Source organism: Etheostoma cragini, chromosome 20 (genome assembly GCF_013103735.1).
Source record: "Etheostoma cragini isolate CJK2018 chromosome 20, CSU_Ecrag_1.0, whole genome shotgun sequence".
NCBI classification, from domain to species: domain Eukaryota; kingdom Metazoa; phylum Chordata; class Actinopteri; order Perciformes; family Percidae; genus Etheostoma; species Etheostoma cragini.
The window spans coordinates 11887400-11954122 of NC_048426.1; the positions used below are offsets into that span (position 1 = coordinate 11887400).

General features: G+C 38.7%; 3 protein-coding genes and 1 long non-coding RNA gene across 7 annotated transcripts in view; 1 reads left to right on the forward strand and 3 right to left on the reverse strand.

Moving 5' to 3' along the window:
• Positions 1-7918, reverse strand: part of LOC117935625 — a 50825-nt gene extending 42907 nt beyond the window's left edge. The window contains exons 1-2 of the mRNA XM_034857942.1: positions 5980-7918; positions 794-825 (exon numbers count right to left, since the gene is read on the reverse strand). Of these exons, the coding sequence (XP_034713833.1) occupies positions 794-825; positions 5980-7725 (1778 nt within the window). The 5' untranslated portion in view covers positions 7726-7918. The remainder of the gene's footprint in view (positions 1-793; positions 826-5979) is intronic.
• Positions 7919-30862: 22944 nt separating this feature from the next.
• On the forward strand, positions 30863-51138 carry LOC117935988 (protein delta homolog 1). 4 transcript variants are annotated; one of them, XM_034858679.1, is made up of 9 exons: positions 30863-31149; positions 31277-31295; positions 31429-31464; positions 31619-31705; positions 31918-31981; positions 32508-32638; positions 33388-33529; positions 37697-38905; positions 51128-51138. In XM_034858679.1, the coding sequence occupies exons 2-8, from the start codon at positions 31283-31285 to the stop codon at positions 38484-38486; spliced, it is 1263 nt and encodes a 420-aa protein (XP_034714570.1). In that variant the 5' UTR covers positions 30863-31149; positions 31277-31282; the 3' UTR covers positions 38487-38905; positions 51128-51138. The 4 variants fall into 4 exon arrangements, with proteins under 4 accessions (XP_034714570.1, XP_034714573.1, XP_034714572.1 ...); XM_034858681.1 differs by lacking the exon at positions 31429-31464 and having other exon boundaries at positions 30864-31149; positions 31277-31291; XM_034858682.1 differs by lacking the exons at positions 31277-31295; positions 31429-31464.
• Positions 39420-42185, reverse strand: LOC117935990. Its single transcript, XR_004654864.1, has 3 exons — positions 42175-42185; positions 40544-40547; positions 39420-39532 (listed from the first exon to the last, which is right to left on the reverse strand). It is a non-coding gene; the product is annotated as an uncharacterized LOC117935990 (long non-coding RNA).
• Positions 45554-47071, reverse strand: dio3a (iodothyronine deiodinase 3a). Its single transcript, XM_034858683.1, has one exon. The coding sequence runs from the start codon at positions 46864-46866 to the stop codon at positions 46081-46083; it is 786 nt and encodes a 261-aa protein (XP_034714574.1). The 5' UTR covers positions 46867-47071; the 3' UTR covers positions 45554-46080.
• Positions 51139-66723: the final 15585 nt, after the last annotated feature.

Sequence of the window (66723 nt, forward strand, 5' to 3'; positions counted from 1 at the left end):
CTTGCCCAGTGAATGAGTATGAGAGTTAATTGAGGGCTATGAAAACATGTGCCGCCTCATTGTTCTCACGCCAATAAAATCCAAATGACAGCCTAATCGACTGAAAAACAACGCAGATTTTACTTCATAACAAAACCCAACAGTGTACAGCTGCCTCACTTCTTCTGCTGCAGAGATTACAGTGACAACTAGCTTTACTCAAACACGCTGCACAACGTATATTGATATTATTCAAACAAACTGTATTGTTGAATGCACAGCCGTCTACCCAACCCTTTTGTGGAAGCACTCATGCTATGCAACACATGGACAGAACAACACAACAGCTACTCACAACAATCGTTATCTTCATAAGTGTTGCAGAGCAACTACACACACTTGTCTCCAAGCAGCTAATAAAACCAGGCATGCACTTCTCGTCTTTCTTGCCTTACCGTTTATGTGCTTTTCGCTTCATTTTCAGCAGATAAGACCACAACATTCATTAGCCTGTGCATCCCTTCAGAGCATGCATTTAGAAAAAGCCTCCTCCCATTGTGACTGGAGACAGGCTGGTAGGCAGAGAGAGAGAGAGAGAGAGAGAGAGAGAGAGAGAGAGAGCGAGAGAGAGAGAGAGAGAGTGCGTGTGTCAGAGGGAGTTGAGCATTGAATGGAGCAGGAGGTGAATGGGAAGAGGAGGGGTTATTGGACTGAAGGAGAGAAGAAGAGGGAGAGAGAAGAAAAGGGAGAGAGAGAGGTATCTGGTGCTGGTGTCACTGCGGGAAGAGAGAAGGTAAAAGTGAAAGTGGCTAACCTCGTGTCATGCTGCATCTCTCCATCAGATTCCTGGTAGGAAGAGAACAAGAGAGGGTAAAATGATTAGATTTATTTATCAAGCAGATTTATCTGGCACCGCTGCTGCCACTGCATGCTGTGAAGCACCTCTTATCTTGTGTTTTAACGAGCTCTCAGAGCGGCTACGTCTCGGCAAACAAATACATCCATTATTTTCTCACATACCAATATTGAGAGCTTTAAGTAACAAATGGAGGAGGGATAATAACAGCAAGGAATGACAGATTAAAATGCAAAAGAAAAATGTAGATATAAAAAGAAAGGGCCTGAGGGTCAGAGGCAAACTTACTGTAAGAAAAACACAAAAGATGAATGATAGAAAATGAATATTTCTAAGAGGAAAAATAAGAAGGTCAACAAACCTGAATGTATGAAACTCAATTTCAAATAATAGATTTGAGGAAATACACTTCTTGGCCTTCTTTCTTAGAGTTAGAGTAGAAGATACCACTTTCGTGTTTTTACATTGAAAATGATGCTACCAACAGCAGCCTGTTAGCTTAGCGTTGCATAAACTTTGGAAATGGGGAAACAGCTAGGCTGGCTCGGTCCAAAGATAAAAAAAATCTAGTCTACCGCCATCTTTAAACCGCAGCAATTAAAACACCATATATAAGTTTGCCAAAACCAACAAACAGTGGCCATTTCCCTGTTTCTACCTAAACACCAAGCTAAGCTTCTGGCTTCAGATTTATTGCACAGCCATGGCAGTGGTATCAATCTTCTCATCTAAAATGAAAGAAAAGAAAACAAATAACACGTACAAAGATGGAGGTGACACCCCATCCACTAAGTAATTCTCCATCATGTCTTCATACGTGTATCATTGCATAGATATGATTGTGAGAACAGCTTCTTGTTTGCACACATTCTTTTTGGTACACATGAATAATGCATGACATGGATTTCATAAGAGCATTTACCATTTACATTTTCATTGGTGCAGAACCAATTACTCAATGCATCCAGAGGACCAGAGTTGACACAGCAGAGCATATCTGTACAGCCAAGGTCCAAAAATAATAATCTACTGTAACAGTTTAGTGATGGAACCCTACACTCATGATCATAAACTTTATAGAGCATAGAAAGTCAGATACTGTTGTGTGTGTTCAGGTTAGAGAGATAGTGTGTGTGTATATGTGTGTGTGTGTGTGTGTGTGTGTGTGTGTGTGTGTGTGTGTGTGTGTGTGTGTGTGTGTGTGTGTGTGCTGGTGCTTTTGTGTGCCAAGTTGCGTGCAGTTTCAGTCTGCCTAAATATTTATTAGGGGATTCAATGAGCTACACTGAATGTCACAGGTAGACACAGCTTCAGCATGAGAGTGGAGTGTGCGTGTGTGAGCATGTGAACGCTGTGCTTCATGAGGTTGTGCAATCTGTGTTGTGTGGGTGCTACAAACAGTGTGAGTGATACAGCAGGATGACTCATACAGCTACTGAATCAGACAACGCTCAGTAATCCCCTCTGTCCATCCCTCCATCCCAGCATCCCTCTGTGTGGGGAGGGCAAGCCTAGAGAGAGAGGGAGGAGGAAGAGGAGTGGATTGGCATTCCTGAGAGGTAAAACTGAATGATAATCTGTAGCTGCAGCTACTGTGGATGTACATTTATTCAGTGAAAAAAATAAAATGTTATGCTAATTTATAGGTGCAATCTGTAAACTAAATGTTAAAAAGGGGTTTTCCCAAGCACCACAACAAACTGTTAAGGGTAAATGGATGTGATGTCATATTGTCAATTATGATCAGCTGGCAATCAGAAATCAAAATCAAATCATCGTTACAGAGCAACTTAACAACAGGTTTGTTTTTGCTGACCCTGAGTGGTTAAACTTGTTCACCTTACTGTAGTGATGTAGAAGTGTACTCCAGGGTATCAGTACACCATGACGTCACTATTAGGTGTGGCCAAAGGTGCAACAGAGCAATTTAGCAATACCCATTCAATGTACTAGCATTCTGCAATATATTCAGTACAATGTAGTTATCAAAAACACATGCCCATGCACACGTTTTCACCAGAAACAATGCCTACATTTAGCCAAGTAATGCAGAAGACAACAGCTGGAAACAGAAAACAACATTCATTCATAAACTTAGTAATATTGTCAATACCAATAATGCAATGAATCCTCTAAGATCTGTCCTTTTTTGGTTGCAGTATAGTAAATAGTATACAGCCTATATTATAGTTTGGTTTTCTTCTACAAGCATCCCTAATTCAAACAAGACTCAAATTAAAAAAATTGCATTAGCTGAGTTTAAGCCAGCTGAGCATCCACATACAAATAAGATGACATGTTATCTGCTTTTATGTTGATATGGCAAACTTGTTAGCAACGTTGCATATTGCATACATCCAGTAGATACGGATGACAATCAGCAGTCATTATATTTTTAGTTTGATTATACCAGCCTTGGGATTATACATTTAAGACAAACTTAACAATATAGATGTAAATAATACGTCACAAAAAATTATGCTCAATTTTAATTTCATCACATGAAATGTTTGTCTTTTAAAAGCTGGTAACAACTAAGGGAATTGCTGTGCACTGAAATTTTGTCATTTTATTATGCTTTAGTATGTGTATACTATACAATGTAACACATGCAACATATTACAGAGAAAACATGTTTTCAACCTTGCTTGTACACACACTAAGTGCAGAGGAGCGTCCTAGTTTCCCTCCTTGTCCATTTAAGTCACTATCTGTGTGAAAAGCTGCCATACAGCAGTTTTCTCTTGAAGCCAAATGTATTCCTTTCAATGCGTACACCCACTCATCAGCTGAACAGTTGCTAGGGAGCGGCCATCCAGTAAATGAATTCAAATCAGAAAGCTACGTCCCAAACATCTTCCTGCTTCCTCACTGCTGGACATTGGACAAGGTCCCCATTTAGCAGAATGAGAGTGCAACCTATGCAGCAGGGTGTGACAGGCCATAGAAACAAGTGGCATTTCTAAGCCTGAGGCTCAAAAGCACAAAACGAAATATAGAAAAATGTTTAAATTATTAATGTATTAGCTACTTTCACACAGGCAGGGAAGCATGATAGTGAAATGTGTTTGAAACCCAAGGCATCTTTCCCTCTTTTACTCTGGGCTCTGAGTAAATAAGCAGTAAATAAGGGTGGATGTATTTTTAATAACACATGCCAAAGGGACCAATACTTTCTCTTTGCTATCTCTTGGATGTTTTGAGGGCAGAGAGATGCTAATGCATTTAATTCTGAAGTAATATAGACCTTCACCATAGCACTCCTTGAGAACATCATGGCTATGAAACTGCACATCAAGTGAGAAAAGATGAATTCCAACCTCATGTCATGCTTTCATTTCATTTTCCGTGTCTGTGTTTGAAAAGAAAGAGTGAGGATATGTTCTGTTCACATGCACTACATACCTGTGCATGTACAGCACAAAATAATTTGCATTCCCCATTCACGATAAGTTAATGAGTAATCCTGTGAGCAAATTATATTTTGTATGGCAAGTGAGTGGTATGTCAAACACAATTAAGCAAAACATCAAACAAATGATTCACATCTAATAAGTCTTGACGAGTACTATTTTGCTAACAAGGGGGAATATGATGCAATGCAAAATATATCAAAGCCTTAAATAAAGACTGAGAGAAATCATCAGAGTCTTGTGCAGTCTTATTCATTTGGCATCTCTTGTCCAATAATAATGAAGACACACAACACACAGAGTCTTATGTTCCTCTGTTGTATGTATGTATTTACTGTATTATATATACTATATATATACACACACAGTATATTTCTTTCTATCATTACAGTGATTATTCGAACAATAACAAATAATAAAATAACTGTGGATGATGTAATGGCTGCATATGATCTTCATCATCTCATATTAATATATTTATGTGTTGAAGATTTAAAGCATACAAATGATCAAATGTTGATTTAGACCGCTTCTAATCTTGATAAGAACTAAACTAATTTACACTAAGTTAATTGTAGTAATATCTTGTGACTTCTCCCAGTAAAAGCTTATCCGCATAGGCAAATACTTGTGTCTTTGACGGCATCTGTGTTTACTTAGAGTATACTCACTATGTTCCACTATATATAATTTAATACATTCTTGGTTAACGTAACAAGACTGGTGCTGGTTCACAGGGTTAAAGAAGCATGTTTCCGACTTTATGTTCTTGGCCACAAACTCCCTCCATCAGGCTAAAAGCGGAGGCTGGCAGCTTAATGTGTATCAATAAGAGCTTGTAGTAGATAGTAGTTTACACCCTTCCATTGCCAACTGAAGTGTTAGAAGAAAGCCATAAGGAAGCACAAACAGCTAGGCTAGTCCAACACTATCAAGTATTTACAGAAACTATTTTCTAACAAAGATATAGAAATTGTTGGCAGGGTGTTCTGCAACACAGTTTCCCTAGAAATTCTATTTATTTTGGACAATTCCACATCTCATGATATACATCCAATGCCAGTGTCTGGTGCCAATGCAGGGAGTAGTATGTCTTTCTATGTAGCAATAAAGGATGCAGAAATTAAAAGTTTGGAGGTCAGGCTGGTGGATAGGAATGTATAAAATGTTCCAATTTATGAGAACAGATTTTGACAGAAAAAAACAGGAGCAGACTTCAAACCATACTTCAGTTTGAATGTTACGACGTGTTCTGTAGGTGTTTTAGTCTACAGAGTGTATTGAGTGATTGGTTATGGGTGCCTAGATGCTCCAGAGGACAGATTGGAAATGCTGGATCTTATAGTAATTGATCCCTTGCATTAATATAGCTGCTTACAAACACATGCTGTTCTGCCATTGGGATGCAGGAGACTGGAATGTGTGCCCTTTCACAGACCTGTAACTATGATCTTCACCCAGCTTTCACCAAGTGTTTTAGTCGTAATATGCAGATATTTTAGGTGGAAAGAAACATGTTATCACTGAACATAATACAGTTTGGACGGCACAGTGGAACCAGGAAAGAAACATTGTCAAACCTTTCAATCTTAATTTACTATGAGCACCTTATAATAATTTCTATTCATTTCCTATTGTATTGGTGTGTCAACCAACATCTTAGAAGGAGAAATAGAAAGTATGTATTTTGTTAAATAGGTGAATCAACTCTTTAAATGTAGTAGTACTCACAGTGATATTAACAGGTCTGGGCAGTGAGGTAGATCTGTAGGACATTCTGGGAAAGCCTTCTGGCCAGCTGAAGACAGGGCAAGTGTTACTCCAATTACTGGAAGTTGATTGAGGAGGAGGAGGGTGCTCATGACTGGTAAATACCATGTTCTTTTCTTTCTCCCTCCCTCTTTCCATCCTTTTGTCTTTCTCCCAGAAAGGCCTCTCTCTTCCATTATCCTTTTCCTTCCTTTTCTCGATTCCTCTGTTACTATCCCAGGGGTTCTCTTTTTTCTTCTCCCTCTCCTTGCCTCTTTCCATCCCCGAGCTCCCATTTATCTTCCATGGAAACCTGTTTTCCCTCTCCTTTTCTCTTTTCATAACCTTCTCCTGTATTTTCTCATTTATCTCTTTCCCCAGGGTGTCATTAGCTGCCAGTTCATCAAGTCGTCTCACACTGTCAATGTCTGTCTCCAGATAAAGTCTCCCAGTGGAGGGCTGCAGTTGGATCTTTGTGCATAACTCCAGGTTGTGCTCTGGGTATGGGTGACTTTCCCCTTTCACTTTCCTTAACACATCCCCGGGCTCCAATATCTTACAACTGGGTAATGTCTTGCTCCACTGGTGGATGGGGCTGCCCTTTGAATCATACTCCTTGATGGTCTGTAGGTTTGAGCTGGCTTGGGTGTACCACAAGTTTGTAGCTGATGTAGACAGTGGTGGTAGGCTTGCTGGTATTGAATGCAGTGTGGTTGTTAGTAATCTGTGAGAAGGGTGTGATGGCGGCGGTGGTGGAGGAGATGGGTAGCAGTGTCGAAGGGTAGACTGTTGTTGAGGCTGACTGCCCTTAGATTTCAACACCCTGCAGGTTACCTCATTCAGAAACAGCGAGAACTTGCGCTTGTTGTTGGTCATCTCATCCTGCTGATGGGATGAGACGGCCGAATTCTTGCTAAGGCAAGACAAACCCACACTTTGGGTTCCCACGTCTTTCCTTAGCACTGTGCTTTCAGGTGCACAATCTCCTTTACTTTCAGTTTTAGCAGCAGGATGTGAGTAGATAAGATTTTGGTAGATGATTTCAGGCTCATCCATGGCAGCAGCAGATGCATAGTCAGTTGTGAAAGGCTTTTCACCTGATCCCTCATTGCTATCTTGTTTAACAGGAGTTCGTAGCAGGCAGGTGGCCCCTGAGCTCCAGCTATTAGTGTCCCAACTCCCATCATCATCACTGGAGCTTCCATTGCCGCTCGGTAGGCTGGGGCTGGTACTCCTCTCACTGGTGCTAGGGCTGGGGCTTGAGTTATCCACGCTTGCAAGTGACCTCCTCCTCAACCGAGAGATTGATCCCTTCAGGCTGGATAAAGAGCCCCAGAAGCTAGGCAGAGATCCTTGTACACGTGGTAATGATCCTTGGAGGCAAGGAACAGACCCCCGGAGGTTAGAATGGGAACCTTTGGGGTTTGTACTGGTAGAGCTGTTTAGACTGGAAAGAGAACTTTTGAGAAGTAAGGGAGAGGATTGGCGGCGTAGCGGTGGGTCTTCTTCTTGGTCACTGTAGGGTCCAGAAAAGACAGGGCAAGATGCAGTGGAAGAGCAGGAGCCACGCTCCTGCCGAGTTGCTGCTGTTCTGCCTCTTGGTTGGCGCCGCAGAGTAGCCATATTAATTGCTTTCTTTCCCTTACTTCGCACAGTCTTTGGTGATCCTTTCTGTACAGACTCGAGCCGGAGACCATCTTCTGAAATGGACACGCACAAGTGAACCATGTCAGGCTTAGTACAACAGATTTCCAATGGTTTTCTGTCCTCTGGCTTTGCCCAATTTCAATTCTCTGTCCTAGTTGTCCATGCCACCAGCAGGGCACCCAAGCTGTTGCAGTGTGACACACTTTTACTGCTTCAGCTCAGGACACAATGAGATCGCAAAGAGGTTAGAGTCTAATAGTCATTTGGATGTAAACCAACCTACTTTCATTACCATTCATAAACTGACACTGTCAATTCAATTTTTTCCTTTTTAAAACAGCATTATAGATTAACAGCTGCATCAGCAGTGCTTTGTCTGTGGGCATCATCTGTAATGAATTTGCGTATCGACAAGTATGGTGTTGGAAAGCAGCTGGATATCCAGGTCAGAGATATTGACAACAGCAACCACGTGACATCTGCTTTGTGGGCAACAGGCAAGTAAAGTGGCCACAGATTGATCAGTCACACATGCTACTTTAAGTGTTTTTTTTGTTGTGTTTATTATGCTATGGTGCAGAGATGAATTTACAAGAGTACATAAATTTACTTTAACTCGTCCCTCAAGACATACTTGATATCATTAATTTATAAATTGTCACTCCTAAGATCTATTTAATCTCTAGACAGAACATCTCTATACAGGTGATGAGGTGCAGAAGCAGCATCTGTTGCTCGGCTGAAAAGGAACCTCCCAGCAGATGATGTCCAGACACCTGGCAGAAACCTAATCTCTGAAGCTGAAAGAATATACAGATTGGTAGCACCTCAAAGTACTACAATTTTTTCTCTTAAAGATATTTCTACCTGAAGTCTTGCACAACATGGAGTTTGAGAGACTCCTATAACAACCAAAATAAAATGCAAATTTATCTTTTAAAATGGCACAACATAATTTGATATATCTTGTGCTGAGTCTAAAAGCTCGACCAAAAACATCTTTAGGAGGATTAACTTAACAATTTAGGAAGAGGATACTGTACTGGGTATACAAAAGAAAAGGACAGGAGAAAACCAAAGCCAACATGTGACCAGAATAGACAGATCCAATCAATCTGTGGCTTTTCTGCCCCTTGACATCCCAAATGTACCCACATCTAGGTTTCGGCAGTGGGACATCAATAGCAGCATCCTAAGCAGTGTTCCATTATTGCGTGACCACAGAGCACCTTATTCTGTGTGTGTGTGTGTGTGAGTGTGTGTGTGTGTGTGTGTGTGTGTGGTGCATTGTTGATGCAAAGATGAAATATTTCCTCTATAAAGAGAGTTAATAATAATAATAAGAGAGCCTTAATGGAAAGATCAGAATTAAAATCGAACCAATTAAATAAAAAAAGATTGATAGTTACATTTTAGATCATCTGAATTTCATTCTTCAACGCTAGTGCAGATTACATTATTCCTAAATCAAAAGTTTACCTGGCCATATAATTCTCAGATTATTTATTATTTATTTATTTATTATTTATGCTCAGCATCATGGCTGTACAAAAAGAAAAACATCAGTAAGAACAGTGGTTTATTCTTTGTTCTGGTTTCCATTTCACTTTCATGTGTCCAAGGGTATAATCTCCTACAAACTGGACAGGACGGATTCCTAAACAAAGAAGGGTCCTCAATCAAAACAGGAAGAGGGCAGCCTACTGCGAGTGAACAGTGTGAGGCTACTCTACATAGCAGATGGCGGAAACCATTGAAAAAACACCTCTCCAACAGCTGTACTCTCTTTAATGTGATACCAAAGTAATAAACCTTGGAGGCTGAAAACTGGAAAGATGAAATATGAAGCACAGGGTCAAAGTAAGAGCTTTTAATAAGTTAAAGATTATATTTTAATGCTGATCTTTCCATTGAGAGTCTACTAATAGGGGTATGGTTTCAACTTTGAAACAACAATGTAATTAGCTGCTCTGTGGTTATGCAAGAAGTGTGTGTGTGTGTGTGTGTGTGTGTGTGTGTGTGTGTGTGTGTGTGTGGTGGTTGGGGTTCTTTCTGTTCTGTTTATTAGTCTTACTTTGTGTCTCTGATGAAGACCTACTTTATGTTGAAATGTTAGTTCCCTCACCTCATTAAAAGCACTTACTATAACCGTGTACTCCAGATTTTGTCCTTCCACAGCCCGCCTCAAAGACTCCTTCTCCATTAACCCTTGGAGAATAAGTTGTATGAATAAATACTTTTTTCCCTAATGGACAACTGAGTGCAAAATTATCTTGCTAAATAGATACGATAAGTCCAAATCTGTTACTGTTACCGTGATGCTACTAAACATTACTTCTGAGGGGCTCTATAATCAAATTTAAAATTACACCAAAAGCAGCTTTAATTACAATTTGCTTACATGCCAAGAGGTAGTCATCCATCACCAATACGCAGAGGCGCTACTCTGTGATCCATCTTATGTCTACTAATCTTCACACTTTATACAAACTATAACTTGTGCACCAGATTGTGGCTTAGGCAACATAATTTTGCAACATGATTATAAACAAAAATTAAAAGTTAAGAAAAAAGTTATAGACCAAGTGATCCTAATAGATTGTTTTTTTAAGGCTCATTAGGGATGGCGATGTTTGTCTGTTAGTCCACCACTTTGGTCCAGACTTAAATATATCAACAACTATTTGATGGATTGGTCCTGCAATTTGGTACAGACATTTATGTTCCTGAGTCCTACTTACTTTGGTGATCCTCTGACTTTTCCCCTAGCGCCAACATCAGGTCAAAATGTAAATGTGCCCAATACTTTGGTTTTGCACATCGGTCCTAAAGCAGCAACAGTCTCACCTATCTAGCAAATGTTAGCATGCTGACCTGGTGAACGCAACAAACATTGCTTGCTTAGACTGTAAGCATTATTTAACATTGTTAACATTTAGTTACAGTCTCATAGAGTTGTTATCAGGGCTGTAGAAAGTGTTGTTTCTAAAGAACAATCGTTTTCAGGCTTTTGGAATCCAATAACCACATCTTAACACATTCATGGGTTACTCTTCACCACTCTGTATTTAGCAAGAAATGTGTCTCAGGGTAGCAAGTAAACATTGTAATGGTTTTAAGACATAGTATTTATTTGGTATAGTATTTCGGTTCTTCCATTGTGTCCTGACATTAGTTGCCAAAACTCAGAGCTAAACTAAGAATTTAATCAGATGCAGCAATGCAAGCACCCCCCAGCTCTTTGAATAATACACACTGGTTTCGCTAATAAGATCTCTGCCAACTCATCATGTCCTCTGAGTATGCTCTGATTCCCTCAAGCCTCCAACACTGAAACAAAAAGATCAGATGCCTCATTTCATCCCTTCAAGCATCTGCCTAATGAAGTTATCAGAGATACCCTTTGACATCATACTAACACTATAGATTCCCAAATAGGAAAATAGTTAATATTTGTTTATTGCTGTGCACTTTAGCCTTGTTGATTACAATAACATAAATGAAACCTTTTGACATTCAACACAAACTGCCGTCAGGGTGATTAACAGTTCATTTTGTTGTTAAAAATGGGACTCTGTCATGTACGTGTGCTAGGTCAGAAAGTGTTTTTCTGTCCTCAGGAATCAGTCTGCGCAGGTTTTTTCAGCTCAAATCAATAGACAGTAGTTTTTATGTATACCTGTTTCTAGACTTAGCTTTTGCATTACGACCCACTGTGAGCATTCCCTTTGCAAACGTACTTAAATTTGTGCACATTCATACTTGCAAGTCTGTCTGCTCAACTCTGCATGAGAAGAAAAACAGCCAACTGCAGCAACACTCACTTATTCAAATTTAATGTGATTTTAACCACTTACATTCAGTACCTACATGCTGTTTTTTATCTTCTTATTAATGAGCACTCAAACAAATGGCAGATCCCCCCGTTTACCCCATTGTCAACATTGATGTTGTCTTGGAAACAGTGATTGTGATCTGGATCCATCTTCTTTCCCATCCAGCCATGTGCTGGAGAGATCTGTAAAGAGCTCCCTCTAAATGCCAAGGCAATAAAACAGACACTTATAGGAAATGTCAGCATCACTGTCTGACCAAGGATAGGGAATCTGACAGCCATGACAAGCAATATTTTTCATTTCCAATTTGAAGGGAGATCTGTGGCGGTGCAAAAAGACAGTAAGTTTTGGATAAAGCTTTGGATGCTGGCTTACAGGTCAGACTAACATGAAACACATCAACTATTGCACACACCTATATGTACATGCTCACAGACATGCATGTGTGCTCACACTCATAAATTCTATGCACATGTGCCGAGCTTCATTTGTCAATTCAATTACACATCGTAAAATGTTTACATATGCAACAGTGCACTCCAGTGGTCACACACAGTAAAACAACAGTTATTAGATGCAGTTTTTTCAGCTGCTGTATTTTATAATGAAGAATTATTCACCTGCGTTCCAACACTTGTTGACACAGACACATTCAGATGGGTGCAAAATATTGTTTGATGACACAGTCATGCCCCAGCTTAATAATCAAACTGTTTCAAAAACGTCACTGGTGTTTTTTTAAATTAAACCCCACGTGGTTTTGTAGTCTTTTAGAGTTCACTTAGTGAGATGCTTTTAAATCTTTTCAATCTAAATTTTCTGTGCAGAGCCTTATTTTCTTTATCCTATTGTACATGTTTGTTGTGATAACTGTATTACTGCCAATATCAAGATTAACCATTAGTGGTAATAGGTTTGACTCCCAATTTATAAGAACAGATTTTGACAGAAAAAAACAGGAGCAGACTTTGAATGTTACAACCTGTTGTGTTGGTGTTTTGAGTGATTGGTTATGGCTGCCTGGATGCTCCAAAGGACAAATTGGATATGCTGGATGTTATATTAATTGATCCCTTGTATCATTATAGCTGCTTATATACACATGCTGTTCTGAGATGGTTTACCCATTTCAAATAATGGCCATGTTAAAACATGGGGAATTCTGAACTGCAACTACCTGCTATTCACCTGCAGGTGTGTGTGTGTGATTTAACTGCAGAAAGTGACAGTATAGGCTTAAAATGTGCAAAGATCTACACTAATTCTTCAGGTGAAGGTGTATGTGTTTATACAAGTGTACATTTGTTAAAAGGCACTGTAGGAGGGTAAATCTGCTGCTCCAAAAAAATGTATCTTTCTGGTAATAAAGTGCAACCCGCAGAAGATGGAAATATAAATGTGAAAAACAGAAATATTTGCTGTTATTAGTGTTTAGTGCTGTCTTGTACAGCTGGTAATAGTTCACTTATGTCTGAACAGGATTCATGAATATCAATAAGGAAATCATTCACATGACAGAAACAAGTAGGGCAGAGATGGAAATGATAACGCAGTGACGAGAATCTAAAGAAGACCGATTGTTTCTTCTTTGCACAGCAACAGTGTTCAGTCTGAATGCATGTGGGAGAGACTAAGGATATTTTCATTAGTCTGCACAAGCCATAAAGTGCAGTAGGGCCTCATTTTTCAAAAGAAAAAATTGTCTGGTAAAAATTCTATGCATAAGAAAATAATTCAAGGCAAGGTTTGGTTCATTAAAAAATATCAGAGAAGTTTTCCTGTTCACAACATCAGCCAACAGGTATTAAGGGAGGTGCTTTATATTTGTATGGATCACAAATGTATATATCCAACCCTACCTAAGAGAAAGTGAATCTTGAGAATGCAATGCAGAGCAATTTTAGTATGCATATTTCAATATTCCAATTCAAAACAGGTGTCCAATGCTAAGACTCTCTTGTGTTTAAAGATCACAAGTTTGACTCAATTAGGAACTCCACAAATACATTTTGGACGTTATAGTCTTTAATCTAAACGTTTTTAATGGCAGTTGGGTGGATTTCAAATGGTTGATGCCAAAATCCAGTTTGTACATGAAATCGAAGGGCATCTGGTTTCTTCTGGCACAACAACAGAGACTGAAATACACACCAAGGGAAACAGGAAATTATCTTTTTAATTACACTAACCACCTTAAAGGGACTTACTATAATAAGTATTTGCACTATGAGACTAAATGGGATAAATGATAGTAAAGCAGTAGCTGTTGTGAAATTGCACTTATCACTGTTGTTTATCTTACCCAAAAAATAAGAAGTAGTTCTTTACAGCCCACAAAACATATGTAGTTCTTTTTTCCACAGTTTTATATTGATCTGCTTGGAGCTCCTCATAAACTATCTTTTGAGATTACAATGGTATATATAATACAAGCTTGAAAGGAATTTCCCCATAAATCAAATAATGTACCATGTAACTTCTCTAGTGCCCTAAAGAGTGGAATTTGCTTTGCATTGTCACATGATAAATAGTTACAAAGGTTTGTAATTCCAACAAAAAAAGAGTAAAATTAGTTTTTTTTATGATAAAAGATACAACACTACAACGCAGCAACATGTATTCTGAAAATGATTTGAGAGTTTCTTCTAGAGTACAGATACACAGGGACAGTGGTTGACTGTAAATTTGCTTAAGTACTGTTCTTCAGTTCAATTTGAGGTACTTGTACTTTATTTATTTTTTATGATGCAGCCTACTTCATGTTCCAACAGCACAATCAACAAACAAACACAATGTCCTGGTGCTGTAGCTGCTCTGCTATGGTTTGGGTGTTTGCTTTGGTTTCTTTTTCTCCTACTTTGTTTTTTTTCGGTCCTGTCTAGTCTACTCATGTTTGTGTCTTAGTTTTCTTCCCGGTCTTGTGTGGTAGTCTGTCCTGTGTGTGTCTGTATGTACAGTTTCCTGTTTAATTTTGAAGTCTAGACTTTGTTTGGTCTTGCCTGTCTGATTTTCCTGCCCCGCCCTAATGTGATTCACCTAATGTATCACCTGTCCCTCATTACCTCGTAAAGGTAATGTTTCCTGTTCCTGTTCCTGGGGTCTGTTATCCCCTTGAGTTCTTACCTGCCTTTGCTGTGTGTTTTTGCCCTTATTTTTCCCCCCTGGAGCTTTGTGAAATTTTTGTTTTTGGGACTTGTTTTTTTTTCTAGTGCATCCTGAGTTCGATTTACTTTTGTTTAGTTGTTAAAAATAAAGCCTTGGACACTCCTGCCTGCCTGCCTGCCTGCCCGCCCTTCTCTGCTTTTGGGTCCTCATTCTGCTCTCATCACATGCTCATTAGTGAACCAAATGTGTATTACTCTGCAGCTAAAGTAGTAATTTTCTAAAAATGACTGTTTTGGAAGATACCTAGGCTGTTTTTTTTTAAATCAAACACTATATATTTAAGACAAATTTCTCGATATTTAAATCTTCAAGAGGAAACAAATTAGTTTGGGGCTAAGTAACTGAGTCTGTGTTACAGTTGTAAAATAAAAAGCAGTATATTCCACTAATAAAAAGCAAGTTATGCTGGGTGTGTAGTATACATTGTTACTTTGGTATGTTTTGAAAACTAATACAAATTGCTGTTCCACATCAAACAGTGAAGTGACAATGATAGCATTTTTAAGTAGTAAATAAGACATCTGGGGTTAGAGATGTTGCTGTGTATCCAGTCAGTTTTCCACAAATTTCTTGTTATTAATTTTAAGTGATAGCATCGTTATTCACCAAGACAGTGGATCAAACTGCAGCTTGCTGTTTCTCCAGATGGCCCACAAATGAACAAACACCTGAGTTGACAGTGTTGTGCTGTGTTGTTATTAGTAACAGTGGTAGTATACAGCAGAAAGAACCAGGATGCTTTTACAAACATTGTACAGATAGAGAGAGAGAGAGACCTCAAACCTGAATCAAAATATTCCCTAATTAAATTGTTCTTTTAATTTCAGAGGTGTTAATCATTTGCATACAATTATCACCACAAGTACATTAGTATTCTTACTTTGTATTTTATTTAAGGGAGATGAAGAGCAGTAACTTTAATCGCCTCAGTGCTGGAGAGAGTGGCTGTAACTGAGACTAATCTTGATTTGGCGTCAGAGGATTTTTCTCAGAAGTGACCTCATGCTCCACAGCCAGTGAAACATGCATAGGTCAAATCATTATCTAGGTTTCATCTAAAATTGTAAAACGTACTGCATTTTTTTGTTGTGCCAAACTATCTCCAAGAGTTTATTTTTCATTAATATACAAATAGAAAAAAATGGATGGACACAATAAGGCAAACTTTTAGGGGAGTGGGGGTTGCAGACACACGGAGAGAAAGAGGGATCTAGAAGCTGGATGCTTCGATTGATGTAGGTTTCCTCAAACAAACTTGGGATATCAATGCAACTCTGTTACCATGGCTACAACCGAGCCTCTTGGCGGATACATATGGCACACAGCGACAGTGGGGCCAATTATCTCTTTCTGACTAGGAGGTATTCGCTGTACCCGCTCTGTGCACACATGGACAAATCTTAAGTGAAGTCCATAGCTAATTGTGTAGATCATAAGGACATTTGTAGAATGAGAATTATGGCGGGTTATATTTTGAGATAAAAGGTTTGAGTCTTCATTATATTATATCAAATCATAGCCCTTGGCTACAGAGACCACAACAAGCATTGTAGTTGGAAGAAATGGCGTGTGAACTGATATCACATTGATATTCATGTTTCTATAATGTGTCTCTTATTATGAAAACAGTGTGACAATAAATACTACTTCAAATGTTCTCTGGTCTTCTTAACATTATAAGTTAATGCATGGCTGTACATTAATACAATCATGTTATTTATCTACATCATTACCTTCCACAACATGAGAACATCATACCTATTAAATAAACAGACTCACGTACTCACCAAAAACAAGTTGGTTGGGTGCAAATTGATTTAGAGCCAATAGAAACATTCACTGGGAGACATCTGTGTAATTATGTCGATGGGCATTTTATGGAAATTGCATGTCATATTTTGACAGCTGTACTATAAAAAGCTGTTGGAAACATCAGAATAATTGTAGAGGAGCAGCTTATTTAGAGGTGCAGCTTTAATTTTCAGGTCCTTTTGCTGAGAATCATAGATGTTTGTATTTTAGAGCTCTGCTGGAATATTTGCTGGACTGGAAATGTATATTACAGCTTTAGTTATTGCTGAGTCAGTCCTTTTAAATTAAAGGCCTCTTAGCTGTACTTTTTCCGTCAGTCAATGTATGGCTAAAAACATGTTTTGTGCCAGCTGGAGGATAACACGGTGTAGGCAGCACCGATAGTATTCATTTTTCTCTCTTTTGACAGCACTACAAATTTACAAACAACAGGGCTACAACCATAATTCTCCTTTAAGTTTAGCATGTTATAATGTTAATGTTAGCTAATTAGCAAGCACCACACACACCAGTACATCTGACTGTGGACAATAAAGCTCCCAGCCAGAGGGGGGTCTGCCATCCTTTCTTTCTGCATATCCGTCCTTTCCTGCATTCAACAGCAGAAGCTTAAAGAGATGATCAGAAAACAAATATATAAACGTTTCCTTCAGCAATGAATTGTGAGAGTGATGGACAATTTGTGAACACCCTGGATGGCCTCTGAAGGGGTAGCTGTGCCTGACAAAGACTGGGGCCAGAGCCATGACACAGCTCATGACAGTAGTGCAAATAGATACGGAGGTCTAGGCTTTCCCTTTTTTAAACAGGGACACACTAAGTTTTTTGACTAGTGTCACTGATGGTGTGATTAAGATGTTAAAGTGTTGTCTTCCACTCTGCCTTCAGGGTGGAGGTTTCCAACTTGCAAACTAGGTTGAAGAACAAGGAATAAACTGATGAATCTGTGTGATTTACTGCTGCAGATCATCAATCACCCCCCTCAACTCTAAGGAAATTAAGGACGCAGAAAGAACTCTAACCTTTCCTTAAAAGAGCTTTGTGTGCATATCGAGACTTTGATGAATCTCTAAGCTGAAAGGTCCTTGAGGGAGGCAATTGGTCCTTCACGGTATGCAAGGATGTGGCAGCCTGATGCCAGTAATCTCCAACATTTTCAGTTAGGACTTATGTAGGTAAATATGAGGAGTTATATGGGAGCGGCAAAATATGAAACAGCCTGATTTTCTGAGGATAATAGCAAATTTTAAGTGGATAAACCTAAAGAGCTCCACCAGAGCCTGGAAGCCCGTGTGACATCAAACTATTTTTGTAGCCTACTATCACAACATCACGTCAGTGAAAAAGGAAGAAAATTAAGACATTTATTTCACATTGCTCTCCCTGGATTACAATTCTTATGAATTGTGCAGAGAGTCACAGTTGTGACACTTGATCACACAGATACAACAGGGAAGCTGAAAAGCAGCTGCATTTGGATATAATTGAATGCATGCGTTTCTAAGCAACCAGTCTTCTGGATCCCTTATTTTTAACACTGTTCTGCGTGGAATCTATTTACAATGTGTTGAGCAAACCTGCTTTGAATCTTTAAAGCTTAATGCCATGATTGTGAATACACTTTCACCGATGACTCACATTAACAAAGCCTAATGGCGTTCAAACTTCACAGGTTTGATTTGGGGTAACTTTACTGATAATCTGTTGACTGACTTTTTGTCATTTCTCAGGTTCACTTCCAGATCTAACACTCTGTAGAACGTTACCCGTGACCACTCATAAGTCATGCAGGATTCTTTCTCCATGACTACGAGGACACACTAATCAGATATCTCATTTTCCTGAGGCTTACAACTAATAAGATATCTTTTCTCCTCCACAGCCACATTATCAAAACAATCAGTTGCAAATTGAACACACATACTTGCATGTGGTGGAGAAAAGCAGTAAGTATGATAATTTGTCTATTTTGGTTGACAGCTGAATTTTGTTGCATTCGAAAACAAAAAACAAGACAGTCGCAATCTAATTTGGGTGTCAGTTTGTTGGATGTTATTTCTGCCCTGAAGGGGCCAGGTTTGTGTGTGGTTGTAATGACCAAATCCTCTCACCCTACAGCGTACATAACATGTCACACTGTAGCAGTTACACAGAGGTTACACTCATTTTTGTAAACTTTCAAAAATGATTACGAATATCTATTATAACAATCACTATTTTTATTTAATTAAGAAAAGTCACAATCTTTTCTTTACTGTGAGTTTAATGATTGGGATACAGCCCCCCACATACATTTAACCTTAACACCTTTCCTTTCACACAAGTATCTCTCCGACTTTATCCATTTGAGTTGACAGGGAGTTCTGGGCACACAAAGCTTGCCGTTTCTATGCAACAGATTGACTTTATGAGGATTATAATTGAGTTACATGTCAATCAAACAAGTCTTTTCATCCTAGTCATAAGACATCGACAGGACAAAGAAAATGACAAGCTCATTAAAGATCATTATAATGTTCTACTTTGGCGGGAGCTGTCACTCTTTCATCTTCAGCTGTCATATAAAAGACAATCACATTAATCATATAGTGAAGTATAGGGTTATGAGAGGAATACAGAATTGCAATTGAAGGAAGTGTGGGTGGTTCAGTGTGTAGCTGCTGTGATAAACTTTGTATTCTTCTTGCTTTCATGCTGGTATTGGTATTACTTTGCCAGACTAGCCTCCACAGCTCTGCAGAGGAGGATCTGGCTAGTCCAGTCCGGGATGGGAGAAAAACGTGCTCTTGTTTATTGGCATTTCTTTAAACTAATCACAATTGTCAGGATGGCGGCGCTAAGTGCCACATGGAGCCCCGGTGCCGCTGGAAAATAGCCTTGGGAAAGTACTTGTTTTGGGTGGAACATTTGCACGTTCAAAAGTTTTTTTAGTCAAAAACTCAGGTTGGACGGATAGTCTAGCTAGCTGTCTGGATTTAACATGCAAATTTCAGAAATTCCAACAGAAATAAAGTGGAAGGTACCGGGCATCTGGTTGAAGAGAGGAAGAGAAGAAGAATTTACGGAAATAACCCTAAAAAGGATTTAGAAATTGTTGAATTGTTGAAATCAGGTGTGACAGTGAAAAGAACGCTATATATTCACATAGTTTTTAGATAGGCCTCTCCCCGGGTTCAATTTTTCCCAAGTAATAACAGAACGATTTGCGGCAGGTAGACGGTGCTACAGTAACACATTCTGATGGGTCACAGATTTCTTTGTAACACCAGAAAGCCTGTGTTAGTATCCAGCCTTTTGAGCTAGGTTAAAGGAAGTAGGAGATTTCTTTTGATAGGCCTAAATGTATTTTAATGTTATTTTAGAAGTTATCTGCTGTAGTAATGGCTGATGGTGGGGCAGGACCATTGCAGAAAATAAGGAAATTAAATTAAAAACAACTAACAGCTAAAAGGGAAAACGGGTATAGCCACTTTAAATGGTCCGTAACAGTTGCTACATAGATATGTAGTGTTCCCTTTAGCTTCTAACAGTGGTTGATGTTAATAATGCCTTTCTGATATTGCCCTTCTTTGTCTGACTTACAAGTTTAGCAGTTCAGCGGCATAGTGTAACAGGGAGTATGTCATAGTTTGTATTTGCACTACATTGCTTTTTATGTTGACAAAAAAATTTAAAAATAGTTTTTTTATTGTTGTCAATTAGAGCTGACTTTAGAAGACAATGAGAACTAGGAAACAAGTATAATATGTTATGGTTCCTGCTTTTCATTTCAATCAGGAGAAACTAGTTGCAGTATGCGACATATATACAAAGCATGATAAGATGTACATTTATTAGGATAACATCTGAATTACCTGAGGAGAGCATTGATTAAAAGTCAGGTCTTCCTGAAAGAGTTTACACTGAACTACATTTGTGACGATTTGCTGTTATATTTCATTAAAAATTGAATATCTTTGAGTTTTGTTGATCAGAAAAAGACATTCAAAGATGTGACAATGAAAAACATGGGATAGACTTTTTTTCTGATTGTTTATTGACTACGTGATCAACTGAGAAAATAACTGATAGTTGCAGCCCTATTGTAGATTGGCAGATATTATTTCTTGTCATAAGACAGATGTTTACACTCTCTTTATCTACAGTATTCTAATCTTTTTACTACTGGACGTTTACTAGCGTATTTACTACTTTCTTGGTAACATTTTAGTGGCAGTATATCTTACTATATACAGTACTTTAAACTACTTTACTAGAGCTGTGTTGAGAGGGAAAACATTCAATCCAATGTTCAGGTTGAATAATATTATTTGACCAGATACTTTTAAGTTATTTTGCAATGACCAAAAAGTGCTCATGTTACTGAATAAAGTTACAAGATACAATTATGTTGTGGCCCTTTGAGGGATTCGGATGCAATTTCACCATGTCATCACTAATAAAAAATAAATCTTAAAAATGCCCAACTCTCCCATTGATCTCCTTCTTTTCATCATTTTTCCATCAATATTACTTTCCTGTGCCGTGTTATGGAACAACTGCTTCCTCCTTCTGACCTACAGAAAATTATATACAGACAGGCGAAGTGATAAAAGCAGAAAAGGAAGAGCAAGACTTTACTTTTTGTGTGTCTGTGTCTGTGTATGTCTCTCTCTCTCAGTGTCACTTCGGCTCAGGGTCACCTCAAGTCTCTGCTTTGGCGGCACACTGTGTGAATTTTCTCATAGAAATTACAAATGATATTAGCCTCGAGCATTTGTGCCAAGAAAAGCCTAAACTTGACGGTTTACAGTGGTGGTTTGTCTCGCATTTCAACATTTTGAAGTTTGAGTAAGATAATCTGAGGGTTTTACTGCAGGAGTGTTCTCAGTTGCAGATAATATCTCTTTGATATTGCTGACAGATGGCAGCTTTCTTCTGGCTGCGCTCACATTCATCATTAAATGCAAAGTCAACATGCAAGGACTTGCTAAAAGGCACTAAATCTGTTGTGTCAATGCAGGCTGTTCTCATGAACCATTCATATATATTGCCAAGAAAAGCAGTGCACTGTAATTCATCTGAATTCCACGTATTTATTACTTTATGCACCACATTGACTGCCGCTATATACCTTGCTACAGTCTGCATTGGGAGTGAGTGGGGGTGGTTCGGTGGGTCCTAAAACACAGGGCTTTTTAAGCAGGGGAGTGGAGTTTGTGTCTTAGAAGTGAAGGGGAAAACACAAGACTTTCACCCAGGAAATGTCTGTTTGTGTCCTGGAAGTGCTACTTAAGGGGACCAGTGTTTTAATCCAAACCACAAATGCTTGTCAAACATTAAGTGGTCATTTTGGTAACTAAACTGATCTCTCGTCGCCCCATGACGATCACCTCTTGCTTAACCTTAACCTTGCTAAACTTAACCGCAAAGACCTTAACTTCAGAGGTGGGAGGAAGTCACACGTGCAAGTCACAAGCGAGTCTCAAGTCACTGTGGTGAGACACCAACAAGTCAAGTCAAGTCCATGCTTTGAGTCAAGCAAGTCTTGAAGTTAAAGGTTCTTGCTTACTAGCTAACGTTAAACCAGCCAATTAATTACCTTTCTTTGTGGTTTTCGTAGTGAGGGAGAAAGTGAGATAATGTGGGTCTTGTCCGCTGTCCTTACTACGGTCATCAACTACATAATCATGGAATCCAAGCATTATTTATGCATCATGGGAGGTGGGGAAAACTAGTGGGGAAATTAGGTCCACCATGTTGGTTACAGTTGGAGGAGCACTGAAACTCTCTCATTATTACACTCTCACTGTGTGAAACAGAAATTGATGGAAGATTTTTTAGGAAAGTCAAGAATGCAATCTGTCTGAACCGGAGATCATGTCATTCATGAGTATGTTGTAGATTTGGTAGAATAGGCTCAAAAAACACAAAATACAGAATAGAATGTTTTCTATACAGTAGCTTGACATAAGTGGCTGAGCTCATCTCCTTTTGCTCTGGCCTCTTTTCAGCTGTGACTGTGCATGTGAATAATTCATAGCAAGGGAATGTAGTGAGTGAGAGCGAGCAGAAATCAACAATTCTCAACCTTGGGCTGGCAGCCACAGGTTTCTGCTGACAGGTGAGATTCCACTAGTTATCATTAGTCATACAATTAAATTCCTCCTGCTGTCCAGCTCACCAGAGACTCCTTTGTAAGAGAGGTTTACAGTGGCAGCTGATAATCATAAAATGCACAAAAGCAACGTAAAAATGGTGTTAAAGTGCTCAAATGATGCTTTTTTACTTTTTCCCATCCGTTTATTGTGTTATACATCTTTTTGTGCATGCAATAGATTTAAAACCTAAAAACGTCCACCCCAAAGGGAGTTACCATCTCCAATAGAAAACACTGTTCATAAACTGCTCCAAACAGCTTTATTGTAGTCCAGCCTTTACTTCTGTGACAAACGTGTTTCACTTTGTAACACACGTTATAATGCTCGTCTGCTAGTGTGTAATGCCCCCAACCTCTGCTTCTGACTGGGTAGTAGTCCTTACCTAGCTAATGCACATGTGTAACTCCCAAAAAAGTATACTCTGCAGCTAAAACAGAGCTCAACACACAGGGTGAAAAGAGGAGCTGCCGCAATGTGCACTACAACAAAAATATAGGGTTTTTGGAAAATTAAACCATGTTAACCTATTCTGATATAACATCTAAATACAATTAGGTACCTAAAAATGAGCATAATATGAGCACTTTAATATTGTATACAGAGGGAAACAGCTAACCTGACTCGGTCCAAAGGTAAAAAAAAACATCTGCCTACCAACCTCTTTAAAGCTCAACAATTAAAATGTTGTATCTTGTCTGTTTAATCTGTACAATGCATAATTTCAGCCACTGAAGAAAGATGTACAGTAGTATGTGAGTATGACTGCCTGCGCATGAAGACAGCATCCATGCACCAGAAAGGAATCCCAAAAAGCCTGCCCAGGTCTCCCTGTTAGGAAGGCTGGAAATCTCAGAAGACACAAAACACTTATCTGATGAGTGACAGTGATGAGCAACACTTGAGAAACCCCGCTGATAAATTATGGTCAATTTGTGCAAAGAGACAATCAAATACTGTACAGATTACTGATTGCACCTTAAGGCCCCGACAAGTAGAGTTTGAATAGCTTGGTGAAGATATTAAAGGGAAGCTGTTTCAATGTGTGTAGAAGTATGCCATTTTCTGAGATGTTCTATCATCATTTTGATTCTTAATACTATACTATTTGGTTGAACAGTACCAGTTTATAGATTCTCTTTTTCTACATATTTTGTTCTCTTCCTGAATTTTAAATGCAAACAAATGGTGTTAATCGTACAGCTAGACAACATTATGGATTTCTTGGGATGACTTCTTTTATAATCTGTGTAAGAGTAGGCGTCAGATTATCATTCAAGATGAGTCACGCATGAAAAAGGTTGGATGAGTGAGCCTCGTTTTAAATATCATTGCAGGCATCCTGCTATTGTTGTGTTAGCTCAGGTCTTTCCTCTCCGCCTGCCTGCTGTCCTCCCACTCTGCTGTCCTTTAATACTATTTATGTGTGTTGAAGCAGGGATACAGACTGGTAATAAGTTGGAAGACTAGGAGTGGGGGAGAAGACACAAGGCGCTATAATAACACCATTAAGCTCTTTTATATTCAGAGGCTAACATATGGACATGGCAATGGCAGTAGAGCACCTCCAAGGCACAGGAACAAGTTTCACATAAACAAACCACACCTAAAGGGGTGGCAGCTATATAGACAGAGGAAGAATGATGTTAATGCATTAAAAGTTTGATTATATTTTTCAACAAACAGACCTTGACCAGTCCGTTACATAAATCGAAAAAATGTAGCGTCAGTGATTGTTTGTGGCAAAGGGTTGTGTTTAACTGTGCCTGGGGAAAACCAATATATAGATGACTAGATTCAGTCAGCAAGTGTTGTGGCATAGTTACCTTCAGTTCTGGTATTTGTTTACTTCAGTGCCTGGCTATCAGCTCTCGCCCCCGCCTGTGCGATTTTGCTCTTTGCCTTGGGTTTTTTACATAGGTCTGCAAAAGGCATTGGAGAGCAGTTGAACAGAAACACTTTAACATTCATTCACCTTTGAATGGAGACTCCCACACAGGCCGCACACAGGAAGCACTGAAATCTAAACAAAAGGCACACATACTACACACACACGCTAACCTATCTGAAAACCGACTGTCTGTGCACAAGAGTGCTCATGTAATCCGTTTCTCAACTTGGAGGAAGCAAAGCATTAAATCACTGCTAACCAGACATTTTGTGCACACTTTGTGCTGTGACTAACACTCTGGAGATTTACATTTTCCTCAGAACCCACAGAGCGGCATGGCAGGTTTTTTCTGCTATATTTCATATAGTCTGTATTTAAGCTTTGATCTGTGTCTGGGTCAATTTTGGATTTTACACACTTTTTTCTTCCTTTCAAGGTGAAAAGGTGATCTATTTGTTATATCCTGGTGATGCAAGTCCTCAGCAAGGTGCAACACGCCCATCTAGTGATCATATCCTCCTCCTGTTCCCATGGTAACAAGACAGGAAAAACTGGCATCAGGTGAACGTGGCATCCCTAATTCTCTTGTCTCGATCTTTCTCTTAGACTGCTCCCTTTCTCTTGCAAACTATCAGTCTTGTCCATCGGTTTCCTTCATAACCTTAGTGCTGTCCTGACAATGAGAGGCTACAGTTGCTATGGAGATAACGATCTCCATTAATGAAATTTAGTTAACATCTCTACACATAGGCTCGCTTCTGAGCAGATGGCAATTCCACAAATATCATCACTCTGCCTCATGCGGATAACAATTAGTGTTCATGGCTGCTGTTTGTGCAGCCACAAATGCCGGGGACTGCTTTGTTGCAGTATTGTGATGTGATTGGACAATTTTAACAGTGGTAATGCTGGGCTATTGTGCTTTAAACATGATTAAAACAACTAAAAGCCATTATACTATCAATACTGAAATGTTCCTCCTTTAATAACATACCATTATGGCAAAATTTGAGATCCAGGTTCTAGCTGAGGATGCTTGAGGTTTAATACTCATTACCACTTAGAGCAGTATCACCTGCAACTCCTTCATTAGACACTCTTGACAGAATATACTATAAGACAATGAAGCACTCTTATTTACTTCTTTTAACATTTTATAGGATCATCAAAAAGCCTGAGAACCATCCAGTCGTATTTAAAGCATGATGGTGCTTTTTGGGGTTTAAAGGGCCAGAGATTAAGGGAAGTGTTGCAGCAGAAAATCAAAAGGAAGTTTGGTCTCCACTTTGGTGCTGGAGGAGCAGTTTGTGCCGAGAGAGGCTAAAAAAGTCCATTAATTAAAAAAACAACACCCTTTTCTGCTCCGAGTTAACTTTCAAGTTGATGTAACATCAGCGCAAGAGAAAGCAAAAAGAGGTGGCTCAGTTCATGTTTAAAAATTGATTAACCATAACCATTAACAAGACAGCAGGCAACAGAACTGATATAATATGACATTAATAATCGTGGGTGAACCATGAGATCAATATGTAGCAATTAAGTGACTCATTGCCTTCAAAGTGTTCATGAGTCTTTTACCATTAACGCCATCATTTTGCTAGCATTAGACTCTTTAATTGCTCATTTGTGCAGGAACTGGAAATCCTTTTAACAGTTTTCCCCTCAAATTTTTCTTATTCGAGAATATTCTTGGGCAAAAGCATGAAAGCCGGAGCTGAAGGTGCTTGAAGTTGTGCCGACACCCAGGAGGCCAAGGGTACAGAGCAATGCCCTCAGTGTAGTGCAAGGGAAACGCATGGTATGCCACCAGTCAGTCGGCGTTGGATCATCTCTATTCTACCTTCTATTTGGTATACAGTATATGAAAGAGAGAAATGTGTTCTCCATTTCCAGCCACTATTCCTAGATTGTTACAGGGGTATTCAGGCTAAAAAGAGAAAGTATTTTATTCTCAGTATGATGACAGTAAGGAGAGTGATGCATTATCCAAGTGCACCTGTACTGTGGTGTGCATGCTGTCATTGTTTGGCAGTAAAAGCATCTCTCCGGAGCCAAGGTGTTTTGTACTCATGCGTAATGTTGCATTTGTCCAACTATCTAAGGGCCTCATTGAAGGAGATTCAATGTCCCCTGTAACCTGTCTGATAATCATACGTATTTCCGCTGTTGTAATGAGACTCAGACTGCAGAAAAAAGAAGAAATGAGGAGCCAAATCACTGAGGAAGTGACAGCAATTTCATTGCTCACCTTTCACACAGCCGTGCAATTAAATAAGCCAGTCATCCCCAATGGCAGACACAGGTTTCTCATTTGTGACTAATTACTGCATGTATTTAGAAGTAAAGAAGGCAAAAATACACACACACACACACACACTCTCTCTCTCTCCCTCTCTGCCTGTTACCCACAGAGTTGGCAGACCAAATTGACTGAAAAATGAACTCTGTCTACAGGAGACTCTCCTGTGAGTCTTAGTCCCCTGACGTGACTCTAAACACTCTCACTCTCTGACTCGACAACACTGTTTTAGATGTTTTGCACAATTTATCTCTAGCTCTTCTAAGGGGACAATCTTCTCATCAGTGGTATAATATACAGTAGACATTTGTTTGGTAAAACGTCAGATGAATCAAAATTACAGTTTTATAACTTAGTCCATATGTGGTATTCTTACTGGGTCCATATAGTACCAAGGAGACATATAAGTATTAAGAAAGAAGATGAGATGTTAGGGGATGAGAGGGTGACAACTTGTTTAAATTTTTTATTAATTAGTACTTACTTGATAACAGGAAATGGAGCTATCATTAATGGGGTGCCATTATTGCAATAACACTAGTTGGTATAATTTACTTTAAGGAAAATTAGATTGTTACATGTTTTTTTCATATGGAATGCTAACATGGTGTACATTACGGTTTCTACAGAACAGAACATAAGGTTAAGACTGGGAAGAAGTATGTGCATCTATAGCTGGAGCAGCTGTATCAATGTGATGTGTATGATTTCAAAATGATAGCATACTGTGTAACAATGTAGCTTTGGGTTTCAATGTCAGATCCCTCTCTCGGTCAAAACTGATGTTAGAGAAGAGAGAGACACTGAGTGAATTGCCACATGCGTCATGACATAACTATTGTAAAACGTCATAGGGTGTTTCATAGCGTGTGTAGTACGGAGATACATTTTCCCTTTCTGTACCCTGTTATTACTTAATATGTACTAAGTAATTTGTCTCTCGCCCCGTACCACTTAATTGTGAATAAATATACTACTTTTTTCCTGTACTACTTCCCTATTACCCAGTGTTATGCACCCAGGAATATCCCATTTTTACAAAATGCTTACACCATAACTTACAGGCTGTAACACAAATCTTAACCAGATGCTTTAACCAATATTCAACATTAATTATGTCCTTTATATGCACTAGTGCGTTTATTTGTGTGGTGTGTATAATGTTTGTCACAAAGTGTAGCCAGGAAACTAGTGTTTATTGTGTACTGTAAGATTTATTGTCATGCATTGTGTGTGTGTTGAGCTCCACCTGGTGTGATCTACTGTCTAATGATCTGCCTGACAGCGAGTGTACACCACATGTTATTATCCAGCTAATTGTGTTTGGAATTCAATGCTTAAAATTCATTTCCTGCAAACCAACTTATGCCATCTGAGAGTTTGTAGGAAATGATTTGTATCAAAACCCCTGATGGTATACGTCGACTGAATGGGGATTTCTTTAATCGGATTTGTGCGCTGATAGACTTTTCCACATTTTGCATCTGCGTGTTGAGAATTTAGTATGAATTATCTTCAATCGCGAGTTGACTTAAAATTAAATACAGACAGTGTGCAGATCTAGCTGTGCCACATGGCATGTGATGTTTCCTCTCTTGTGTGGAGAAAACTGCTCACTGTGGGACTGACCTTCACGGCGATTAGAAAAATCACTCCTGTATTATTGAGATCAGAGTGAAATGCCCATTCCATGCGGATGCATAATTACTAGAAATTAGATCTGACTGCGGTGAGATTTAAAACGTATATGCACATACAGGCACTGGACTTGCATGTGAGATTATTTTCAAAAGCCTTTGTTGATGATTTCTGTTTTTTTTTATTTTGTCCAACCAATATTCAGTTTATTGTCATGGAAGAGTAAGAAAAACAGCAAATATTCACATTTCAGAAGGAGCCAAAATAGATTTACTTTTCTTTTTTTAGCCATGCTACAGTAGCAACATGGCTCTCGGAATAGCAATGTGGGTCTGTTTGTTCACCACTTTGGTCCACAGACTGAAATATCTTACTGGATGGACTGACATTAAACTTTGTACAGACATTCATGGTTACCAGACAATTTATCCTATTACTTTGGTGATCCCATCATTTTTCATATGGCGCCACCGTAGGGTCCACATTTGTGGTTTAAAGTGAAATATTTCAACAATGGATATCCATGAATTTTGGTACACACATTCATGTTCCCCTTCAAGATGATTTTATGAGCTTTTCATCTATCTTGGTCATCTGGTCAATTTTGATTGGTCCAATTCCTAAGCCTTGAGGGTTCTTTGTGTTTAGTGATAGTTATGTACAACGCTAACACACTTAACTAAGATGCTGACCATGGTGAACATTATACCTGCTAAACAAGTAGTATGTTAAGTAGGTTAGTAGTGTTGTGGTGAGCATCTTAGCATTAGGTTCAAAGCACCACTGTCCTAGTTTGGCTACAGACTGCTGTTAGGTTAGGAATTTACCTCTTCATTTACTTTTTACAGTAACACTCTCTACAATTTCTTGTAAATTGACTAATCAATTGACCAATCATCTCAGCTCTAATGGACACATGTACAGTACAGTTTCTCTCTGTGTAGGAGCCAAACTTAACCTTAAACTGTTATTACTGACACAAAACAACAACACACTCCCACAAAAACAAATCAATGGATGACTCCTTCAGTTTAATAAAGCGGATACAAAACTCAGACATTTCAGACATTAGCTGTGGCAGGGAATCACACCACCGCTGTAATGTCACGCCTGGCTATGAGCTCCGTCTCTAAAGGTTTAGAAATAAACACACCAAGCCAAATTGGAGCAGGGGGGATATGAGACTGGAGACCTCTCAACAGATTTTAATCAAATTGTATTCTTTTCTTCTCCACTCACATCTGGCATGGCCGTCTGTTTATAGCTTGTGTCCTTGTTTCGGTCTCTCTGCCAAATGCAGATTGATTCTTTGTGGAGAAAGAAAGGGAGATTCTCTGTGCTCTATTTAACCCCATCAAATTGAAAAAAAAACATTGATTTGCTTACTCATTTGCATTCAGATATGTATCCTCACTGTCTCCCTCTATCGCTGTCTAGACACTGAACTCACACCGGTTAAAACGAGAAACGTCTGCTCAAGATGACATGTTTGTAAACATTTACAATATGCCGGAAAACTGGCAATGTCTGGACTTATGAAGAGCTACTTGTGCTTTCATTTATCATACACCAACTAAGGAAACACATTCACCTTGTCTTTCTTTCACCAACGCCTCCAAACTCAGTGCAAGACACAGGTTGAATCTACATTCAAAGAGATAAACAGTGGAGAGGATTAGCAAGGCAAAGTGGTCGATTTCCCCTGATGGTTGCACAGCCACCATTTCTGTGATCTTTATTGCCAACCTTATAATGTCTGAGAGAAATTAAACTCATAACTGGTTCCCTTGGACTACAATTCAAGTACTTTGTGGGAAGGAAAATACCATTAGCTGCCCTTGGGAAGAATGAAAGGGAGGTTGTGGACAGCAATAAGTGGACTAAGAATAGAATCGGGCATTATTATGCATGACAGGTAGGCATTGTCTAAGGGTCATTCAATATCATTTAAAAAAAACAGTGAGTGTGTCTGAATTGCTTCACTGTAGGTTAATTTTTAGAAAATAAGTAGTCTTTGATGATATTCACATAGGTTGCTGAACTTATGTACTTCTACTCCACTACATTTATCTTAAATAAATGGTTACTATGGATTTAATACTAACCATACAATCATCTTATATAATAGGATGCATTGTTATATTTTAAGTAGCCTTGGTAAAATGAACTCCACCTTAACCAACAACAACAGTAACGTGTTGCTTACACGCTTTGCATCATATTTCTGCAGCAATAATAATCCAATACTATAATATATGATATATGAATGCAACAGTGAAAGGGGCGACTCTGATGCATTATTCATATTTTACTTTTACTTAAGTCAAGGAGCTTCTTCCACTGCAGAGACCAACAGATTGGACTGGGTTTAAAAAAAAATAATTATGGGACCTTCACTTCCATGAATGACATTTCCAAAGCCACCAGCTAGGCTAATGTATTTATAAAATACAGGAACCTAATTTACTCTCCAACTACAGCACATCTCTCTCGGGGGTCAGACTGGTGCACACATTCTCCCTCACAAGGTGGGAGGAGCGTGTTGCACTGGGACGCCGCACGATGCAGCAGTCCCGTCCAAACCTCCAGGTCTTCCTCCAGCAAGGCGGACCACGGATGCACCTGTAGTGTGACTTTCAGCAGCGCGACGCTTGGATTAAAAAAAGAAAAAAAGTCTAATCAATTATGAGCAAAGCCACTTGGAAACAGAGCGCCGGTTCGACATAGGTAAGACAATGTTCCGGATGCCACAAGATCATTAAAGTTAAAGTAGGGTTGGACATATGTGTTAATTTTTAAATGAAATGGCTTTTCTCTTTTTCTGCTCGTGCGTAATGGATGCCTTTGGGAGCAGACGCTTATGGTTCAGGTGCGTCAATTATATTCTAGAAGCAAGAATAAAACAACATTATTCCAATAATATTAAGATTTCCAGTATGATAAGCTACATTTTGTTAAACTCCATGTTTACATTAGCTCCACACAAAATGTGCAATATGTGTAAAGGTAGCCTAACTCATCCATTTATATTCTACATTTCAGGTTTTATGATGTTATTTTCACAAATGAACTTTTGAGTAATGTGATATATTTTAAATATAATATATAATTTATAATATAATATTTTAAATTTAAATCATCGCTTCTTCACACAAAGAGAGCTCTTTTTTCAACTTAACCCGCTTATGTTTTGCAGGACAAAAGGGAATATTGCTCGAAATTACGATGCATCTCACGGCGGTGGTCCTATCGTTTATTCTGGCCGTGACGGACATCGCCAAAGGTGATCTGAGATTTTGATCAGTCCACTGAGACAACCGGCAACAGAGATGCACATTTGATTTGTGCAAAACAAACTATTTTGAACCGATTGACTTTTTGCGTGGAATTAAAGTGGGCGTACGGATGAATATTGTAGGCTATTGCTCTGAATGTTTTATGTGTGTTTTGATTTTTGATGCAAACAGCTGCTGCTCTTTTCTTTCTGTCTCAAAGGTTGGGAATGCAGCGCAGGGTGTAACACAGAAAATGGGTTTTGTGAGAAGCAACTGAAATGCAGGTACAAAAAAGATTCCTGTAACATCTGGGCTTTTACAACCTTATTTCCATGAACTGCTGGAGCTAAATGGTCCTCCCTTTACAGAAATGCAACTACAGTCCAGCCAATTGGATCTTTTTGGAGTTTTTTCTTTGGTTTGGTACTTGTGTTGTGTTTAGTCAACTGCCAAATCAGCCCTTTGTTTGAACAGTAAAAAGCAATGCTATACTAAAAGATAGCCTAGCTCTAAACAAAGCATTCCCAGTTTAAAACGTGTTTTCTGAGAAATGCTACTGTATCTACTCCTGAGCCCAAAGGAATATCCCATCTCTGTTAGTAAGGGAATGTAAACAGTTGCTGAATAATCAAACACGTCTTTAATCTGTCATTTCACTTTGATAGAACAGCATGCGGACATTATGGGGACAAGACTGCTCTGTGGGTGGTGTATATATATATATATATATATATATATATATATATATATATATATATATATATATATATATAGCCTAATTGTGGATTGATCCCATTTCCCCTCTTTCAGGTGCAAACCAGGGTGGCAAGGAGAGCACTGTGACCGGTGCATGCCCTTCCCTGGCTGTCTGCACGGCACATGTGAAAAGGCATGGCAGTGTATCTGCAAGGAGGGCTGGGTTGGCAGCCTGTGTGACCAAGGTGAGTTTCCTTAAGCTCCCCCTAACATTCATATCTCTATCTGCCTCCTGACACTTGATGACATATCAGAGGTTAGGGTGAGGGACAGAGCCTCTGGAACACACAGGCCACGAATGAAGCTAGTGTCTGGAGAATAGTGTTAACTGTGTTTTTAGACAGGCTATGTTAGAGCAGAAAAAATCGGACAAAAGCAAAACATAATTATGGGTTTGTGATGAAAGCTGAAGCCACAGAATAACTGCTAAACTGCTGCTTTTGTGCTACTGAGCAAAACACACCACAGCAATACATCAAAAGTGATGCACCTAGGCTGCAAAAAAATGTAATGTTAAAATGATCTAAAAGTTTCCACTTCAGACACCTTTATTTAAATCAGAAATTTAAGTAATATTCCTATGGTATCTACAAAGAACATTATCACATACTGTTAAAGGACGAGCTGCCCTTCAAGCAATAAAAGAAAAGAGGGAGAGGATTAAAAGAAGAAAGTTTTTTTGGGCTACTGGCTCAGCTGGACCTGCTTATCAGAACACACGGTAAATATCTTGACGCAAATGAGCTGCTTGCCTGTGAAACATGGTTGTTATGTTCTCACTTTAGTTCTTGGTGACAAGATGCTGCGGAAGATGCTGTGGTGGGGAGTGTGAGAATGAGGGTGGAAACAAAGGAGAGGAGAGAAAAACAGGCGGATAGAAGTGAGAGAGAGCACCAAGATCTAAAAACAGCATGCTTGTTGTTTTTTTTAACAGATACTCGCCTGTGCTCATCCAGACCTTGTGCTGGCAATGCCACCTGCATAGAGACCGGAGAGGGGGGATACATGTGCATCTGTCCCCTCAGCTACACTGGGGAAAACTGCCACCAGAAGAGAGGACTGTGTCTCACAAACGGGTACCAGCACCTTTTATTTGAGTTTCTATTTTTAGTTAGCAAATACTCCAATGCTTTAAAGCCTTATCTCCATTTGTTTATCATTAAGAGTAGTAATCAATTCATCTTAAGGCAGCCAATCGAAACCAACCCACACTGTGGCTTGTGTATATGTACTGTAGCTTCTAGTGGCAGGCAGTTAGCAGAGAAAATATTGGATGTTATTTTTGTCCTTACTGAACAAGCTGTAGCTTTGGTTGTTAGGACTTGTAAGAGGCAAGACGGTGTTTGCACATTTATAAGACGAGCGGAGACGCTCGCTTTGATACATTTCCCCTCTTACAAGAGTATGCTAATATTGGCAAGTTGCCAACTTTGTGAAGGAAAAAAATCCTTTTGAACAGGAAAAGTTAACTTTACTCTAAGGACTGACTTTTCTGTTGTGCAGCTCAACAACACTGCATAAAAGGCAAAGAACATGGTGTTAATAGTGAACAAATAGCAACAACAAACTCGGGTAAAAGCACCTGACGCAACTTGAAACTAGAAGTGCACCGACTCATGGCAGGGGGGATTCATGAAACATGCAATAACTGATTTTTTCTGGCTACTTGGGTACAGCAATAACAAGTGAACACCACATTGACGTATCGACTCATGAGTTTATATAGTAAACTTATTATGAGAATGGTATGAGCAGTTACGTTATGATTCGTTTGGAGTTGTTTTTCTGGCCACCTGGAGGGTGCAAGTACAGTATTCACATCCTGTTAGCTCCGTTCTTGGTCTCTTCCACCTTTTGAGGGACATCTCTTTACCTGCTAAATGTACCATTATGTTAAGCAGCTAGTTGTAAACTCTGTCAGTTTGCCACTTGGTGCTGAGCAGGTAGTCTACAGTGGGGTTTTAGAGCTTTTTCACTGAAAACAGCTGCCTGCTGCTGACAAAAAAAAGCCGTGAGAGGGATGACAATGAACCAAAACAGTGAAGTTGAGACTGAACAGCTAAACAATAAGTTGAAAATCCGTAAAACCGGGGGGAGCTGTACAGCCAGGTGAGAATCTCCATTGTTTCCTTTCACATTGTCAGATGATATACATTATTGATACCTCTGCCAATGAGTTGTTTTTGGTTTGGTTTGTTGTTTTTTTCTTGTTATTTTTGTCTGGATTACTGACAAACTACTGGCCTGATGTCATTCAACTTAGTGGAAGGGTATAGCATGGGCAAAGAAAGAAACAATAACATCTGGAGTGGATCCGAATGACTGGGCGGATTCACAAATTCTTTTTCACTTTCATTAACAGTGTAATAGGGCTTTTGTGCTGCACTCATGTGGTGTTGGAACAATCGAAAAAACAATTTCCCGACTGGGAGAATTCACACTGAATTACCATTGTGGGAAAGAGCATGCCTTGGCAGAGGTCTGCGCTATCTGAGTGCAATTCCAGTTATCATATAATATTGATTATTATTATAAAAGTTTTAAGATCATCAACCACAGTAGGGATACTGACAAGATTTGTAAGTAAAGTTGATCCATGTAAAAATGAAGGTGAACAACAGCCCTGTTAGCCCTGCCATCATGATGGCCCATTCATTTAAAGGGACACTTTCTGCAGTTTTAGACCAGCCCTTTTCTTTCAGTCAAGAATTGCAAAACATTGCAAACAATAAAAGCAAAGTGTGACTCAACTGAGCTCACATAAAAAAAATCCTGCAGGCATGCATTTTCAAACACACAATTCCTCTGATGAAGAAAGAAGTAGAAAGAAAGTGCAGAGGCGTCATTCGCCATGTTCCTCCTTTCATAAATACAGCCGCCGCCATGTTGATTGCATTCTCCCCTTGTTGACAAGCAGACACCTGTATGCAGTAGCTGGTGGTGTGTACCTAGGCAACATCTCAAAGCTGCATCCAAATTCAGGGATCCTATGAAGTCATGATTTAAAAAATGTGCTCAACGAGACTGTCACATTTTTAAAAAGCTTTTCTATACAGTATGTGAAGAGAAATTCCGCATTTCTTCGTCAGTATTTGCAGGACACGACTTATGTGTACTTTGCATCTGTCAGCATCCCACAATCCACTGCTCCCCAGGCCATAATGTAATTATACATTCAGACAGTCCTTGTGTCCCATTTTGTCACATTCCTTTTACCTATTTACCGGGACTTTACTTTTAGGTGGTGATAAATGTGCTGATAAAGATAACCCATGAACTGAACCAATTACTGCAAGAAGACAGTGCATAATGCGCACAATAGTAACAAAGTAAAAACTAAAAGGTTATTTTTATTCTGTTATATTGAACATTGAAGCTCATAAAATGACATATGTTATTATGAAACTGCAAGTCTACTAAGTGAGCCACATTTACTGGAGACATTTACCACTATTGAAACAATTGGAGGGCATATTCCTGGAATGTTGGACTTTCTGAATCAATGAGGAACATGCTGTTAGTTTTGCCCTCTTTGGGACAGGTTGAGCAGGGCCTTTAGGGCCTTTGAAGGACCCCCTTCATTGGTCGGGTCCGTCAATGTATACTGCAATTGGCACACTGTTAACATGTGACAGAAAGTGAATCTCTGAATTTAACATTTGTAAAGAGCACTCAAACAATATTTCTAAACAAAAAACAACTTGAAGTTTTGCTTTTAGGCAAAGCATACACAACAAAAACAATGGTTCATTCTTTTCAGCGCTAGCCTCATCGCCTGCCTTTTTTTACTGCTTGACTACAGACGGGCTTGATCTGTTCTTCTCCTACCCATCAGATACATATGAAAGACTCTCTGGAGACACAACTACCTGACACGGCCCTCCAGACTTTGAACCCCACCATGTTTGTTCTCCGCCAGGCAGTCTTGTTATTGATTTGAATGAAGCTCCTAAAATTCAGAGCCTACAGCTAAGTGTCAGTGCAGTGACAGCTCTCCTCTTCCACTCACAAAATACATAAATAAGCATTTGAGCCTTATTATAATTTCCACAATGAGATGAGTGGCGTTTCACAGGAATTCTACTTCATTAAAAAGGTGCGCGTGAGGTTTTTATCAGCTCTTCTATGAAAACACCAGAGATTTCTAAAAAGCACGCCAGAGCTATTATTCTTTTGACTCACAGAGACAGAATGTTAAGGACTTGTGTAATTACACTAGCTACTATTAGATATATTGATTGTTTTTATCTTAGGGTTTTCATCAGTGCACTCAGTTTGTGAAAAATGGCTGCTTTGATTAGATATGATGCCCTGGTACAGATTTCTCATTTGGAGAAAATTAGCTTAACTCTATTTTTCTTCATTAGGGCTATGCAAAATGACTTATAATAATATCACATTATTAATAAGTGTAATGTTTTAGAGCTGAAACACGCAACAGCAATTGAGAGAATTGAATCTTGACACTAAACTACCAAACATTTTTAGTAGTGAGTCAGTTGTCACTTGCTGCTTTTCTTTGTAGCACATACTGTATTTGTCGCAAATATTTTGGGGTTTGGGACTGTTGTTCGGATGAAATGTGTAAAATGTTTAGTTACATCACCCTGTGTCTTTATGGGTCATTTCTTCACTATTTTATGGACCTAAAGAGTAGAAAATGAAGAAGATTGTCCTTAGTTTCCCCTAAATGAAAGGAATGTTTGATATCAGAGAGCCACATTGCAATATTCTGCAGCTCGGCTCTCAGCTTTTGATGTCCTGTGAGAACCAAGCATCTCGAAAACGTCAGCTTTTCATGAGCTAATAAAGCAACCCCGGTTTCAGCTTTGTGACAATTCCTTTTTCAGCTATTTTAATGGGTTATATAGATTTTCTTTTTCTCAGCCCATTAGGACACTTAATCCTTCTTTTTTGTTAAAAGATTACAAAATCAACAAATTTAGAGACTCATGGCTCCCACAGGACAGCAACAAACTGTTTGTGAATCTTGATGTGATTAAAAAGACACATCAGCAGGTAGATTTTAGGTAAGCAGGTAGAATAATTAATATATACAGTATATTTAAAAAATAATGACCCCATGACAGTGTCCTGGGTTCCGCAAATTATTGATTTAGTACGAGAAAGCGTCCTATTAACATCCACTTTGTGAAATCTACCTGTAAAATAGGATTGGATGGCTGCTTTGCTGTATAACCACAGGATAAAAAATATTCTTATTGTGTTGCTCTGTCCTCCAGCTCTCCTTGTCAGAACGGAGGTACGTGTTTGGATACTGATGGCTCAGCTGGTTACTCTTCCTGTTTATGTCCCCCTGGATTTTCTGGAGACTTCTGTGAGATCAGCGTTGACAGCTGTCAGCCTAACCCCTGCCTCAACGGTGGCAACTGTACGAACCACGGCCTGGCCTTCACATGTCTCTGTCCTTTCGGCTTCACTGGTTTCACTTGTAATGAAACCACTCGTTTTTCGCCCTGCGCCGGCAGGCCCTGCGCCAATAGGGGCACGTGTGTTGGTCAACCTGATGGAACCTTCCGGTGCGTTTGCCAGAAATGGTTTACAGGTCCCACGTGTTCCCTGCAGCACAGACCGAAGGCCAGATCCAAGCTGGTTGGGGACAGGCCTGTGGACCACAGAGTGTTTGCACTGACTCCGCAGCACTACTCCCTCCCTGCTCACACCTTCCACAAGCTCCTCAGACCGCCCGAGAGAGACCTGCTCAAGATTACCCTTAAGGAGACAGTCCACTCCCCCGGCATCCTCGTCACCCATGGCCAACTCGTCTGCTTTGGCATGCTGGCCCTGCTCACCTGCATGGTCATCCTGGGCACTACAGGCATTGTGTTTTTTGGCCGCTGTGAGACGTGGCTGGCCAATGCCAAGTACAGCCAGCTTGTTCGACAGCAAAAGGAACACCTGCTGAGAGAAGCTGGCGGCGCGAGCCAGGAGGAGCCGGAGCACTCAGTAAACATCATCCTGCCGGAGAAGATTAGACTCACCAGCTTTGGGAGACACTACACCTCCATCTGATTCAATCGTCTCTGCCTCTTATCCTTTCCCTCTGAAGATAGTTGAATATAAATGTCTAAAATAGCACAAAGGAAATACTATAACTGTTGTACAGTTGTGTTAATAAGGTGAGAGAAAGTGGACCACACTGGAATATATTTGAATTTAAAGTCTACTGGACTAAGTGGACAACCGTGACACTGAATTATATATGTCATTTTTATTGTACAGTTATAAATGATCTATTCAAAATGTATGAAATTATTAAATATTTCCTACCTTGGTCGTTGGTAAAGATGTCATGTTGATGTATTTCAAGATTTTTAACTTTACAATAATGTTTGAACCGCTTTGTTACATGTTGATTTGGAATACTATAATGGGGGTAATATTAAAAAAGGAGAAATGAATTGGATTTTAACACACACAACCTAGACAAAGTTATCACACCATTGTTTTTTCAATTGTTAAATTGTTTTCTGGTTTCAGCTGGAGTTTAGACTGTGTGGTGAATACTGTAAAACAAGTAATTGAAATACATCATCTTAGGCCATGGGATAGTTTCATTAGAATTTTCTTTCGACTATTTTCTGATGAGAAAATAATCAGCAAATTAATAATGAAAGTACCTGTTAGTTGCAGCCCTTACAATCTCAGTGCAACATTTTGTGACTTTGACACTTTATAATTAATGCAGAAATATACAGTATAGTGAATGTGTGCAGTATGTGCAGTTAAATTACTATATGCTATACTATACAATTAGATGTTACTACATGCCAATACAGTACTGTATATACCTGAAAGTAATTTTACTTCTCCAATGCCATACAATTTTCACTCTCTGCAGATGCATCAATAAGATGTTGGTTTAAAAGGTATATACGTAGATGCTATAAAGACGCAGGTTCACAGCTCCTCAGGAAATACCACTTTCTGTCTCCATGAACATCTATTGGTATCCATGGCATGCATACTGTATTTTCAAACTTTCACCTATTGATCAGTCTCAATACTCTAATACTACATTTCTCAGAGGTTGTTAGATTTTCCAACACTGCTTCTTACTGCCAGTGTTACAATTTCACAGGGTACGCACCATGCATTTCTGAGCCCAGAAATCAATACTGTGACATCTGTAAAATGTTATTGGTTTGTCTCATCACGCATGAGATGGACAACTATACTTCTGATGGAGGGAGCAGTAAATGTATGGCAAGTAAGAAAAGCATGTCTGCCACTCAGTAACATGTGGAACTTTGTCAATACAAAATATTCAAATTAACTGCTGATGATGATTACTGTCATATTAGAGTGGGATAATTTTGTTATCCTCACTCTCACAATGATAAGGCCCCTTTAGCCCCCATTCAGCCTGGGAGATGCTGTTAATTTGGTGGGTTTTTTAATGTTAACTTGTGTTTAAACCATGACAAAGTTAAATTTCAGGTTGTCTATTATATTGTGCGGAAGTAAAATTGTAAGGATTTACATATGGCATTTCTATAAGGGGGCGGTGACTGTAAGCGTGTAGTACTTTTCAGTATGTCTTCCAGTCTGGAATTATTTGCTGTTGTGCTTTGGCCAGATAACGTTTTGTTGTACTTTCATTCCTTTTAATAAAATATATAAAATCACCTTCTTATTTTGTCTGCTTGGTCCTGTTCAGGTCTCTATAAACAATTTATGTTGAATCTCTTTGACCTGCTCTTGAAATAACAAGGTGGTCAGGACAAGAACAGATACTTGGAAAAGCTAATACATCAAGGGCTCTGTCTTGCACCCAACGCAAGTGTCTTTTCAATAGTAAATGCTATTTTAAGACCAACATAGTTGTTAACACACCTGCGCCCAGAAAGTCATCGTGCTTTTGACCAACAAAAGTTCTAAAGTCAGTATAGCACATCATTTCATTGAATTTTAACAAGTAGTAGACAACCCACTAATTGGTTTATAGTATGTTACGCCCAAAACCCACCTCTTATTGCTGCGTTCCAGACACAATTGTTAGCCCGTAAGTTATGACTTCAAGTTATGACTCACGACTTGGTAGCGTTCCAGGCAAAGTCACTAGAAACCCTTCTAGCTAGCATTAGCTAGCGGCTACCTACATTGAGCGCTAGCTAATACTAGCGATTTCTAGTCTGCAACATATTTTGGGCTTCATTTAATAAAAATAACCTGTAGCAGTACACAATCGTATGCATATTGTTTTGATTACAAATGTGCGGAATTGCTTTACGTTGCCTATTTATGTATATTTAGTTATTTTTTGTTACTGTTAATCACCAGCATCTGCAGGCCTACAGAATCAACAGGGGTCGCCATTGTTGTTTGTGTGTGTGTGATGTCAAAACTGTAATTGGAAGTACAACGATTTTGTACAAGTTCACGACTAGTAAGTTACGAGTTTGACTGCCACATAAGGGCCATCTCCTGGGTAGAAGGTTGTGAAGACCCTAGTTACGGGTTGCATGAAACGCAGACCAACTTACTGATTATCAACTGAATCAACTGCCCACACTATACTCTGTCCCTAATGGTATCAGTGTCAGATAGCAGTCTCTGTCTCCACCTTGTGGTGCAACTTATTCACATCACCAGGACTTGGGCTGCAGTACTCAATAACCAATAAATAAACCCAGATCTACATCTAGAAATACAGCTGACGTTTAAAGAAAAGCATCTTTCCCTAGGAAATAGTATGTTGTTGTGTCCTATTGCTCAAATAAAAATATGGCATTTCCCGGAGGTAATGAATCAAACTCTAAAAGGTGAAATTATATATTACAGCTGCAAAAAAGTGCTGAATCTACCAAAAACTTTTTACACTCTCTTATCTTTAGTATGTTTGGTGTAGAGCGTCCCCCATTGGAAAACAGGTAAATAAAGCAAAGTACAATATGTTGGAGAAACGTTTAGTATTGATGGGTTTGTAGTGAAATGCAAAACTTTTGCACCTTGCTCTGTGCAGTTTGTTTGCAGACTGGGTGGTATAGAGTACAATTATCACATTAAGATCTTTGGGTATTACAAGGCCCTGCACACTCCATACAGTTGTGTTTCAATTGCTCTGACTGTTAAAGACACTGGAACATTTAGTTGGCATTAAAGGAATCACACTAAGTTGGTTTAAGTAATATTTATCCGATCCATCTCAATTTGTTAATGTTAAAGATAATTCCTCCAAGTATGCTAAAGCTAGCCGTGGCATTCCACAAGGCTCAGTGCTTGGACCAATTCTATTCTACTTTTATGTATAAGCTTCCTCTAAGCAAAATTTTTAGGACAAACTTAATTAACTTTCATTGTTCCGTGGATGACACCCAATATCTATCTATCAGACGAAACCTGACAGTTAGCTAAACTTCAAGCATACCTAAATGAATATTATGGATGCCCTACAATTTTCTGATGGTAAACTCAGACTAAACTGAAGTTATTGTGCTAAACCCCTCCAAACTTCATTATCTAGGGAAAAGGGAGCATTTCCTCGCCACTGTTGCTTGCTCTGGAGGGAACTACTAGAACTGTTGGGTCCTTGTAAATTAGAGTGTGGTCTAGACCTACTCTACATGTAAAGTGTCTCGAGATAACTCTTGTTATGAATTGATACTGTAAATAAAATTGACTTGTAATTTAATTGATTAAATGACTGGTCAGGTTGGGGTGGGTGGATAAATTAAGCTGGAATTTACATTGTCACTACACTACGTACCAATAAGAATGATAAAAGCACGGTCAGGTGGGATTTCTCTACCCTGTGATTGTTATGATGTACAGGACAGGACGCATTTGCTTCAGACCGGGACTTGACCCCACAGTTTATGCTGATTTAACCTTGTGTTGTTGAGAAACGACAACACTCTCCTATGTCCAGCCAGTCCAGAGGAGTGGGACTGATCTCTCACATTCAAGGGATACTGTTTGTATATACTGTGTAACTACAAGGTGAAATAATATAAGCAGCAGAGAAGGTAGGACTTGGCATAAGTGAGCGAAAAAGCAGTCACCAAAGCCGAGGACACAAATGTACACACTTATTGATGATAAGATGCTGTACAATTTACAACTTACAAAATGCATCTTAACAATCAAACCTGACCTGCCTTCTTTTTGTCACACCGCTAAATTTCATCTGTCAAAATCAATCGAATTAGGCAACATAAATATAAAACACTTCCTCTGCCTGCCATTTTGAAACAAAATGTATGATTTATTAAAGCCTCATCAGAAAACTGAAACACTTGTAAATGCATAATGTGTTTATACATTACTTTTTGTTAAAGACTAAATTAATTTCAACTTGGGCACTGAATCAAGAGTTCACTTAATGGTGTTCCTGCACATGCATCATAATATGCACACATATTAACCAATATAAAATATTAATGATGTTGGCTTTAGATTACTGTGTGGACAGACATATGAAACAGTGACTTTCCCAAACCATGATGGCTTTGATTATTTAAACATGTTTAGAATTCCTTTAAAGCATTAGTGAGAGTCGGCAGTTTTGCTTTCCCATTAATGTTTTTTAGCCTATAGAGAGCAGTGCTGACGTGTTTCAGAATTAAATGTTGTGAAAAATCATGTAGTCCCAGAGTATGACCACAAGGTGGGACTATCTAATAGTAGACAGACAAATGCTGTCTGTAGACCGGACAGTTTAGCATCAACTGATGCATTTCACTGCACTGAAAACATTTCGTTTTTGCAAGTTGATTGCAAGTACTGAAATGCCAATGTTCAATATTATACCTAAAAGAGCCAAACAAAACTCATGTTCTACTGATGTCTTAGAAACAAGATATGGTTAAAACAACAATATATTTTTTTAACAATGTAAAAACAAACAAATTATGTCACAGGACATTTTTCTGGTCCATTTCACTGGTCTTCTTATGAGCAATAACACAGACCATTAGGAGTCGAGGATGAGTGTTGCCTGTCCCGCATAAAAGATCATTCTCCATTTTGTTGCTGCATTATTTCAGTTCAGCTGTGGGGGGGGGGGGGGGGGGGGGGGGGGGGTTCTCTGCCCTACATCCAACAATTTCTTTCTCCAGACTTTATTAGAAAATGTCTCGGGGAGACTCCTGCTGTGTTACTCAATGACCTACAAAAGCTAGCCTTAAAATTCCTGACATTCTAACAGATTTGTTATATAAGTTAAAGAATCTAACATGTTAAACTGAATGTTAATCAGCATGGACTGCATATAGATTCTTGATGCTGCAACGCCTCTTACGGCAGCTAATCCATGCAATACTTGTAACTGACAATGCTGTAACCAAGGTTTCATTAAAAAGATCCAGAATAAACTTTACTTCATTTACACTTTCATTTCTTAAATGGTGACCGTATTCTAGGAAACATATCCTCACAGTGAAACTAAAACTGACCTCCTGGGTTTATTTATACCAGTGAGAAGAAAGGTGTTTAGAGCATGGTTAAATGTTTCCATGTTAAACTAAAACATTTGTGTGCGTTGAGGCCCTGGCTCCCCACCACCAGACATTCATTTGTAGAGTTATGACCATGGGGAGAAAGGGGCCCTCACCCTCAAAGCTGACCTGAGAATCTGCAAAAAAACCACCTCAGCACACCCATTCTGCTCCCTCCAAGTCATAAAGCAAAAACAGAACAGCACAAGTTAAATACACCTCCCTGCCCCCCAGCAGCTTGAGACCCTTAACCCTTTGTTCCCGTCCGCCTCCCTTGATAGATGAAACTCAACATCTATGGAAAATTGCACATGGAAGTAATCCAGATTCAAAGAATTTTCAGTGGGGGGGATACACTGGAAGACATTTCATTTATGCAGGTACCCCTCAGTCAACTGTCAGCTCCACATACATAATGGATGTTTAATGTGTTCCAGATGAGCAAGGAAAATAAGGTCACTGTAAAGCCCCTGCAGTCTGGAGGTTACGGCTTTATATTTCAGAGTTGACTATGACTATTGGCGCTGTGAAGCTGGAGACACAGGCAACCAGGCATTAGGCAAGATGTTACTCAAACAGGTTGTGTCAGTGTTATTATTTGGTTTCCTGAGTCATCTGTGTCTATGACATTGCCTGCTCCCCCCCACCCCCACCCCCCCACCCCCCATTGTGTCTTCATTGCGTCGTGACTCGTATCTGAGGCTCTACAGAGAAGATACATTTGTTTTACTCCAAAGCTATGAAATCCTTTTCCAGGAAAAATACAAAAAACATACATTTATACCCATTTAGCAACATGGAGATTGTTGTGTATGTTTGCAGATATGCTGATGGCTAATGGCAGCAAAAACTCACTACAGTGAGTTACAGACATATCAGTAGCCTATGTATGTGCACTTACACATAAAAATGCCTTCATTACTAACACTGTGTTCTGGCTCTGGGACTGGTGTCCTAAGTCCTAAAAACATTGTGAGTTTTGACCCCTACAGGCGGATATATCATTCAGCATAATGGGATCAAGTATGATTATCCTCATTTAATTGTGACAGGTCAAAAGCTTAGGAAGGGGCTGTGGAGAACAAAGCACTGGTTTGTTACTGCAGTACTAACCAAAGATGATCTATGATAACTATGTATATAGTCGTAAAGGTGCCTGACCACTAAGTAGATACAATATTTCATCCAGATTACAGAAAGCTCTGACCAAAGCAGACAATGCTCTCTGAAAATAAATGTTTGAAGATATTTGTTGCCCTTTACTTTGAGAATAAATTTTTAAGGTTTTAATTGTGAATCACCATCATCTGGTTTAAAATATTGCAATAACTGATGTTTTTACAGACTTTGGAGCTTTTGGAAGATCTTCTCATTTTTGAAGTGATTTCATATTTTCTGCTTCTCCACAACAATTTCAGTGGCTGCACTTTAGAAAGGAGATTTCTGGAAGAATCTATGAGCAGCCTGTTGTACTATATGTGGGAAATTGAACATTTATCATTTTGTCTTTTTACTAACAGACCGAATTACTGTAAAATCACATGCACATTGTGATATTGCAAAACGTGAATAAAAGCAAAACACACCATCTCCCCCACCTTGATGCATTTAGTTTGAAATAAAATAGGCCAGCAATAAAGGAGTAGATCAAATAATTTTATTGTATGAAAAATATATCCATAAAACGGAACAATATTTACAAAACAGCTGCGCCATGCAGGGCAGAGAGAAGCACCTTCACCATGATCTCCAGTACGAAAAACATCAGTATCGGTTCTCTGGATTCAGTCCGTTTAAAAACCGAACTTCACTATATACTGACGAGCACAGTGATGCGCATATCTCCACATCCTCACTGGTTCATTAAAAGGCGCATACACACGAGGAGAAGAAATACAAAATAAAAAAAACTTCTTACATACAAAATGCTTTTGTTCACAAACAATGTCCATACAAACTAACCTTTTTGTAGGTGGATCCTAACAGAATGGCAAGATGTCCAATATGACATGAAGGAGCCTACTGCATCCTACAATGATGAACTAATTATTTTGATCCAACCGTATCAAAAATAAATACACTTAAACGATCTAATTGGAGTTAAAATACTGAAAAATATGCAGCACTTTTGTTTTTGTCATAGCAGCTCTACAGAGATGGGAATTCATCTATACATTGATAACTAGATTAGTGGGCTTTTTCAGCGTTTCTCTGTATTGGTCCAGCCAGTCTCTGAGCTCTGTGATGCGATACCCCTCAGGTCCTCTGCCACCCTGGTAAACTATCTTTCCCTCTTGCAGTATATAAAGTCTGTCGAAATAAGCTCCGTACGCCGCGTTAGAGGAGTTTTCCATACTGTCAACCACGACCGGGCAACCGGGCACCTCCAGGTGCATCAGCTGCGCAGCTTTCAGTCGGTCCTCTAGACACCGGTGTTTGGGGATCTGATAGGGCGCGTCGGTGCTCATCCAGCCGTCGGAGGGGTGCGCTTCCTCGATGTACACAACTACAGAGTCTGCTATATCTGCGTTCTGCTGCACGACTCCCTGGAAAGCCTTCAGACGCGCCATGAACGGTGGTCAGGTGCAGCTGCCAAAGTTGAGGATGAGCGGTCTCTTGTCTTTTGCGTAATCGAGGATGCGGCTGCGCCGCTGATCCTCCAGCTGAACAACTTCGGTGTTGGGCGCTCCGTGTCCGAGATGCGCTGCCTTCAGAAAGTCCAGTTTATGGCCGTGCCACACTGCCTTGAGGGACTCCACGCTAAAGAAACGATTGGAGTCCGATATGCACAGCGGAGGGTCGATGGCATCGCCCTCCTGCTCCTTCATCCTGAAGAAAACCCTTTTCCTTATGCATAAAAAGTCAAGCAGCCAAAACATGACTGCAGCTATCAGAAAACGCGGCAACAAGACGACACAGACTATTGCATTTTTAATGGCTTTAATTGTATTCATTATCACTTTGAATGACTACCCGAATGGTCTTGCGCTGTGCCACGATCTTGTGGGTTGAAGTTGGGTTACTTGCAACTTCCCCTCTTTTTATAGCACCGGCAGATTTGAATGAATCACACCCCGCCTTCAAACTGGGGCCGAGGCCTCACATGGTGGGGATTACCTTCTGTCAACTCCACAGCTTTGAGTCCCAGCCAAAAGCCAAGGGTGCAGGACAGGGTGCGGCACAGCAGTGCGTTTTTATGGAGTTGTCTTATTTTATCATAAAATTAACGTTTTCATTCAAACGCTCAGGATGTGTATGATCAGTGAAATTGTTTCAATGTTCTTGGATATCATGTGTGACATATCACACATGATATCCAATGACATCCAACAGCATGTTGAGTTGATGCTGCTGCAGACTCTTCTAATGCAATAACAGTGACCGTTTGCTGGAACACATTTCAGCAGACATCTGAAGGACTGGCCTATAAATACTACTGTGCCCTTAACTGATCTTAGTAATCTCAGTCAACACATAGGCTAGTAGTCCATATGACTTAAATTGGCTTACATGATATAATATAATAAACTAAACTACTCAGATGATTACATTTATTTGTCTCATTGTTACAAAAAATATGGTGAATAAGGATCTTTACGTTAATATTCTGAGATAGAGAGGTGGTATGGGACCTTTCTGTTGTCACATGAAAAAAAGCTACATATTCAGGATGAAGTTTTTTGAATGGTATACATTCTGATGACTTGAGATATCTGGAGTATAAAGTCTGACATTTTAGGTCACATTTTGAGAAAGAACTAAATATGTGAGCAGAGTAGGAATTCTGTTGAAAAGTAACAACATTGAGAAAAGAAAAATCATATTTAAAGGTCTGAATTTGGAGAGACAGGCAAGATTTCTTTTCTTCATGTTTATTTTTTTCATTCAAACCCATCTCTTTCTCAGGTGCTCTACTTCATCAACCAATATTACAGAAAAACACACACAACACATTTAGCTTAATGTCTGCCAAGGTGAGAGTGGTTGCTTGTGATATGTTTGAAGAGCTGCCATCTTTAATCAACAACCATTGCTCTCAAAATACTTTCCTATAAACTAATAAGAGCATCCAGAAATAAAAAAAAGTTGTTGTAAAGTTATCTTACAGACAAAATCCAAGGACACCATCAACTATTAATGGATGAAGAAATCTCAGTACATCGGCCAACTCAGAGCTTAAACTGGTCCCTCAACGGACCGCCAGTTGAGAAAGGATCTGGAGTGATGAGGTCTGGAGCTCACAGTAGAGCGTTTCAGTTTGCAGAACCTTGTCAAGTTATCACAGGGAATCTCACAGTGAGCAGATGGCTGGTCTCTTATTTGTCAAGAGAAAGACAAAATACACAAGCCACACAAACGTCAAGATCAGGCAGTCACAGTGAAGACGACCAATGAATGCTGTAATGTGCTGAACGCAAACTGATCCAATGAATTCAGCTAGCTAACATCGATACTAACTTTAAAGTTTCAGCCATCAGATATTTTATTGTTATGATTAGACGACAAGATAATCTGTAACTGCCCCTATGTCATGTTATATCACAATGTTTATTGATACATATTGTGATTGTATCTTTTTCTGGAGAATTAAAAAAATAAATGCTATGGACTATATTTTTTGGTTAATCCAGCAAATTAAATACCATATCAAATTTAAGTATATTACGTTAATGCAAACATAATGCTGTGATTTGAAACATTGCAGTCAGTCCAGACTTACCACTACTTATCCCCATCTTTAAGGAAAAAAATCTTTAGAAAGAATAGAAAAAAAAACTGAGAAATATGGAGGAAACTGATTCAAGGCAACTGCCACATACATTTTAAAACACTTTAGAAAGCGCTGCTCTCAGCAGGGGGCCAAAGGACTACCTACAAAACACCCTTGAGAATCCACCCACAGAAATAAACACAACTTGAAAACTTAAATGTATAACATGGCCACTAAGTAATATCCAGAGGAAATGCTAAGAAAGAGGGCCAAAAGCATCTTCTCGCAGCAACATTGCGAAGCAAATAAAATCTTTCACACATCATTACCTGAAGTTCGCTGCACACTTCAACAAGAGGGACTCTAAAACCAAAGCAGTTAGTATATACAAAGATTCAATGAAGATATTTTAAAAGTACACAAATGATTAGTGAATAAGAGGAGTTTAAGACGATGAAGCCACAGTTTAATGGGTTTTTAGGACTTGATTTAAGATAATAGAGGCTTATCTTATACCTTTCTCAGGTTCTGTAGGGTCAAATTAAAATGTTGCATTAATGAAAGTATTGTTGTTATTTAAGTCTGAACAAATCCCGAGCAGACTGAGACCGGGTTATAGTTGTGTCGTCTGGTTTTTGGTCAGGTCTCTACCATAAAACTATTTTTATTTGTCTCAAAATGTTTCAGTCAGCCGCTCTTCCATAACATTAGTTGGAATCTTAAATCAAGTCTTTTTAATTTCTTACACATCCTCTGCTTTAGTGGACAGTCTTTATCTCGCCTCTCTTTTGGAGATTCTTTACCCATTGATGCTCCACTGTTGAATTTTGCTGAAGAAACACGCTAGATTAAATATTTTCAACAAATTCTGTACCAAGCCATTTTCCAGCAAAACGCTGGTTACCCAGTGCTTAAAGTAGTTAAACAAATAAAGTTGTTTTATTTACTTAGAATATATTACTTGGTACTTTTCACCTGCATTATCTTCTGCAATGCCAAATGTAAGTGTGTGCAAGAAGGAATCTCTGCCGCTCTCACAGTTGCCTCATGTTTCATGCCCTGGACATTAAAACTGGAAAACTTCTGACTTTATAATTGATAGTTATTCTTTCACTTTCTGTGTGAAATATACTCTCGACAAAGTTCATTGTTTCAAGACAAAAACATAAAAAATGTTTTAAGGAATAACTTAAAAAATGTCTTTCTCTAGGATGTAATCCTTCAATTGTTACATCATTGCTAAAAGAAAGATAAACACTAATAAATCACAATCACTGAATAAAAACTCCCTCTGAAAATCTGAAATGTATTACTATTTTTATTACTCCTAATATACTGTTGCCACAGTTAGTAACCTTACCATTACAACTATTAGTACTTAAAGTAATTATAAGATTAACATTGCAACAACTTATTATAATAATGATAGTAATATTAATAATAATAATAATCTCCTAATATATATGTAATAATATGTGTGGTCAGCATTTTTCAGGCCAGCATCAGTAAATATTTCACTTTAAATGTGTGAAGTACTGTATGGCATTCATTATAAATGAAATTCAGTAGGATTTCAGTGTTTTGTATCACTTCATAATATTTAGGTAAACAATAGGATTTGGGAATAAAGTTGCACTTTTCCTAATAAATATAGAGTATTGGCTAATTGTTCTTGAGCCAAATATTGTTATCTAAAACTAAATCGGGAAGAAATAAACATGTACACAGCTCTAAAATTAAATCAACTTGAATTTAACCACTGCAATGATTACTTTGCATGCCCACACAGAGACTAATGTTAATGAGTCAGTGTTGGGTCTTGTGTGCTGGAGAGTGATCTGTTCAGCGTCGCTGTGCGCCACAGGGATTCAACATCTGGACACACACATTAGCCATTTCTGGCTAAATGCCATTCACTGGTCTGGTGTGCATTCCAGGTCTAGAGAGCACATGGTAAATTGGTTAAGGCCTAATCTCCTGTTACAGTAAATACATGTCATATATATTGCAGGGTGGTCAAAAACCAGATATGGAGGGAAGATGTAATTTGTCTGCAGTTTACAGTTGTTGTACGGATAGAGAGTCCAACAGTAAGTTTCTATCTCTGTTTAGGGTTTGTCTCGGTATATCAGCATATTGCAAACATACAAGTTGAGCCCATATTACATACAGTCATATCACCTGAAAGAAGCATATGCTTTTGGCATTTATGGTCAAATCAATTTAGATTAGGGTCCCGCTTTTAAACTCCATCTTCAGATTATTTTCTAATATTCTGTATTATTCTTACATCCTTCTTTGTTTTGGACTTCATGTGATTTTGCTGGTGTAACACTGCAAATGTTTCTTTTGGGAATAATAAATTACAGGTGCTCCATCTACCTTGTTTCTATCCACCTTTTTTAACCCTCAGAGACCTAAGTTCATTTTTACCATTCTTTGTCCGTCTGGTTTTATTTTCTAAAAAAGCCTGCAAAACATCAACTCTGTTGTCTACAGTTAAGATTTCTTTCAGGACAAACTGGGCTATTAGAATATTTGTTCTGCAGTGAGGTCACTCGAATGTTAAAAACAGTTGTAGGACATAAATAAATAAAACGAAACATGAATCTTCCAGATATGTATTAACAACACACACAGAGCAGTACAAGCTAAGCCAATCTCCTCTCTAAACACTTCTCATATGTCTTGGGAGTCACACTGTGAAGGCATACCCATTTTAACTTATACAGCTGACAAAATACATAAATCTTTTCAAGTCCTGACACTTTTGCCCTCATGACACTTACTTTTGCCAATAATCAACATGATAATGTATATTTGATATTACAACCACAGCAATGCTACACAAGCATTTGTGTTGTCTAAAACAGTTTTTCTATATGGAAAAATAAACATAAAACATTATAACTCATATAAAGCACAAACTATTTACATTTCTTCAAAAAAGGCCCAAATTTATGCCAAATCTCAAAACAGTGACGCCATTTTCCCCTTTAAAACGGTAGTTATCTCTCTTGTCCGCTATATACTCTTTGATCACATTAGACTAGTTTGACTTGGAGAAAAATGATCTTTTCCAACTCTCTACTCTTTGCTCTCAACCATATTTGGCATATAGTGTTCCTTCACTTCCGTTTATTTACGGAAGGGACGCACATTAGATGTAGAGAAAACACGCAGCTAGGGGCAGAAATGAGCAAAACGTAATGAATTATGGACATCAAGTGGATAAATCTTGGATGTAACAGTTTGCATTTAAAGCTCAACGACCCTTAAAAAAAGGCAAGTTGCAGGCTGGATAGAAAATCATCTGTAGAGGCTAAAAAGACCCCAAAGAGACCACGGTGACCACTAACTCATTAGCTTTTAGCTGCAAAAGTTGATCAGTTTCTGTCTTTTACGGTGGCTTTTTATTAAATGATTGAAAGACGAATCAGAGGTGCCATTTTTGCTCGTTCCAGAGTGTTAAAGCACAATTTCAATCTATGCTTTAAACACACATCAAGTGGAAACGCTATAAATTTGGAGAGAATTTGACAAATTGCAAAAAAAACTTTACGCTTGGCTGGAGGGGAAAAGTTGTACTGATACGTGTTGTTAATTTTAAATGAATAGTGCTGAAACGATAAGTTGTCTAATCCATTTTCTTGAAACCTCAAACTGGTAAGTCTTAATTTATCGAGCACAATTGCAAAAGATTCACTTGTCTTAACACCTACAATTGAGAGGTGGCTGCATTACTGTTTTCGATTATTGAATTGAATTGTAAGCTGAATACATTTGGGTCGGATAAAAGCAATTTCAAATGATGTCTACTTGGACTCAAGGAACAGTTATAGACATTTTTTACTATTTACAGATTTTTATATAGACCAAATAATGAACTGCTTAATCTTCATTAATATAATTTTTGGTGGTACCGCAATTGTGTCATTGTCAAGTTACTTGCAATCAAATATTTTTAAGCTTGTTCCAACGTGTACACAGCAGCTGACTAGCCATGATTAGAACATAGTGCGGCTTAACGAGTGTACATTGCTGGAATAAAGCCTGAAGTGTTCAATGTCCCGCCCCTTCCGCTATCAATTTTGCAAGGGCACTTATGCTGCATCTGGTGCTTCTCGCTGCCAGTTGTGATTGGTTTAAAGACATACATACCAACCCGAGCATTTTTACCCCTGTCCCAGAATAAATGAGCACTGCAGCCGACCATACTCCAGCGCTGACACAGTGCTGTGAAAATCTGACAGCGCAAGACTAATATGAACATAATGCCTTTACACAAAATAAATGGGAACCCTTGCTAAGAATGTGTCTTGTGTGCTTCACTATAACTATTTGCTGCATGTGATGACTGTTTCTTTATGAGGGCGCCATATTTCAATCAAGAGATAGCACAATGACTTTTGTAGCAGTAATGTGTTGTTGAGCTGATTCATGGTTCCTCATTCTCTTTTTTGTCGCCATTTTCAAAGGATCTGTTGTCTTTTTGTCCTTTAAGTTCATTCAATTTGAGGCAGTTTTCCCTCTCTGTCTTTTCCCCTCCTTTCTTGCCCACGTTGAAACTGAGTTAACACTATTATCTAAACCCTCTTTACTTTCTCAAATGGAAAAAACAGAAGTGATTTGATGAGGAAAACAAAAGGCTCACCTGCTGTGCCTAAATTAGCTTTGAGGAATAACTTTTGTTGTTGTGGCTGAAAACCAGAGATATATTCTAGCCTGCTTACTTTTACCTCCTATAAACTTTGCTGGATTCTTGGCAGCCATTCCAGGTTCATCTGAGGACAATGCAGATCTTGGAAAAACAGCCCTTTTTTCTGCTGCTTAGTTATTGAGCTGGCAGGGCTCCAGAAACCACAACTGATACAATGTCATAAAGACTAACCTACAAAACAGATCTATGATAAGATTTAATGCTGGCACCTTCTCTTTCAAGTCACTGATATCTCTCTCCTTGCACTGAATAGAACAGAGGATAACAAAATCTACCTCTTCACCATCCTCCGCTTCACCTTCCACGACCCCGTCTAAATCAAAGAGCACTAGTGTTTACGCTCAACTTGAATGAACTGCTGTTGCCTGCCCTGTGGGCTGTTAGTATCTGGGCAACTGGAAGGCCAATGAGGAGTGGGTAACGTATTGTAATAATCTGTATCATTGTTCTAGTCACATCACTCATGATTCAAAGAAACAATTAAGTTTATAGTAATTATTTCACTAATTAACCAACAAGCACAACCTGTTGTGTTACTGTAAGACCCCAATGACAAACAGCAGTATGTGAAGTTGTAAAATGAACCAAGGATTTAGAGAGGTTGTTGAAGACATTTTGAAAATGTAAGGGATTTTGTCCTAAAAACACCTTTTGTAGTCTGAAAGAATGAAAAAAGCACAATGTTATTGAATCTGTCACCGTCTGTGTCACTATAAAAGTAACGGTAACATTACACCGTTGGGGACTTTGATGTTATTGATGTCTCTGTGGTGTAGCTTTAGGCTTCATGCTAGTGTTACAAACATCAAACCTAGTGAAGTTTAACTGACTCCCTGCCTGGTGTGAAACAAATCAACATGTGTCTGAGTCAAATCTAAGGAAACACCGATACCTGATCGCTTGTCAGCAACGTCGGATAGAGGTCATCAGTTCCCCATTCCATCATGATGTTTCAAATAACAAAAGGAGGCTGCATATATGGCAATTGCAAAATTGTATAAAGCAGATATAAAAAGATCAATCTTTCCATCTATATATACATCTACAGTATCTATCTATATATATATGCACAAACACACACACACATACAGTCAAAAGTTTGGGGTCACTTATACATTGGGGTCACTTGGTGCCTAAAATTAACTGTTGTCGCTTTATAACATCCACTTTGTGTCACCACTGGCAGCTCGCTGTGCTGTGCTGTCTGTACCCGGTTCACACTCACCTATTCTCAGGTAACTCTGTAACCAGGGTCACAGCTTTTCTGCTCCTCCAGTAGCCATGACCGTCTCTATCAACTGCTTTTAACATGCCCCCTTCACGTGAACGTAACGTTTTTTTAAGGTTATTTTTTAAATTTCTCTATCTTTATTTACCTACATGCAATGCATCTGTGACTAGACCTCACTTTTAACTTGTATTGCAATTGTTATTTTTATTCATCCAATCCACCTATAATTGCACAACTATTCACACAACCTTGTCCGATTGTTAGAAATATTCTCTCAGTAGTCTGGGGTTTCCTGGTAAGTCTTTGCTCCAGTTGTCTTTGCCCTTATTCGCAGTCCCTGAGTAATGATGATGGTGAACATGTCGGAGGATGTCCTCATGTGGCTTCTTTCACTGCTGCCTGTTTGAGCTTATTAGCGAGTGCCCGTCTGTACACACATTGTTGCCAGTCCTCAGGACAGATGGTGGCAGACAGGGTCAGTGAGAAAACCTCTGACACACAATCTCTCTCTGCCTCTATGTCTATCACTCTCTGAAGCATCCACGGCTGCTAAATAATAAATAAATAAATAAGTTATTATTATTTCTTGTGTTCTCAATTTGCAATAGATATTTTGTCTTGTTATTTTCCATTGTAATAAAAAGTCAAAACTGTGTTTATTGAAGATATTCTGCTGCAGTGGAAAGGGTTTATATATAGATCTGTTTCTAGGAACAGTGCAGCAGCAGTGTAGTCTACACACACATTTATTCTAGTTGGTTTGTATACAGTAATGTATACCAGCTAGTGCTTTCTTTTTCTTCAGTGTACATGCTTGGAGAGTAGAAAAGGTTAATGTGAGGTTCATGTGTTTACCAAAAAACAAATCCCTAGGAGGAGAATCAAAGCAGTGCTGTCCTCATAAGGTCGATGTGCACTCAACAGTGTTTAATAGGATGTGTTTTCTGCCCTGAGTTGTCTCTGCGGGACACAGCTAAAGTAGTGGGACAAACATCAACTGGCAGCATTTGTGATGCTGGACAGGAAGGTGAAGCAAAACACTGAAGGCTGGGATCTTCAGGCAAGCCAAAGGCTGAGTATACCAAACTAAGACATTAACTAAGATGCTCTGTAAAATGGGATGAGTTGTGTAGATCTTTCTTTGATCAGCAGGAGGAATGATGGCTGTGTCTATTAACTTAAATTTAGTTATAACAATTAGTTTATTTTGCAATATTTTGAAAGCAATCAAAGTAGATAGTCACTGGTTAAGAAGAACCAAGGCTAAACTTATGCTCTAGGTCTATTTTGTGTATTATGTATCATGGACTGATTTCATTATTAAACTGCAGATTTTTTCAATTGATTGATTAAACTTTGTGTCTGTAAAAGGACAGTAATATATGTAATGTGTTGCAGAGTCCAAGTTGATATGAAATATCTTGTTTTGTGTGACCAACCCAAAGATTTTAAATTTACAATGATACAGAACAGAGAAAAGCAGCAAATCATCTCATCTGACAAGCTACAATCAGAGAATGTTTGGCTTATCTGCTTTAAAAAAATGAGTGAAATGACAGATACATACTGAATAATAACCAACATTTATTTTCTGTCAATTGACAAATCGAACAGTAAACTAATCTTTTAGTACATGGCACAGGATAATGCTTTGTTATACCCTTGCACTTTGTACATGGCTTGTATTGTTCCATATTTACAATGATTATTGGGTCATCATTTTTTCAGATTTATTTTTGTTGTTGTCTTGTTACTTTTGTTAACACAATAGATCATTTATAAAAAATAAAAAAAGAAGCCAGCCACCGAATTTTGATGGATGTTGAGCCATACAGACTGAATTGATAAATAGACATATACTATCTCATGGGAAAATTATGCTTCTACCAAAATGAACAGACTTTGTATGAACTTTTTTTTTAATTAACCGTAATGTTGTGAGTTTATACAGTTCATTATCCTAGCCAAAGACATAATAACATGGGAAATTTACACGAAAAAAGAGATCAGCAAGCTTGTTTGTGAATTTTCAGTACATAGACCAGCTGTGTGCATATTATTTCCAGTTGAAAATAATGGAAACAAATAAATAATTTCTTTAATTCACTTAACATGCTCTAATTGCAAATAAACCAAACACTTGGATCTTATTAAAAATAGAGAGTTCTTTTTACAAGACTACAGGCTTTTTAAAAAGAAATCTATTAACTTTACGGCCATATTTGACCCCATGCAGATGATTACTGTGTGCAAAACATTGCTAAAACCTTAAACAAAAGGTTAATACTGTGCAGTGTAACAGGCTGTAAAAATGGTTTACTACTGTAAATCGGAGGCATAACCACATGACTATGAAGCATACGTTTCAGCTCTACCCAACAGTGTGTAATGTTTGTCATATATTGGTTAGTTTTGTGTCATGCGTAAAGTATCTGTGTCTAGCTTTCTGTGAAGTCAGGGCCCAATAAATAAACCTATAAAAAGACCTAATAAAATAAATGCTGTTCAAAAGACACATTCAAATAGAGGCAAGCTAAGGGTTAATGATGTGTTACAAATTCACCAGAAAAGGGCTTGCAATAACATGTTTACACGTATTTAAAGGTTTTAATGCGTTATAGGTGATTAGAGAGTTGCAAACATCTGGAGTCACCAGTCAACAACTCAACATTAATTAAGATGATTTATGTTGACCAGCTGCTTTTGAACTGTCCAAATGCAGGTGTTTAATTCCATTTTTTTCTGCATATGTATGTCAAGATAAGTTGTTTCCTTTACCTGTATTTTTAAGAAGATTTCATGATCTTCTTTAAGAGGGGTGTGATATAAAGCAAGAGTTTTCACATTATAGACTAGTGTTGTTGCCCATTACTCCATTTACCGTTAAGGATGCAGCCATTAACCAATTTCACTATTTAACATGCTTTAAAACGTCATGGTAAATAAAGGGGCAATTCTAAGATCTAGGACCATCAGGGAAAGAAAAACACTGAATTATGTAACAAAAAAAGACATCAACAAGTTTGACAGAACTTACTTTAATGCTGAGCCACAGGGCCGTTACAACAAATTAGAGGTGGTATTACAAATGAAATTGTATTATGCATGTAATAATTAATATTAAATATTAATAAAACTAAAAGTCACAGCATCAAATTTAAAAGAGTTATATTAACTAGGTACTAAAAACTAGTGTAAAGAAGATGTCCCGTTCAGAATGAAGCCCACTGACATTTGTTGTAAATGTAAGATTATTGTATTAATTATAAAATATCACACTGTTTAGTTTTGTGAAATCATGGTGAAGTCCACCGCAATGAATGAAGGCAAGACAGAAACTGCCATGGCATTATAACTATTTAGTCCTAATGTTACCTGTCCAATGTCTCACCTGATTGTTGCGCTCTCTCTGTGTTCCAACGCCAGCTCGCTCTCTCTCCTTGTCTATCCTCCTCTCTCCCTGGCTGTGCTGTCAAGCAAAAGACAAGTCTTTATCATTTAATAAGAGGTATACATTGATCCATATCCATTTATGATATTATAATTCAATATTTGGTTACAGTGGGCAATTAAGTCACATCATTTTAACGCTACTCTCTCACCTAATACAGACATTTCCAACATGGACACAGCAGTAAAGTCCAGTGTTGAATGAACTCCCACAGAGCTGATTTCAACACTTTGAGGGTTTATATAGGTCCACACTCTCCAGAGTTAAAATAACACTTTTAAAATAGTTAAACAATTAACACTTGGCCAGAGTTCCTTTTTTAACTCATGAAACAGAGTTATAGTAACACTGAGGGATTAGACAAGTAATACTGCTCAGAGTTACTTTTAAACTATTTGAGTTAATTTCACTCCGTAAAGTGTCAATAATCTACACTGAAAAATTGTTAAAATTGTAAATTTATTGAATATCATTTATTGATTAATTAAATATATACTTATATTAAAAATAATTAATCACAATAAACAATTTCCAAAAACATTTGTGCCTTTTCACCCTTTGCAGTCGACTGAATTAAAACATTGTGAATGAAGGTATAATGTACATACTTTCATCTGAAACATTGCATGAGTATTGAATATTAAACGGCTTATGAAATTTAAGAAATTTTTAGTTGACATCTTTCCGCACTTTGTAATACTCTGAATGCATAATGATGGTCATCAAAAATTCTCTGTTAATAGCTTGTTTGTCAAAAAGAAAATTTGATCTTCAACCAAATCACTTATTTGACAAAAGACTGGCATGTCTTCTTCCATTATACTGCAAATAACTAGTCCAGCTTTATACTCTACACCATCAACTTTAACCCAACTGGTTAAGAAAACATCTTTTGACAAGATCATTTCAAACATTTCATTGTTGACCACATTCTCATCTGTAAAGAAAAAAGATTTACTTGGCCCATACTCATTTTGCTTGAGGGTTAACGTTTCACAGTGATAAGTAATGGCCATTTGATGCTTTTAGCAAGCGATTTAGTTAAGTTTTTAAAATGTTTAAAACAATCTTTAAACAGCTTGTCTTTGGCCTCCAACCTCATATACAACGTACATAGAAAGGGGCCAATTTTCTTTAAAGAAGATGGTATGAACACTATTATGGTGCTTCCAAAAACCTGTATATGTTAGGAACTGATGCCTACAGCCTTGCTGAGAACAAAACAATCTAAACTTGGGTCCATGATAGTAACCATGTTCAACTCTTAAATGTGAAATCAACTGCTGACTGCTGGGATCATTTTTATTACACATGAAACAGGTCAACATTTTATAGCGTCTTACTCACAGGGTGAGAGTGCTACTGGTTGGTTAAGCAGTCTCGCTCTCAAGTCTTTAACTCTGGGGTGACTCCTTCATTTTCCCCACATCAATGTTTTACACTGTTGTCTGCAGGAATGTGTAAAAATTCACAAGTGCCACATTGTAAGACAAATTCAACACAAAATGTGCTTTGAAAAGTTTATCAAATGCCCCAAGGGAGCGGTTAGCCTTGCATGGGATGAGACGCTTATCCACGGAGATGTAGAACCTGTCGATCTTGCTCTTCTGTCGCCCAATAGCGAAGAGGTATGGCTGCTGACCCGGAGATGCTCTTCCAAACTGGGTTGAGATCAGAAACCTGAAAATTAGACACAAGATAAAATGTGCAACCAAAAAGAAAATTATTCAAACATCTTTTCATTGGCTAGTGCTTGATGGGAATGATGACTTAATTACAATTCCATCCACTTTTCTAAAAACCCTTATTTACATATGTGGCTAAGAAGGTGACATGACAAATTATCATCATCACCTTAAATATATAATTACCTTATGAAAGACAAGTTTCTCAACTGCATCACATGCAAAAAAATTTTGGAGACTTCAGTCCCCCTCAAGCTGGTGGAAGGAGATGTAACAGCAACAACAGGGAAGCCATATCTTGGTCATAGGCTAAGGACAAAGAGTCACAAGAATTAACTGAAAACTCTTCAATCAACTAATAAAAAACAGGAACATTACAATAAAAAACATGTGGATTAACAGCTTTTCTAGAGACTCAAATCTCTAGTGTGAAATGTGAAAGCATTAAGAAACCTGTTTAGCAGACACAGCATCACGTGTATCCTCAATTCTTTGTCTCTTTTTATTGACTGTTTTGGTGTATATTTACTTTACACTATATGAAGCCCACTTTACAGAACTGAAAATGTTTAGCAATTTAACCCCATTTACCATATAAAAGAGTCTGATAAAGTCTGTAACTTAACTTAGTAATTTTATTACAATTAACTGGTAATATGAACTTTTACTTACAAGTAAATGAGTACTTTTCCAACACTGCAGGTCATAGACTCTGATGGGTCACCAAATACAGTGGTATGCTGGTCACACAGACAGCTAACCACGTGAAACACCGTCTGCATGTTGGGACATGTTTTCTGCGGCCCCTTTGATGTTCAAAGTGAAGGGGGAAAAAGGACTGGTTAGCTGCAGCCTCAAACAAGATTTTATGCAGTAAAAAAACATAATGCTTTGTCTTTCCTTTGTTAAATCATTGGAGATGGTTTAAGGAACAAACTGTTAGCTACCATCCCATACCATGCTAGCTAGCTAGCTAATCACCAGGACAAATTTGCTGATCAGTCCTAGCAACAAACACGGTTTTGTAAGGCATATATTCTCTGTAGAAGTTTCATTGTTCATACTAAAATTATCAGCATCAATTGATAATTGTTTCAGTAAGTTTGAGGTAATTGCACTTACCGTGTGGTACTGCATGGGAGGTAGAAAATGGCGCTGACTTGTCTCCTCTGTCTCTAACCGTAGAAGTGAAATGCATGGGCGGAGCTTAATTACGTCTCTGCGGAGTTAATTAACACCATAGACTGTATAAAACGGTCTATGGTTAACACTGACTGGATCAACTCTTTAAAATAACTCCAACACTGAACACCATTTAAATCAAAATGTGTTAAAATTACACTCTGGGAGTAAAAATCAACTCGGAAATGTTTAACCCTGAAATTTCAACACTCCAATTTTTGCTGTGGAGTGTTAATAACTTTTGAAAATTAGAGATTTATGTGATGTGACAAGTACCATTTTCTGAAAATACTTTTTCTGAATGTGCTAGGCGTCTAGATTCTGGGTTTAGTTTGACAAAGCAAAGATTTTTTTTACAGCAGAATTCATTAGCTCACAATAGATAATTTTATACAGTATTGTCAAGTTCACATCCAAATTCTAAAATGCCAAGAGTTATGAGTAGGCTACCAGAATATGCAGAAAGGGAAGGTCTTGAAGGTCCGGTACAGAAATGTTGGCAGCCATTAAATCTATTGTTGCACATTAAGCAGTGTGCAGGAGTTTCTTTGCAACTTTTGACCTACTGGTCCTCCCTCAGACACACTTGTCTCACGTTATAGATGTGCAAAGATTTTTCTGGTACACAAAGATTTACCAGGGCACTGTTCAAGATGACAGATCTTTTTGCAAAACTTGCTGTAAAATAAGTTGCTGCTAAAGGAGCATATACATCAAAGTTGATGCAGAAGACTACAGGATAAGCGTGCAGCTTTCCATGGCAAAGTGAAGGTAATACATAATCACTGAGTTAGATTACAGTACGTGGGAAGTTACTCAATGAAACATTGCATTGGTAGGGAATTAAATAGGAGACGTGTCTTTACATTCAAAACCGTAGCGGTGAGAGTTGAGCTTAAGTGCAATGTAAACAAACAAAGCAGCATGTAACGTTAGTCTATGGAAGACAGAATGTAGTCCTGTGTCAGTGAGCATGTAACGTTACAACCTGTTGCTTCCTGGGTACTGTCAGTGGAAGAAGGATTCAGATCCTTTATTTAAGTAAAAGGACTAATAACTGTAAAAATACATGTAAAAGTCCTGCTTGGAAAATTTTACTTAAAGTTAAAGTGTGTAAAAAAATGTACTTAAAGTATTGAATGAAAAAGTACTCAATTCACACATTTTAGAAACTGGAAACAAAAAAAGCACTAAAAGCTTTAAAAAAGTTCCAAAAACGTCTAAAGAACATAAAAAGAATGAGTAGTTTAACGTATAATAAAACATTGTATTTTATGAACGTCATATGTTTTGTGTACTAAAATCTTAATTTGTAAAGTAAAAGTACTAGTTAAGATGTACTTAAGTACAGTACTTGAGTAAATGTACTTCCACCGCTGGTTACTGCGTTATTTCTCTTTTGAAAAGGCAGCAATTGACACAAACTTTAAAGAGTGTTCACATGATTTTATACATTAGTAGTGTTGTGAAATTAAGGAATGCATAATAATCGTGATCATGATGCACCCCAATTTAAGGTCATCCGCAGCGAGTGATGGCTTTTATTTTTTTTCCCCAATCTGTCTTGTTTTCCCCATTTTACCCTCACTCTCTTTTACCAATATGCAACTACACACCTCCTTCCTCCCCTATAACCCCCTTCTCCTCTTCTCCTCTTCATTATTGCCTTGGCTTTTGTAAGACCCCCTGGTGAATCCTGGCATCACACTCCCATTTCAAAAGAATGAAAATGCAGGACTGGTCTGTGCCATCAGTTTTCTCTGTTCCCCCTTTCATCTGCCTGGACATATTAAGACAAGAAATGGGAAGCTCTGCAGCAGCTCCCACATGAATCAGTCTAAGCCCCCCAGTGGGAACGTGTGCTGGTCATTTCAGGTCCCGTTTCAGACGGGAGAAAAAGAGCCAGGAAGAGAGCGAGATCAAGTGAGAGGAAGCACGAGAGGCAATGGTGACAGAGAGAGAACTCCAAGAGACAGAAAGAGAGAGAGGGCATTTGGCCTGTTTTTTGAGAACACAGCACTTGTTGCTTTGGTGTCTTTGTTTTCTAAAAAGGACACTGTGTGTGTGATCCACTGACCACAAGTAAAGGAGGAGCCAAGTATAACATGTAACAATAGTAACACAGAAAATGGCATTAAAGATATATTGCAACCCTGTCTCCAAGAAATTCTGTTTTTATAGTACTAATTTGATTTCCCAATTGTGGTGACAAATGTAATCACTGCTTGGATTGTGTTCACAGAATAGGTTTCTTTGAGTGCATGAAGCGCTTTACCGCACAAAAGTATAGGTTGGAGGTTGCGGTTTTGGGCGCAGGACTTTGACACCATACTAGGGGTCTGCATTCTAGTTTGGTTGGGTTTAGGCAACACAAGCATCAAGGGAAGAAAGATTTCATCAAATGTTAGGTGCTTCAGGTCAATGCAGACTTTTTTCCTACATCAAACCATCCATCCATCCATCTTCGTCTGCTTATCCGGTATCGGGTTGCGGGGGGAGCAGCTCCAGCAGAGGACCCCAAACGTCCCTTTCCTGAGCCACATTAACCAGCTCCGACTGGGGGATCTCGAGGCGTTCCCAGGAGCGGTTGGAGATATAATCCCTTCACCTAGTCCTGGGTCTTTTGACTTCCCCCGTCGAGGCCCCTGACCTTCACTGCCACCCATGTGGCAGCACACCCAACCCCATGGTCGGGTGTGATGGTTCCCGGAGAAGTACTGTATATCAAACCAAGACCATATTTCCTTTAACCAAGTGCAATGTGTGCCTCATCGTAACCATCAAAACTTAAATTATGGAGCAACCTCTAGCTCACCCAGTGGAGAGTGTGCCCCATGTAGGGCTAGTCCTTGCCCGTGGTCGGAGTCTGACCCCCTCATACCCCTTTCCTGTATTTAAGCTGTCCCGTCAATTAAAGGCTACAAAAAAATATGCCGTCAATGAATATTGTATTGATGCATTTTGTATCAACTAGCTGGGTCAATTAACATTTTCTCATTATGTTAACCCTTGTGTTATGTTGCAAGTCAATTTGACCCATTTGACCAATAAAATTGTATGACATTTCCTCATTTAGGGTCATGAACTTGTTCATCAAATCTGGACTCACTAGTGAAATGTCTGTTCTGAGTTTGTATTCAAAATTTATGTTGCAGGTCATTTTGACCCAGAGACCTTGATCTGGGTAGGTAGTTGTTAAGACCCAAATTAAATCTCTCTTTGATGCCCTTTATTTCGATTGTATTTATTTACAATTTCCATTTACAATTTTCACAGATTTTTGATGGTAATAGTGATGTAGAGGAAGAGGTTTCAGAGTCAGAGGATCAATCAGGGACTGAGTGCAATGCTACTGAGGATCTGGATTGTGAATTTTCCTATGATGAAGAAGATTCAGTGGACCAGTCTGCTGCAGTCTCTACATCAGCTGATTACAATGGGCAGCAATTTATGTTCAACAGAGGGGACGTGGACAACTAAAGGTGGTAACATAAAAATGGTCAACATCGCCACACCAAAGCCAAGGCAGAATGTCATCAAAATGACTCAAAACCCCAAAGGATTTTCTGCCACACTAGTTGATCATATTCAATCAGCATTTCATCTCTTCATATCCCAACCAATAGTAAGAATCATACTTGACATGATCAACTTGCAAGAGAGGTGTGTATTTCAAGAGAAATTGAAGCCACTGGATCAGATAGACTTGCATGCATACATTAGAATCCTGGTATTTAGCTGGAGTATATAAGTCAAAGGTAGGAGCAACTGCCAGCCTGTGGAAAGAAGAGAGTGGAATGCCAATCTTTCAAGCAATAATGTCTCCGGAGTAATGATATCTGGGGTGTTCTGCACTACCAGAGCTGGTCGACATGAAAGAGACAAACTAGCTGCTATCAGAGATGAATTGGAAAGTCTGTATGTCACTGTGGACAAAAGCCTTGTTCAATTCAGCGGGCGCTGTCCTTTCTGACAGCAAATGTCCAACAAGCCTGCCAATATGGCATCCAAATATGGGCATCCTGGATGCAAAATCTAGCTATGCATGGAATATGAAAGTGTACACTGTAAAAAAAAAAATTTGGGGGCATTTTTAATTCATCGAAACATATTTTTGTTTGCAAATTAGTTGCATTTAAACAAAATTTCTCTGAGACAGAAGTGTGTATTAAGACGCTTGGCTGGAAAACGTAAGTTCGAAGAAACTATTCATCACTGGCAGAAGTTATCTATAGAAGTTAAATTATGTATGCTGTCAATTAGCCAAAACTAAAGGTCATATCAAAGGCTACAAAACAAACATACCAATTTACGAACCACAAACACATACCCTATTTTATAAAAGCTTACAACACCCAATATAAAACTACTGGGTAATTCAAAGCTACGCTTTAGGTAGCTCCCTACACGGTAAACATCCAGAATAGATTGGACCAGTGCCTGACTCATCCAAAATGGTTTAAGACCCAGGGTAACAGTGGAGCACATTTGTTTGCATTATAAAGTGCCAATACGGGAACCGGCGAGGTGTTTGGGGGCTTTGGAGCAATAAAAGGGAGGTTAAGAAGACCCATGTTTAGCAGAGGCTGGGAAAAAAACTGGGAAAGAAACAAGCAACAGTCGACAAAAAGATGCTTGTATAGGCAACAAGGAAGGAAGCCAACAGTGTTCACGGGGCTCTTAAGAAAGAGTATCACTATACAGACTTAATTAAGCCCAAGCCTAGCATTGAACTACTATACAAAGATTAGAGAAGGAAAGGAAAGATCTAAATAAATGAGTACATTGTATGAGCACATCTGGGATGCTGTGAAGTTAAGACACCAAAATAGCATCATAGTGGATTTTGATGAAAGATGCAAAGTAATGGTGCACACAAGTAATAAAACCCCAATGCCTGCAATGGGCACAAGCTGACACACTGCCAAATTAATGCAAGATTTCCCAACCTTTGCACATTGTATATGTAAATGACTATATCCCGTCTCTCGGCAGTCAAAGGCTAACAGAATTTTATGAGCTGTAAGACTAAAGAGATGTAGTATTTCTCCGACAAGACTTTACTCTTTACACTGGAGTGAGTCTTATTAGAGAATGAAAAAAAACAACTTCTTCAAACATGAGTTTCAATCTGGCGAAAGCTGTTGTTGATGCCCTCTACTTCCTACACAGTACTGAGAAACTTTTTTTTCAAATCATCACATCCTGACAGTCTGGTTACATAAGGAGTCAACACTTTCAATTTGTGATTCCATATTTAATGTGTTTGTGGGGGAGGTGAGAGGTTTTTTGATGAGTAAACACCTACCTTAGTACCAGCCAATGTGTTAGTGCTGTCTGGAAGGAAACTAAGAGAGCCATAAGGAAAGATGCAAACTCAGAAGTTTGAGCTGTAGACTACTGAACATTTTAGGCTTAGGGAGAGCATAGTAAGGGACAATCAAACACAGATCTCACAAAAGTCATTCTGGCCACTTGGAACAGATTTGAGAAAATTCCTATCCCTGAAAAATAGCCAGGGGTGCACATAACTGGTACGCAAGTACGCATGCGCGACAAAAATTGGGAAAGCGTAATGCCGTTTGTGTTACTACGCGCCTTTGCGTACTTGACCGATCTTTTCATCTTACCTTACACATGACATGTTGCTTTCAAACTTCGCACAGAGATGTCCAAAAAGCAACAGACATTAAGCAGCTTCTTTGGTGTTTCGCCACCTACAAAGAAACGCCAACTGGAGCCGGAGAAAAGGGTTTTTTCGGAAAAGTGGCTCCAAGACGTGCAGTGGCTTGAAGCTAATGATGAGCGCACTGAAATGTGGTGCAAGATTT

Excerpts from the sequence above, each read along its gene's own strand:
- LOC117935988 (XM_034858679.1), top strand. Across the intron at positions 31,982-32,507 it reads GAGAAGCAACTGAAATGCAG|GTGCAAACCAGGGTGGCAAG; the intron begins GTACAAAAAAGA and ends CCCCTCTTTCAG. Across the intron at positions 33,530-37,696 it reads GGACTGTGTCTCACAAACGG|CTCTCCTTGTCAGAACGGAG; the intron begins GTACCAGCACCT and ends TCTGTCCTCCAG.